The sequence below is a fragment of the Mya arenaria genome, chromosome 1, assembly GCF_026914265.1.
Source record: "Mya arenaria isolate MELC-2E11 chromosome 1, ASM2691426v1".
NCBI lineage: Eukaryota > Metazoa > Mollusca > Bivalvia > Myida > Myidae > Mya > Mya arenaria.
Genome location: NC_069122.1, coordinates 48,235,122 through 48,307,210, shown reverse-complemented (window position 1 = coordinate 48,307,210; position 72,089 = coordinate 48,235,122). Strand labels below are relative to the sequence as shown.

Sequence of the window (72,089 nt, the reverse complement as noted above, 5' to 3'; positions counted from 1 at the left end):
TTTTATACGCTAAAATGCGGCAAAAAAGCATTAAAATGGGGTTGGCAATCTCGAAGATATCTCACCATCCCTGAACCTGACCAGGCTGGGACCAATATTTCCTTTTAGGAGACGCTAAACCCTACAAGATGCACTCATCGGGGTGTCTGGGATGATATTTGGTCACCGTGTTCTAACGCGTCAAAGTATGCGCAAAATCGCGACATTTTGTAAACAAATCGTGTTCGTATATAGCTCTTAAGGGGTAGATAATCTCGAAGATATCTCCGGAACCAGAAATGATAGGAGGTTGGTTTTGATATTGAAATTTAGGTCTCTCTATTCCCTACGTTACGGCACCGTCGGCGCATCTCTTACGTCATCGCGTCACCGCGTCCATACGCCTATAATGCTATTTTATACGCTAAAATGCGGCAAAAAATGCCTTAAAATGGGGTTGGCAATCTCGAAGATATCTCACAATCCCTGCACCTGACCAGGCTGGGACCAATATTTCCTTTTAGGGGACGCTAAACCCTACAAGATGCACTCGTCGGGGTGTCTGGGATGATATTTGGTCACCGTGTTCTAACGCGTCAAAGTATGCGCAAAATCGCGACATTTTGTAAACAAAACGCGCTCCCATATAGCTCTTAAGGGGGAGCTAATCTCGATGATATCTCAGGAACCAGAAATGATAGGTGGTTGGTTTTGGAATTGAAATTTAGGTCTCTCTATTCCCTACGTTACGGCACCGTCGGCGCATCTCTTACATCATTGCGTCACCGCGTCCATACGCCTACAAGGCTATTTTATACGCTAAAATGCGGCAAAAAATGCCTTAAAATGGGGTTGGCAATCTCGAGGATATCTCACTATCCCTGCACCTGACCAGGCAGGAACCAATATTTCCTTTTAGGGGACGCTAAACCCTACAAGATGCACTCATCGGGGTGTCTGGGATGATATTTGGTCACCGTGTTCTAACGCGTCAAAGTATGCGCAAAATCGCGACATTTTGTAAACAAAACGCGCTCCCATATAGCTCTTAAGGGGGAGCTAATCTCGAAGATATCTCCTCTTACGGCATCGCGTCACCGCGTCCATACGCCTACAAGGCTATTTTATACGCTAAAATGCGGCAAAAAATGCCTTAAAATGGGGTCGGCAATCTCGAAGATATCTCACCATCCCTGCACCTGACCAGGCTGGGACCAATATTTCCTTTTAGGGGACGCTAAACCCTAGAAGTTGCACTCGTCGGGGTGTCTGGGATGATATTTGGTCACCGTGTTCTAACGCGTCAAAGTATGCGCAAAATCGCGACATTTTGTAAACAAAACGCGCTCCCATATAGCTCTTAAGGGGGAGCTAAGCTCGAAGATATCTCCGGAACCAGAAATGATAGGAGGTTGGTTTTGGTATTGAAATTTAGGTCTCTCTATTTCCTACGCTACGGCACCGTCGGCGCATCTCTTACATCATTGCGTCACCGCGTCCATACGCCTACAAGGCTATTTTATACGCTAAAATGCGGCAAAAAATGCCTTAAAATGGGGTTGGCAATCTCGAAGATATCTCACCATCCCTGCACCTGACCAGGCTGGGACCAATATTTCCTTTAAGGGGACGCTAAATTCTACAAGATGCACTCGTCGGGGAGTCTGGGATGATATTTGGTCACCGTGTTCTAACGCGTCAAAGTATGCGCAAAATCGCGACATTTTGTAAACAAAACGCGCTCCCATACAGCTCTTAAGGGGGAGCTAATCTCGAAGATATCTCCGGAACCAGAAATGATAGGAGGTTGGTTTTGGTATTGAAATTTAGGTCTCTTTATTCGCTACGTTACGGCATCGTCGGCGCATCTCTTACGTTATCGCGTCACCGCGTCCATACGCCTAAAATGCTATTTTATACGCTAAAATGCGGCAAAAAATGCCTTAAAATGGGGTTAGCAATCTCGAAGATATCTCACCATCCCTGTACCTGACCAGGCTGGGACCAATATTTCCTTTTAGGGGACGCTAAACCCTACAAGTTGCACTCGTCGTGGTGTCTGGGATGATATTTGGTCACCGTGTTCTAACGCGTCAAAGTATGCGCAAAATCGCGACATTTTGTAAACAAAACGCGCTCCCATATAGCTCTTAAGGGGGAGCTAATCTCGAAGATATCTCCGGAACGAGAAATGATAGGAGGTTGGTTTTGGTATTGAAATTTAGGTCTCTCTATTCCCTACGTTACGGCACCGTCGGCGCATCTCTTACGTCATCTCGTCACCGCGTCCATACGCCTACAAAGCTATTTTATACGCTAAAATGCGGCAATAATAATAATATTTCCTTTTAGGGGACGCTAAACCCTACAAGATGCACACGTCGGGGTGTCTGGGATGATATTTGGTCACCGTGTTCTAACGCGTCAAAGTATGTGCAAAATCGCGACATTTTGTAAACAAAACGCGCTCCCATATAGCTCTTAAGGGGGAGCTAATCTCGAAGATATCTCCGGAACCAGAAATGATAGGAGGTTGGTTTTGGTATTGAAATTACGGCACCGTCGGCGCATCTCTTATGTCATCGCGTCGTCGCGTCCATACGCCTACAAGGCTATTTTATACGCTAAAATGCGGCAAAAAATGCCTTAAAATGGGGTTGGCAATCTCGAAGATATCTCACCATCCCTGCACCTGACCAGGCTGGGACCAATATTTCCTTTTAGGGGACGCTTAACCCTACAAGATGCACTCGTCGGGTTGTCTGGGATGATATTTGGTCACCGTGTTCTAACGCGTCAAAGTATGCGCGAAATCGCGACATTTTGTAAACAAAACGCGCTCCCATATAGCTCTTAAGGGGGAGCTAATCTCGAAGATATCTCCAGTACCAGAAATGATAGGAGGTTGGTTTTGGTATTGAAATTTAGTGTCTCTCTATTCCCTACGTTACGGTACCGTCGGCGCATCTCTTACGTCATCGTGTCAGCGCATCCATTCGCCTACAAGGCTATTTTATACGCTAAAATGCGGCAAAAAATGCCTTAATATGGGGTTGGAAATCTCGAAGATATCTCACCATCCCTGCACCTGACTAGGCTGGGACCAATATTTCCTTTTAGGGGACGCTAAACCCTACAAGATGCACTCGTCGGGGTGTCTGAGATGATATTTGGTCACCGTGTTCTAACGCGTCAAAGTATGCGCAAAATCGCGACATTTTGTAAACAAAACGCGCTCCCATATAGCTCTTAAGGGGGAGATAATCTCGAAGATATCTCCGGAACCAGAAATGATAGGAGGTTGCTTTTGTTATTGAAATTTAGGTCTTTCTATTCCCTACGCTACGGCACCGTCGGCGCATCTCTTACGTCATCGAGTCGTCGCGTCCATACGCCTACAAGGCTATTTTATACGCTAAAATGCGGCAAAAATGCCTTAAAATGGGGTTGGCAATCTCGAAGATATCTCACCATCCCTGCACCTGACCAGGCTGGGACCAATATTTCCTTTTAGGGGACGCTAAACCCTACAAGTTGCACTCATCGGGGTGTCTGGGATGATATTTGTTCACCGTGTTCTAACGCGTCAAAATTATGCGCAAAATCGCGACATTTTGTAAACAAAACGCGCTCCCATATAGCTCTTAAGGGAGAGCTAATCTCGAAGATATCTCCGGAACCAGAAATGATAGGAGGTTGGTTTTAGTATTGAAATTTAGGTCCCTCTATTCCCTACGTTACATCACCGTCGGCGCATCTCTTACATCATCGCGTCACCGCGTCCATACGCCTACAAGGCTATTTTATACGCTAAAATGCGGCAAAAAATGCCTTTAAATGGGGTTAGCAATCTCGAAGATATCTCACCATCCCTGCACCTGACCAGGCTGGGACTAATATTTCCTTTAAGGAGACGCCATACCCTACAAGATGCACTCGTCGGGTTGTCTGGGATGATATTTGGTCACCGTGTTCTAACGCGTCAAATTATGCGCAAAATCGCGACATTTTGTAAACAAAACGCGCTCCCATATAGCTCTTAAGGGGGAGCTAATCTCGAAGATATCTCCGGAACCAGAAATGATAGGAGGTTGGTTTTGGTATTGAAATTTAGGTCCCTCTATTCCCTACGTTATGGCACCGTCGTCCCATCTCTTACAACATCGCGTCACCGCGTCCATACGCCTACAAAGCTATTTTATACGCTAAAATGCGGCAAAAAATGCCTTAAAATGGGGTTGGCAATCTCGAAGATATCTCACCATCCCTGTACCTGACCAGGCTGGGACCAATATTTCCTTTTAGGGGACGCTAAACCCTACAAGATGCACTCATCGGGGTGTCTCGGATGATATTTGGTCACCGTGTTCTAACGCGTCAAAGTATGCGCAAAATCGCGACATTTTGTAAACAAAACGCGCTCCCATATATCTCTTAAGGGGAGCTAATCGCGAAGATATCTCCGGAACCAGAAATGATAGGAGGTTGTTTTGGTATTGAAATTTAGGTCTCACTATTCCCTACGTTACAGCACCGTCGGCGCATCTCTTACATCATCGCGTCACCGCGTCCATACGCCTACAAGGCTATTTTATACGCTAAAATGCGGCAAAAAATGCCTTAAAATGGGGTTGGCAATCTCGAAGATATCTCACCATCCCTGCACCTGACCAGGCTGGGACCAATATTTCCTTTTAGGGGACGCTAAACCCTACAAGTTGCACTCGTCGTGGTGTCCGGGATGATATTTGGTCACCGTGTTCTAACGCGTCAAAGTATGCGCAAAATCGCGACATTTTGTAAACAAAACGCGCTCCCATATAGCTCTTAAGGGGGAGCTAATCTCGAAGATATCTCCGGAACCAGAAATGATAGGAGGTTGGTTTTGGTACTGAAATTTAGGTCTCTCTATTCCCTACGCTACGGCACCGTCGGCGCATCTCTTACGTCATCGCGTCACCGCGTCCATACGCCTACAAGGCTATTTTATACGCTAAAATGCGGCAAAAAATGCCTTAAAATGGGGTTGGCAATCTCGAAGATATCTCACCATCCCTGCACCTGACCAGGCTGGGACCAATATTTCCTTTTAGGGGACGCTAAACCCTACAAGATGCACTCATCGGGGTGTCTGGGATAATATTTGGTCACCGTGTTCTAACGCGTCAAAGTATGCGCAAAATCGCGACATTTTGTAAACAAAACGCGCTCCCATATAGCTCTTAAGGGGGAGCTAATCTCGAAGATATCTCCGGAACCAGAAATGATAGGAGGTTGGTTTTGGTATTGAAATTTAGGTCTCTCTATTCCCTACGTTACGGCACCGTCGGCGCATCTCTTACGTCATCGCGTCACCGCGTCCATACGCCTACAAGGCTATTTTATACGCTAAAATGCGGCAAAAAATGCCTTAAAATGGGGTCGGCAATCTCGAAGATATCTCACCATCCCTGCACCTGACCAGGCTGGGACCAATATTTCCTTTTAGGGGACGCTAAACCCTACAAGATGCACTCGTCGGGGTGTCTGGGATGATATTTGGTCACCGTGTTCTAACGCGTCAAAGTATGCGCAAAATCGCGACATTTTGTAAACAAAACGCGCTCCCATATAGCTCTTAAGGGGGAGCTAATCTCGAAGATATCTCCGGAACCAGAAATGATAGGAGGTTGGTTTTGGTATTGAAATTTAGGTCTCTCTATTCCCTACGTTACGGCACCGTCGGCGCATCTCTTACTATCATCGCGTCGTCGCGTCCATACGCCTACAAGGCTATTTTATACGCTAAAATGCGGCAAAAAATGCCTTAAAATGGGGTTGGCAATCTCGAAGATATCTCACCATCCCTGCACCTGACCAGGCTGGGACCAATATTTCCTTTTAGGGGACGCTTAAACCCTACAAGATGCACTCGTCGGGTTGTCTCGGATGATATTTGGTCACCGTGTTCTAACGCGTCAAAGTATGCGCGAAAATCGCGACATTTTGTAAACAAAACGCGCTCCCATATAGCTCTTAAGGGGGAGCTAATCTCGAAGATATCTCCGGAACCAGAAATGATAGGAGGTTGGTTTTGGTATTGAAATTTAGGTCTCTCTATTCCCTACGTTACGGCACCGTCGGCGCATCTCTTACGTCATCGCGTCACCGCGTCCATACGCCTACAAGGCTATTTTATACGCTAAAATGCGGCAAAAAATGCCTTAAAATGGGGTTGGCAATCTCGAAGATATCTCACCATCCCTGCACCTGACCAGGCTGGGACCAATATTTCCTTTTAGGGGACGCTAAACCCTACAAGATGCACTCGTCGGGGTGTCTGGGATGATATTTGGTCACCGTGTTCTAACGCGTCAAAGTATGCGCAAAATCGCGACATTTTGTAAACAAAACGCGCTCCCATATAGCTCTTAAGGGGGAGCTAATCTCGAAGATATCTCCGGAACCAGAAATGATAGGAGGTTGGTTTTGGTATTGAAATTTAGGTCCCTCTATTCCCTACGTTACAGGCACCGTCGGCGCATCTCTTACATCATCGCGTCACCGCGTCCATACGCCTACAAGGCTATTTTATACGCTAAAATGCTGCAAAAAATGCCTTAAATGGGGTTAGGCAATCTCAAAGATATCTCACCATCCCTGCACCTGACCAGGCTGGGACCAATATTTCCTTTAAGCGGACGCCAAACCCTACAAGATGCACTCGTCAAAGTGTCTGGGATGATATTTGGTCATCGTGTTCTAACGCGTCAAAGTATGCGCAAAATCGCGACATTTTGTAAACAAAACGCGCTCCCATATAGCTCTTAAGGTGGAGCTAATCTCGAAGATATCTCCGGAACCAGAAATGATAGGAGGTTGGTTTTGGTATTGAAATTTAGGTCTCTCTATTCCCTACGTTACGGCACCGTCGGCGCATCTCTTACGTCATCGCGTCACCGCGTCCATACGCCTACAAGGCTATTTTATACGCTAAAATGCGGCAAAAAATGCCTTAAAATGGGGTTGGCAATCTCGAAGATATCTCACCATCCCTGCACCTGACCAGGCTGGGACCAATATTTCCTTTAAGCGGACGCTAAACCCTACAAGATGCACTCGTCGGGGTGTCTGGGATAATATTTGGTCACCGTGTTCTAACGCGTCAAAGTATGCGCAAAATCGCGACATTTTGTAAACAAAACGCGCTCCCATATAGCTCTTAAGGGGGAGCTAATCTCGAAGATATCTCCGGAACCAGAAATGATAGGAGGTTGGTTTTGGTATTGAAATTTAGGTCTCTCTATTCCCTACGTTACGGCACCGTCGGCGCATCTCTTACGTCATCGCGTCGTCGCGTCCATACGCCTACAAGGCTATTTTATACGCTAAAATGCGGCAAAAAATGCCTTAAAATGGGGTTGGCAATCTCGAAGATATCTCACCATCCCTGCACCTGACCAGGCTGGGACCAATATTTCCTTTTAGGGGACGCTAAACCCTACAAGATGCACTCATCGGGTGTCTCGGATGATATTTGGTCACCGTGTTCTAACGCGTCAAAGTATGCGCGAAAATCGCGACATTTTGTAAACAAAACGCGCTCCCATATAGCTCTTAAGGGGGAGCTAATCTCGAAGATATCTCCGGAACCAGAAATGATAGGAGGTTGGTTTTGGTATTGAAATTTAGGTCTCTCTATTCCCTACGTTACGGCACCGTCGGCGCATCTCTTACGTCATCGCGTCACCGCGTCCATACGCCTACAAGGCTATTTTATACGCTAAAATGCTGCAAAAAATGCCTTAAAATGGGTTGGCAATCTCGAAGATATCTCACCATCCCTGCACCTGACCAGGCTGGGACTAATATTTCCTTTAGGGGACGCTAAACCCTAAGATGCACTCGTCGGGGTGTCTGGGATGATATTTGGTCACCGTGTTCTAACGCGTCAAAGTATGCGCAAAATCGCGACATTTTGTAAACAAAACGCGCTCCCATATAGCTCTTAAGGGGGAGCTAATCTCGAAGATATCTCCGGAACCAGAAATGATAGGAGGTTGGTTTTGGTATTGAAATTTAGGTCCCTCTATTCCCTACGTTATGGCATCGTCGTCACATCTCTTACAACATCGCGTCACCGCGTCAATACGCCTACAAGGCTATTTTATACGCTAAATGCGGCAAAAAATGCCTTAAAATGGGGTTGGCAATCTCGAAGATATCTAACCATCCTGCACCTGACCAGGCTGGGACCATATTTCCTTTTAGGGGACGCTAAACCCTACAAGATGCACTCGTCGGGGTGTCTGGGATGATATTTGGTCACCGTGTTCTAACGCGTCAAAGTATGCGCAAAATCGCGACATTTTGTAAACAAAACGCGCTCCCATATAGCTCTTAAGGGGGAGCTAATCTCGAAGATATCTCCGGAACCAGAGATGATAGGAGGTTGGTTTTGGTATTGAAATTTAGGTCTCTCTATTCCCTACGTTACGGCACCGTCGGCGCATCTCTTACGTCATCGCGTCACCGCGTCCATACGCCTACAAGGCTATTTTATACGCTAAAATGCGGCAAAAAATGCCTTAAAATGGGGTCGGCAATCTCGAAGATATCTCACCATCCCTGCACCTGACCAGGCTGGGACCAATATTTCCTTTAGGGGACGCTAAACCCTACAAGATGCACTCGTCGGGGTGTCTGGGATGATATTTGGTCACCGTGTTCTAACGCGTCAAAGTATGCGCAAAATCGCGACATTTTGTAAACAAAACGCGCTCCCATATAGCTCTTAAGGGGGAGCTAATCTCGAAGATATCTCCGGAAACAGAGATGATAGGAGGTTGGTTTTGGTATTGAAATTAGGTCTCTCTATTCCCTACGTTACGGCACCGTCGGCGCATCTCTTACGTCATCGCGTCACCGCGTCCATACGCCTACAAGGCTATTCTATACGCTAAAATGCGGCAAAAAATGCCTTAAAATGGGGTCGGCAATCTCGAAGATATCTCACCATCCCTGCACCTGACCAGGCTGGGACCAATATTTCCTTTTAGGGGACGCTAAACCCTACAAGATGCACTCGTCGGGGTGTCTGGGATGATATTTGGTCACCGTGTTCTAACGCGTCAAAGTATGCGCAAAATCGCGACATTTTGTAAACAAAACGCGCTCCCATATAGCTCTTAAGGGGGAGCTAATCTCGAAGATATCTCCGGAACCAGAGATGATAGGAGGTTGGTTTTGGTATTGAAATTTAGGTCTCTCTATTCCCTACGTTACGGCACCGTCGGCGCATCTCTTACGTCATCGCGTCACCGCGTCCATACGCCTACAAGGCTATTCTATACGCTAAAATGCGGCAAAAAATGCCTTAAAATGGGGTCGGCAATCTCGAAGATATCTCACCATCCCTGCACCTGACCAGGCTGGGACCAATCTTTTAGGGGACGCTAAACCCTACAAGATGCACTCGTCGGGGTGTCTGGGATGATATTTGGTCACCGTGTTCTAACGCGTCAAAGTATGCGCAAAATCGCGACATTTTGTAAACAAAACGCGCTCCCATATAGCTCTTAAGGGGGAGCTAATCTCGAAGATATCTCCGGAACCAGAGATGATAGGAGGTTGGTTTTGGTATTGAAATTTAGGTCTCTCTATTCCCTACGTTACGGCACCGTCGGCGCATCTCTTACGTCATCGCGTCACCGCGTCCATACGCCTACAAGGCTATTCTATACGCTAAAATGCGGCAAAAAATGCCTTAAAATGGGGTCGGCAATCTCGAAGATATCTCACCATCCCTGCACCTGACCAGGCTGGGACCAATATTTCCTTTGGGGGACGCTAAACCCTACAAGATGCACTCGTCGGGGTGTCTGGGATGATATTTGGTCACCGTGTTCTAACGCGTCAAAGTATGCGCAAAATCGCGACATTTTGTAAACAAAACGCGCTCCCATATAGCTCTTAAGGGGGAGCTAATCTCGAAGATATCTCCGGAACCAGAGATGATAGGAGGTTGGTTTTGGTATTGAAATTTAGGTCTCTCTATTCCCTACGTTACGGCACCGTCGGCGCATCTCTTACGTCATCGCGTCACCGCCGTCCATACGCCTACAAGGCTATTCTATACGCTAAAATGCGGCAAAAAATGCCTTAAAATGGGGTCGGCAATCTCGAAGATATCTCACCATCCCTGCACCTGACCAGGCTGGGACCAATATTTCCTTTTAGGGGACGCTAAACCCTACAAGATGCACTCGTCGGGGTGTCTGGGATGATATTTGGTCACCGTGTTCTAACGCGTCAAAGTATGCGCAAAATCGCGACATTTTGTAAACAAAACGCGCTCCCATATAGCTCTTAAGGGGGAGCTAATCTCGAAGATATCTCCGGAACCAGAGATGATAGGAGGTTGGTTTTGGTATTGAAATTTAGGTCTCTCTATTCCCTACGTTACGGCACCGTCGGCGCATCTCTTACGTCATCGCGTCACCGCGTCCATACGCCTACAAGGCTATTTTATACGCTAAAATGCGGCAAAAAATGCCTTAAAATGGGGTCGGCAATCTCGAAGATATCTCACCATCCCTGCACCTGACCAGGCTGGGACCAATATTTCCTTTTAGGGGACGCTAAACCCTACAAGATGCACTCGTCGGGGTGTCTGGGATGATATTTGGTCACCGTGTTCTAACGCGTCAAAGTATGCGCAAAATCGCGACATTTTGTAAACAAAACGCGCTCCCATATAGCTCTTAAGGGGGAGCTAATCTCGAAGATATCTCCGGAACCAGAGATGATAGGAGGTTGGTTTTGGTATTGAAATTTAGGTCTCTCTATTCCCTACGTTACGGCACCGTCGGCGCATCTCTTACGTCATCGCGTCACCGCGTCCATACGCCTACAAGGCTATTCTATACGCTAAAATGCGGCAAAAAATGCCTTAAAATGGGGTCGGCAATCTCGAAGATATCTCACCATCCCTGCACCTGACCAGGCTGGGACCAATATTTCCTTTTAGGGGACGCTAAACCCTACAAGATGCACTCGTCGGGGTGTCTGGGATGATATTTGGTCACCGTGTTCTAACGCGTCAAAGTATGCGCAAAATCGCGACATTTTGTAAACAAAACGCGCTCCCATATAGCTCTTAAGGGGGAGCTAATCTCGAAGATATCTCCGGAACCAGAGATGATAGGAGGTTGGTTTTGGTATTGAAATTTAGGTCTCTCTATTCCCTACGTTACGGCACCGTCGGCGCATCTCTTACGTCATCGCGTCACCGCGTCCATACGCCTACAAGGCTATTCTATACGCTAAAATGCGGCAAAAAATGCCTTAAAATGGGGTCGGCAATCTCGAAGATATCTCACCATCCCTGCACCTGACCAGGCTGGGACCAATATTTCCTTTTAGGGGACGCTAAACCCTACAAGATGCACTCGTCGGGGTGTCTGGGATGATATTTGGTCACCGTGTTCTAACGCGTCAAAGTATGCGCAAAATCGCGACATTTTGTAAACAAAACGCGCTCCCATATAGCTCTTAAGGGGGAGCTAATCTCGAAGATATCTCCGGAACCAGAGATGATAGGAGGTTGGTTTTGGTATTGAAATTTAGGTCTCTCTATTCCCTACGTTACGGCACCGTCGGCGCATCTCTTACGTCATCGCGTCACCGCGTCCATACGCCTACAAGGCTATTTTATACGCTAAAATGCGGCAAAAAATGCCTTAAAATGGGGTCGGCAATCTCGAAGATATCTCACCATCCCTGCACCTGACCAGGCTGGGACCAATATTTCCTTTTAGGGGACGCTAAACCCTACAAGATGCACTCGTCGGGGTGTCTGGGATGATATTTGGTCACCGTGTTCTAACGCGTCAAAGTATGCGCAAAATCGCGACATTTTGTAAACAAAACGCGCTCCCATATAGCTCTTAAGGGGGAGCTAATCTCGAAGATATCTCCGGAACCAGAGATGATAGGAGGTTGGTTTTGGTATTGAAATTTAGGTCTCTCTATTCCCTACGTTACGGCACCGTCGGCGCATCTCTTACGTCATCGCGTCACCGCGTCCATACGCCTACAAGGCTATTCTATACGCTAAAATGCGGCAAAAAATGCCTTAAAATGGGGTCGGCAATCTCGAAGATATCTCACCATCCCTGCACCTGACCAGGCTGGGACCAATATTTCCTTTTAGGGGACGCTAAACCCTACAAGATGCACTCGTCGGGGTGTCTGGGATGATATTTGGTCACCGTGTTCTAACGCGTCAAAGTATGCGCAAAATCGCGACATTTTGTAAACAAAACGCGCTCCCATATAGCTCTTAAGGGGGAGCTAATCTCGAAGATATCTCCGGAACCAGAGATGATAGGAGGTTGGTTTTGGTATTGAAATTTAGGTCTCTCTATTCCCTACGTTACGGCACCGTCGGCGCATCTCTTACGTCATCGCGTCACCGCGTCCATACGCCTACAAGGCTATTTTATACGCTAAAATGCGGCAAAAAATGCCTTAAAATGGGGTCGGCAATCTCGAAGATATCTCACCATCCCTGCACCTGACCAGGCTGGGACCAATATTTCCTTTTAGGGGACGCTAAACCCTACAAGATGCACTCGTCGGGGTGTCTGGGATGATATTTGGTCACCGTGTTCTAACGCGTCAAAGTATGCGCAAAATCGCGACATTTTGTAAACAAAACGCGCTCCCATATAGCTCTTAAGGGGGAGCTAATCTCGAAGATATCTCCGGAACCAGAGATGATAGGAGGTTGGTTTTGGTATTGAAATTTAGGTCTCTCTATTCCCTACGTTACGGCACCGTCGGCGCATCTCTTACGTCATCGCGTCACCGCGTCCATACGCCTACAAGGCTATTTTATACGCTAAAATGCGGCAAAAAATGCCTTAAAATGGGGTCGGCAATCTCGAAGATATCTCACCATCCCTGCACCTGACCAGGCTGGGACCAATATTTCCTTTTAGGGGACGCTAAACCCTACAAGATGCACTCGTCGGGGTGTCTGGGATGATATTTGGTCACCGTGTTCTCATCTTCTGACCTTCGATGGACAGATGCATTAAGTGATGTCTGCCCGATAACGTCCCTGTGTATGGCCGAAGTTAATTTAGAGTAGCCAAGATATCGGTCCGACTTGTAATCAATATTGGATGAATATAGGATCAATGATGGATAGTAGACTATATTCATATATCCCAAATTTGTCACGATAACATGCCGACAAGATAATGGTCCGACTTGAATCCGATGGGCAAAGCGATATCAGATAGATATCGTTTACGAGATCTTTCCGATATTAAAAGTAAATCGGCCCTACATCGGGAAGATATGAGATTGCTGTCTGGGACACCCCTCCTCCGAATTCCCCGCCGTTCTCCAACAACCAAAAACTACGGCATATAATCAACGAACGCAATGAAGTATTAAATCCGGGCGTACATACCACCATGAATAGTCTATTGTGTATAATTGTGACAATTTACGGGGTTTTCCCAGGTTGGTTGGTTATCTGTAATTCTAACAACCGATCTTTATTGTTTTCAACCGTTAAATTTTCTTGCGAATTTTATATAAATAAGTATAGTCTCATTCAAGAATCACAACTAAAAAAATCGCTATGTATGAAATAGTGTTTAACGAAATTTGGGATCCCCACCCAGTTAATACAAACATATATGTACTATAACGAATCTTACAACGCCGAAAACTGTTGACTGTTACCTTTGGACTGATTAGTTGTGTGCGACATATTGTTAGAAAAGACTAACCACCACCAACAACAACAACAAAAGACGAAGACCAACTTTGACCGTGACCAATTCATATAAATGTATCAATGGATGAACGTGTTTTGATAGGTATCAACGAATTGTTCTGTTCAAAGGACATGTTATGCCAACCTTTAGTTGCCTATTAACATCAAACACCATGAGAACAGGTAATTGAAATTCGGATAAACAAACATTCGGATATCATAATCTTGAAATAGAAGTACGGTGACAATGGATTTGGCAAATCCTTCATGTACAAATTGTTTTGTACCAAAAGTGGGTAGTTGTTCCGATCAGGATTCCGGGTTAAAGCATATTGCATCCATAAAACATCATAAAAACAAGAAATATTACTAGATTATGTTATTTTATATTAAAAGATAATATCCAATGAATAATTATGAGTTTGATGGGGTTTTCTTCATTTCTTTCTGTCAAAACATATCACAAGGCTGCTATTTACAGTTACAACAATCAGAGCACTGATATCATGGCCGATTTGTTACGATTGTATTTATAAGGTCTATCACGAAGCTTGTCGGAGGTGGCCGAGTTATTACGATTGGGTCGAGTTGTCCCGCTTGGCATAATTGTTGTCTGTGTCAGTCAATTTTTATTTTATTGGAAAGGTAGATCATGTGATTAATGCTTCTTTTGTACAAAATAGCTTTGTACTTACATGGTAAAATATGATAAACCTTTATTATCCATTTCAGACATAAAATACTTCACTGAATACAATTTCAATAATTTTCAAACCCACCCAGTTTTTGTTAGGGATTGAAAGAATTCCGTATAACATGTCTATTATTTTAGACTTGTTGTGTGTCTTTACAATGTATATTTTAGAATAACTATTACTTCATTATATGTTAATGTTATGTCCATCCCTGATTAACTGTTGCCATGTAGGGATTCTATGTAAAGTACATGTCAGGATAACTAACAACTATATTGTATATCAATGTTACTTTCATCCTTATTAAGTCTTCCCATGGGGTGTAATTTTGCATTATGTTCATGTTAGAATAACTCTTACTGTAGTGTATGTCAATGTAATGTCCATTGCTGAATAACTGCTCTTCTATGGTTGAAGTATGGAATAAATAAAATTCATGATGTTCTAATGGGATTCATTTTCCTGTGCCTTGGTGAAGCAAAATAATCCGCAGAGTTTTGTCAATTCCTTGAAGCTGTCATGAGATGCAATCAAATCAAATTGCACCTAGCGCGTCAGTTCAATTGAAATAATACATTATATCTAAATTCATATAAGTGGACCATTTACAAAACGTCCTCAGCCAATTACAAAATAGTACCAGTAGGACAGGACATAATTAAACTTATCCAATAAAAAGTCCTCAACCAGGGTATAGAAAGGGCCCTATAGCCAATTAAAACTTACAATATAATTATGTAAAAAAGACAAGTAAGTAAGACTTGTTAATTTTGTTACTCTAAAAACTTCTAAGATCTAGGTGTAAGATGGCTTACTGCACCCCTACAATGAAAGCTGATTCAAAATCATGTTTAAACAATTGCGAATGCTGTAGGGTTTCTACATAATGAACATGTCAGGATAACTAATAACTATATTATATGTCAATGTTATGTCTGTCCCTACTAAGTCTCCCAATGGGTGTGTCTTTGCATTATGTTCATGTCAGAATAACTTTTACTGTAGTGTTAATGTTATGTCCATCCCTGAATATCCTACAACAGTATTGTCTAGCATTTCAAACTTCAAAAGAAACTAATTTCTTAATCATACAAATATATATATATATATATATATATATACAAAAAAACACCAACAACTGAATTAATTAACAATTAGCAATTTTTGCAAAATGGAGTTATACATTTAAAATATTCACAAATATTTTTATTATTACATTTATATTTTTATTTTATTTCCTTATTTGCTATTAGCTTAAAAAATGTTTTTGTTTAAATCAACATGACCATAAGCAATTATTATAATTAATCTGTGAAATGCTACATTTTGCCTTAAACATTTTATACCATTCAAGGATATTAACATGTTGCATCAGATTTATGTTTATTTTTAATTGACTTTAATAAAATTGATAGCAAAATGACCTTTTAATATCAGGGTATTATTTAGGTCATAACTAAGAAATCACATTTTGATGAAAAAAAGGAAGGAAAAATCAAATTCAGATGGGTGAAAACAAAGATTTCTGAAGCCTTATTATGTCAATGTTGTCATGTTGGTGATAAAAAAAATCACAAGTCCTGCAAGTGAAAAGTGCTTTCTGGGCTGCGGGATCAAATTCTTGATTTATAGTATGGCTTTTCAGTTAGGCCAAATAAAAATATAGGTCCATTTCAGGTTGCCCGACCGACCCTATTTTTTCCCGCCGACCCTAACCAATTTTCCCTGAAAAAAAAGGGATTTGGCTATGAAAAGCATTTGTTACGAAATGTATACGAAAAGTTAACATTTCATATTAGAGTTGGATTTCTGATTGTATTTACCGTAATTCACCTTAAAATATTTATTTTTTTCGCTGTCCAAATTCATAGAAAATAAGCATTTTTACATTTTATCTACATGAATGTTAAACCTGCCGTTTTTCTTCATGTCTGCATTTTACCACTTATTTATTAATCCATAGTTATCAATGGTTATAGCGCGTATATTTGTGTAACTCCTTCATCAAGTTAATTAAAATCGCATTCAACACCATTTTATAATGCATTGAAATGAATAAACACCTTCTATCGGCTTCAGTTCAAATAGTCACACTGTGTGACGTCACATAACTCACAGTTATACCCACGAGGACTAATTAACTTGTCACAGTGATGTATACGGTTAGGTAATCTTGCCAGGCAAATTCATTTTAATGATAAAGATCAATAATATTAATCTGTGAGACTTAGACTTTCGGATTGATATGTCAGACTTAAGTGTGTAATTTTGGCAATTAAACCTGCATATTACTTGTTCTTCAAACCTGAGCCCTCAGGTCCTCTTGACAGCATTGAGGTATTCTTGGCTGATGGCTTATTTGCTGTCCCTCTCTCCATGAAATTATGTAACGGGAAGGTTAGCATACTACAGAGGGTGATTGAAAGCAAAAGGGTGTATAAAGAAATGTAAAACCGTTCCTGGAAAGTCTTTAATAATAGCAGAATGGTGTACAATAACTTAGTTGAAATCCAACCATCATTGTCAAAGTATTTAACCAGATTAATAAAGAATGTTTCCTTTGAAGCATGGTACATGTTTAAAAACTGCTGATAAACCTGCAAATTGATGACTTTTATTTTTGTTACAGTCTGAGTCAACAGTTATTGAAATCAATATATCAAAAAAAAATAAAAAAAAATATTCCTATTTTTTTTTGGCAGCGTTACCTGAAACGCACCTATTTTTTATTTGGCCTTACGATGAAGTGACATATTTATGTACAGGGCTTTTTCTGTAGTACCCACAGGTCCAACTATTGGACCCATTTCCAAAGCAAAATATATGATATTTTCCCCAATCTTCAGAAGAAAATCCCAATCAAAAATATATTTTTTTTTTATTTTTTTTTTAGAAAGTCATTTTTTCTGTTATGGTTCAATTTCAACATCCTAATAAATTATGTGATGTAAAGTTTAATTGATAATTGAACTTGGAAATTATTGATTTTCATCACATTCAGAGATCAGTATGAAATATTATCTGTCATTATTTATTGCAATAGATATTTACACCCCAAGGATTGATATTTTTGGGGTCTTTTAAAGGGAAAATAAAATAACACTAAATCATTTCCTAATTCGCAGGAGACTAGACAGCTTTTTCTTTTCACTGTAAAATTTCCCACTTTCGACATTTTCATGACACAAAATTTCCCAAATTGTCTAGGGTCTTTGTCCCAAAATGGGCAGAAAAAGCCCTGACGTATAACGGTGAAAACATAGAAGTAGTGGACAATTACTAAGGGTTTGTTATGAGCTCTGGGGGGTCCTTTCGTAAATGTATCGATAATATTGCGAGTATTTACCAATAAATATCACATTTGATTTTTATGATTCTTATGTTTCCTTGATCCTTAATTATTGTGCAGAGTTGTGGTGATTTTCTACAGCTGATAATCTAGAGAGATGCATTGTAAATTCCTAAAAAAAACACTTACTGTGAAAATGACCACAAATAACCTGGCTTTATACAGTGAGACAGGACGTTTCCCTTAATTTGTTATTAGGTTAGGAAAGTCTGAATTGTAAAATATTGGTTTAACCTTGTTAAATGTTGCACCTCTAACCATATACTGTACACTATGTACATTTATGACTATAGATGTGCAACAAACAGTACTGTTGGTTCAATCAACATGAGACTAAGATACAATATTAAAAACACATGAAACCCCTTTAATATTAACATGTCATAATCAAAAAGAAGATGAAAACTGAAAACATGCAATGAGAAGGTTTTTTATAATTGAAAATAAAAGGTTTATAGAAAATATCTGAAATATATTTTATGCAAGGCAGCCTGTTATAAATATGAAATATAAGATTTTGGCCTTAAACTCATTTAAAGAAGAGTGTTTTGATGTAAGATTTAAGATATTGAAATTGACTATAGAAATGTAGCTTTGTAGCAAAGTTACTGTGTATTCCTTGTGCTGACATAAAGGTCTCCATTATAAGTAACAATTCTAAACCTAATAAATGGAGTGAATACGGGGGTTTATTGGGGGTAATTGTGACAATTAGGTTAATTTTTCAAGTGGTGGTTAGACTAAGGAGGGATATATGTATAGGATAGGCAACGAGTGGACGTATCTATGACATCATAATATACCCGAGCGTAGAGAGTTAGACCACGTGAACTAAAGCAAAGAGGTTTGGTTCTTGTTCTTCAATCTCAACTCCTAAAATCCAAATACCATTTAACTTTGCATACCGCAATGCCTATTTTGTTTAGGCTAAATTACGAATTTTCTATGGTAACAGAATTATTGTTTAACGTACAAATTGCAATGCAAGGGTTTAAACCTATTTGCCATATATTTGAATCCCGTTAAGAGTCCAAGGATGGAATGGTTTTGAAATAGGTGGTCGAAAAACTAAATTGAATATTATTTTCTGCATTAATGTAATTGATATTGTGATCAACATAAAATGACATCTGTATTTTTTCTTTTACATAATAAAGGGTTCATGTTTTGACGTTTTAATCTCATTAACGCTTACAAAGATTTTCAGATGTTTGAATAAAGCTAACCGAAAAAGTGATTTGGTATGCACTTAAAAGTTTAATTGGTAACTTGTGGGAAAATATGTTATGTGTTTTCAGCACTATTACGGTTGTATAATGTAATTGTCGCCATTGAACTAGTGTCTGCTTATAGAGATAAGACATTCTAAACTTCAGCATGAAATGTTAACTTTTTAAATATATTAATAAAATATATACTTTAAATGTGAAACATTTTTGTCATTTGAAAAAAAACAGTCATATCTTCACATTCTCTTATTTTCAAGGCCTTCTTCATATATGAGTTCCTGAAACTACCCTGACCAAACAGCTTCATCTACAAGAACAACTCTGTCTACAAGAATAACAACACTTCATGCAAGAACAAAAACAGCAATCCCAGCTTCATGAACAACTCTGCTTACTAAAACATGAACACCAACCCCATCTACAAGAACAACAACACCAACCCCTGCTACAAGAACATCAACCCTTTCTACAGGAACAACTACAACAACACTAGCTTCAAGAACAACTTCATCTTAAACAACAACAACAGCAACACCAGCTACACAAGTACAATAACTGTTCACAAGAGAAACAACTCTGAACAAGAACACCAACAATACACTCTTTAAGAACACCATCATCATCATCATCATCATCAACAGCATCATCATCATCATCATCTTCTAGACCAGCAAATGCAAAAAACACCAAAGACAAAGTTGAATGGTATGTATATGAATGCAAAGATTTGACACATAAGATAGTTATTTGTCTTATTCCATAAATATGACCTAATCAGTAAAACTAAACTAAATAAATTGTATTTATATATTTTAAAGCTGCACTCTCACAGATATATACCGTTTTAACAATCTTTTGTTTTGGAAAGAGCATTTTTTTGCGGAAATATATGCAAACCAATGATATAAGATTGTTGACAAAAATTCAGATCGTATATATTCATACTTTCGTTTGTTTTATGGCTTAACCCGTTACTAACGGTTAAAGAAAAATGTATAAAACATATTTATGGAATAAGACAAATAGTTATCTTAATAAAAAAAACTAAACAATCATTTTGTTATCATGGATTTTTTAAGTCATGAGCAAATAGCTTTTTTTATTGTCTTTTTTTGTTTTTGTCTCAAAAAAAGATACCTCAAGTTCGCTGATTTCCATAAGATTTAAACCATTCCTGTACGAATTTTTCCAACCGTAAAACGTATGTAAAATTTTAAATTTTACGTACGTAATCATGTAAATTACACCAAGAATTAAGGAAAATAAAGAACAATTTACGTGTGCTAAACAGACAGAATCTGACCGTAAAAGTGGACGTATAAACTATTATATTCAGAATAACAGGAATTGTTATAGAATTCTGTGCGTAAATATTTCCGTACGTAAAATTAAAATAGATTTTACATGTGCCAAACGGACGGAATCTGACCGTAAAAGTGGACGTAAAATTTAAATTAACCGGAATTTTGGAACAGGAATTTTTCAAAAATCTGACTGTAAAATGGCATGTAATATTTAATGTAACTGGAATTTACAAGAACTGACTGTAAAATGGCATGTAATATTTAATGTAACTGGAATTTACAACATTTCTTGAACTCAATTCATTGCTTTTCACTACATGCCTGCTTAAACTTTTCCAACTCTTTTTTAATTAAAATAATATAATTATCCTTCATATTACATATTATATACTTTTATTTACATTTGCATGAGTTTATTTTTTGTGATTTTAAAATCAATAACTGATAATAGTGATATATAATCTGCAATATAAATTTATCATGAAATGAAGAGACACTAAGTCTACAAAGACTTATTTGAAAATAAAAGTTATAATGTTTTTGGAATCCTCAGTGAGTTTTGTCCATCATGTTGGTTATTTTCACTTTTCTAACACAGACTCAACTAGCTGGATTGATGATGCCTTTTTTCCAGTCAGATCCAAATGTATTCTGTTCAGCAACTATGATGTCACACAATCTGCAGTAAAATTCAATATCATGTAAATTATTTTATCACTAGTATCAAATTTAATGCATCATTTTTCATCCACTTATACATTCTTAAGCACACTTTATCATCCTCACAGCTTAAAGTGACTCGCTCATGAATTCGGACCAAAAATAAGTTTTCCTGGTAATGGATCTGAAAACACTTATTTATCATTATTTTACTCTATCATATCAAAATTGCAGAAAAAAAATACATTTAAAGCATAAAAAACATTTTGGTGATAGTGGGATTCAAACCAATGCCGGTTAAGTCAAGAAACAATTAGAAAACAGCCAGCTTGTCCACACGGCCACCGGGACTTATACTGATTGGTGGATATGTTGACAAAGACATGCCCAGCTGTCAAACCCTGTTTTATGGCTCTGGGTAATGGCTAGAAACATGCAACAAAACACACAAATGCAATCATTCAATCAACATAGCCTGCATTTTAATTACCCGCTACATAAAAATGTTACTCATCACAAATGTGTTTTTTTGACATGAATAACAATACTTCTTTAAAACTATAAGATAATAAAAACAGCATGATTTCTATATAGATATAATTATTTCTGAATAATTTATGTTCATGTTTTGCTTTAGAAAAGTGTATAGTGTGTAAGGAAGAACAATTGATATTAATAAGTTTATAAACAAATTACATTAGAATGTATGTTTATCTTTTTGTGCTTTCTGAAACTTATGAAATTTTATGAAAATTTATAATAATAATAATAAAAAATAATAAATAAAAAAATATAATAATAATATTAATAATAATAATAATAATAATAATAATAATAATAATAATAATAATAAAAATAACGAAAACAATAATAATAATAATAATAACAATAATAATAATAATAATAAATAATGATAAAAAATAAGTAATATTAAAAATAAAAATTAAAATAAAGACAAATTCTGATGATGTACCATTCAACATAACAGTCATTAAGAAAAAAATGGAAGTCCCTATTTACGGCCAGAAAAATGAACTTTACATGTGTCATGTCATACTTCGTCTGTTTTAGCAGTGAAAAGTTTTTCAGAAATTTTCTAAGTTTGAAATTACGGCCAGAATCAGTTTCCAACAGTAATTTTGTAATATTTTGTATATTTTCCATACGTAAATGAATGAAATTCTAGTCCAGGTACATTACCAGTACTGCCAGATTACGAGCGTAAATATGATATTCCTGCCACTTTCCTGCCAAATTCTGGCCGGATTTCTGCTGAAAATTTCCTACTGGCAATATTGAAGTATTCAACTACATATTTTGAATAAGAAAAAATCCAAGATAATGTGCATGCAACGATGCTTATTTATTTGTGTACAAAGTAGCCATAAACTTAAAGGGACCAGACACCAGGTTTTCTTGCAATTGTATCATCTGGTGTCTAGTCCCTTTAATAATCACTGTAAAATTCATACATTTTATTAGCTTTGTCATTAGCTTGTCTGATTTTTGAAAAAAAATGACGAGCGCTTGTTGTCACTTGATTGTCATTGTCGTTGGAGGCAATGGTTAAGTTTTGCGTTCAGATCAGTTACATGGAAACTATCAAAGCTGTCACTTTTGAAACTAGGGGAACTTATCCATATTTTACCCTTCTTTACTTTGTACCCTAAAGATGCTGAGTCAAACCTGTTGTTTGGGTAAAAAACATTAACTTGGATGGATTTTGAGAATTTGACATAGCTTCTTCAATTTTTTGCTCTGTGCTTTTGTGATCACCCTGTGTCCGTCGTCCGTCGTAGTCGTCCAAAGGCCGTCATCAACAATTTGACTGTTAACACTCTAGAGGTCGCAATTTTGGCAAAATCTTAATGAAACTTGGTCGGAATGTTACCCTCAATGAAATCTTGGAGGAGTTAAATATATGGTCATCTTGGGTTATAAACTATGTCACCAGGTCAAATTAAAGGAAAAGCTTGTTAACATTATAGAGGTCAGATTTATGCTGTATCTTCAGGAAACTTGGTCAAAATGTTAATATTAATGATATCTAGGTCAAGTTCGAATCTAGGTCATGTGCGGTCAGAAACTGGGTCACCAGATCAAATTGAAGGAAAAGCTTGTTAACACTCTAGAGGTCACATTTATGACTGTATCTTCATGAAAGTTGGTTAGATTGTTTATATTAATAATCTCGAAGTCAAGTTTAAATCTGGGTTATATGCAGTCAAAAACAAGGTCATTAGGTCAAATCATAGGAAAAGCTTGTTAGCAATAGCACTTTAAGGTTTACATTAATGACTGTATGTTCATGAAACTTAGTCATAATGTTCATATTGATTAGCTTGAGGCCAAGTTGGAATCTTGGTCATGTGCGGTCAAAAACTCGGTCATTAGGTCAAATCATAGGAAAAGCTTGTTAGCACTCTAAAGGTCACATTTATGACTGTATATTCATGAAACTTAGTCAGAATGTTTATATTATTTATCTTTAAGTCAAGTTTAAATCTGGGTCATTAGGTCAAATCATAGGAAAAGCTTGTTAGCACTCTGAAGGTCACATTTATGACTGTATATTCATGAAACTTAGTCAGAATGTTTATATTGATTAGCTCTAGGCCAAGTTCGAACTTGGTCATGTGCGGTCAAAAACTAGGTCACCAGGTCAAATTTAAGGAAAAGTTTGTTTACACTTTAGAGGTCACATTTATAACTGTATCGTCATGAAAGTTGGTCAGAATGTTTATATTAATAATCTAAATCAAGTTTGAATCTGGGTCATGTGCGGTCAAAAACTAGGTCACTAGGTCAAATAATAGGAAAAGCATGTTAACATTTTAGAGGCCACATACATGACCATATGTTCATGAAACTTGTTCAGAATGTTATTCTTGATGATCTTTATTGGATCAGGTGAGCGATACAGGGCCTTCAGAGCCTTCTTGTTTTGTTAGGCTCCTACGTTTTCCTACTTTTCTTGAAAAAGCCCTACTATCCCTATCTTTTTGTAAAAATAGTTCGAAAAATAATAAAAAGGTTAAATTAAATAATAAAAATTCAAATAATCTGAACCTTGAATTTAATAAGGTGCCATTCTAGTATTTTTGAAGGATTAGTTTGATGCAGTAGGTCTCTAGTGCTGCAACAGGGGTTCTATGATGAGAATGAGTGGGGCATGTGGACAAGTCAGAGACACTCATTTCAAGTTCATCTCCTCATCCTGTAAATAAATCTCTCGTGAAGTACTGTTTTTCAGGTAAAGATAACTACATGTACAACACATTTGATGAAAAGGTTTAGTACTCATTTTTTTTTGCATCCAAAAAAACAAGTACAGAGCCCTACTATCACTACTTTTTGCTCTTAATATATCTATTTTACTCTTCCTTTTTCATTAAAAATCCCCCTACTGTTATCCCTACTTTTTTGTTATTGGTCATTTGAAAGCCTAAATACCAAATATCATTCCTGCATGGATTACGCGTGCATAAAACTAATCCTAATAAAACTGTACTGCATAAGACAAAACTTTCTTTGCTATTCTACGAAACGCTCGGAAATTCAAATATACAAGTCAGTACGGTCTAATCAGAAAGTGATGTTAAAATCAAGATACAAGTATGTGTGTGTGTGAGCGCGTGTATGCGCGTGCGTGCTTTCGTTTGTGTGTTTTAGTACAGAGTATGTTAATATCTACCCTTGTGTGTTCACCGAGTGATAAAGTCTTTCATTCCTATTTTCCTATTTTGAGCTCTTGAATAATAAATTTAGGTTAAGTTTCTTATTTCTAAATAACTTCAAAGATTAGATTAAGCTATGTCTCCATTAAAGTTATGTTATTTAATGTCATGCAGTATTACAAACATGAATTACGACAATTGATAAATAACATTTAGTAATAAAATGAAACACATAAAAAAATGTTCTTGCATATTTCAGATATGTACACCCCATCTTGAACTACCGAGAAGATGCCTAGAAAAAAAGAAACCTAAACTTTAGTCGGTTGACCATCAACTCAGCTGAATTTCATTGCTAAACTGGAATGGTGACCATAACTTTGTGGCATGTGGACAGAAAAATGTGGTTTCAGATGCAGAGACTTTAGTTCAGTTAAATGACAAAAACAGTTGTCTTTATGTACATTTGTATAAACAACTTAGGTTGGATAACATTAAGGACAACCCTGCCAAATTTCAATTCTTCACAAACATGCCCAATTACCAAGTATTTCAAAATAAAACTGACGCAAGAGGAACTGTAATATTTACTTTTTCGTTTATGTTTCAGAATTTATAAATACGCCCCATAAAAGATATGGTTTACATTTAAGTATACTAAATTATTGCGCTCAGGAAAAACAAAGACAAATGTAAAATATAAATTTAATTTGGCCGAAATAATGGGCTGCTAGATTGTAAATGAAAATAACATAGATATAAAGTTTTGTCAAAAGCAGCCAAAAATCCTCAATGCAAGGATACACTACATCAGAAAGCATAATAAAGTGAAAAAACATAATATAATATTCAATATCCTTAAATAAAAGAGGGAAGAAAAGGGGTAACTATGTAAGCAAAGATAAAATTGAGAACTTGTTCGACAAAAAGAAATAAAAGAATCGGGCGGGAGGGAGGGAGAAAACACACGTCCGAACCGGATTAAAACTAGAGAACAAGTGAGAAAGGTCAAAATTAGTTATATTAAAGGGACAGATTGCAGCAGATTGACACCAAAATGGTTTTTCCGTAACAATTCTCAGGAGAATTATTTAATAAAATCTTTTACTCTTTGATATCATAATTGTAAAATAAAACTTACTAAAATGTCAAAAATAAACGAGTTGGAGACCGGGTGCGAACCGGTGCCGTCAAAATTGCAGTGCTGTATCACCTGTGCTACGAAGGCTGACCTTAAACGGTCGAATATTTAAGGTATATACCTAACTTGGTAATACCACGTGAAATCATCAACTAGCCAATCACACATACGGAATGAATTATATTAGGTAGACATACATAGTAATCTTTTTTAATGGAAAAATACGAAAGAAGACTGCGAAAAATAATTTTATTGTAAACTATGTGGTACTTAAGTTAGTATGTTTCAATGCATTGTACACGTCGATACCAAGTTTATGTCAGTTCTCGACAATTTTATTTTGCATGCAACCCAAGGTGGGCATTTTAAAATCGCACCGTCCGTCTGTCAGTCCGTTCGTCTGTCCGTGTTTCAGGCTCAATAACTCGTGTCCGGGCTGTATTTTTCTCTTTTATAGACATATTTTAAAATAACTTGCCACATGTGCTCGACATACCAAGACGACGTGTCGCGTGCAAGATCTGTGTCAAAGGTCAAGATAACACTAAGTGTTTATTGACAATGGAATGCTGCATATAAGGACACAGAGTATAGGTTATCGTGTCCGGGCTGTAACTTTCTCTGGTATGGACATATTTTAAAATAACTTGCCCCATACATTCAATATACCAAGACGATGTGTCACGTGCAAGACCCGTCTCCCTACCTCTAAGGTCAAGGTCGCACTTAGGTGTTTATTCTCAATTAAATGCTGCATATAAGGAAATAGAGTATAGGTTGTCGTGTCCGGGCTGTAACTTCTCTTGTATGGACAGATTTCAAGATAACTGGCCACATCGTTCGACCTATCAAGACGACGTGTCGCGTGCAAGACCCATGCCCCTACCTCTAAGGTCAAGGTCACACTTATTGTTATTTACAATGGAATGTTGCATATATAAGGACAAAGAGTAAAGGTTGTCGTGTCAGGGATGTTACTTTCTCTTGTATGAACAGATTTTAAAATGACTTGCCACATGTGTTCGACATTTCAATACGACATGTCGCGTTCAAGACCCTATTTCTAAAGTAAATATCACACTAAGTGTTTATTCACAATGGAATGCTACATATAAGGAGACAGAGTATATGTTGTCGTGTCCGGGCTGTAACGTTCTCTTGTATAGACAGATTTTAAAATAACTTGTCACATGTGTTCGACAGACCAAAACGACATGTCGCGTGCAAGACCCGTGTCCCTACCTCTAAGTTCAAGGTCACACTTGGTGTTTATTCACAATGGAATGCTACATATAACGAGACAGAGTATAGGTTTTGTGTCCGTGCTGTAACTTTCTCTTGTATGGACAGATTTTAAAATAACTTTCCACATTTGTTTGACATACGAAGAAAACGTGTCGCGTGCAAGACCCGAGTCCATACCTCTAAGGTCAAGTCACACTTAGATATTTATTAACAATGGAATGCTGCATATAAGGACATAGAGTAAAGGTTGTCGTGTCCGGGCTGTAACTTCTTCTTGTAGAAAGATTTTAAATTAACTTACCACTTATGTTCGACATACCAAGACGACGTGTTGCGTGCAAGACCCATATCCCTACCTCTAAAGAGAAAGATACACTTAATATTTATTTACAATGGAATGCCGAACATATGGACATGAGAGTGTAGGTTGTCAAGTATGGGTGGTATGTATGTTTAGTGGCAATTTAAAATAACTTGCCATATGTATTTGACACAGTATACTGATTGGATGCTGGCAAGTATGCTAACCTGCTTGTAACCAATCAAAAGTTTAATTTTAGATTCCAGCAAAACTGGGAAACCAGAATGTGTGCTTTGGTCAGCGCCAGAATTGCTACAATAGGACAGCAGACTGGCGAAAGCGTTAAAACAAAAATTTGCAAGTAGCGAGCTTAATTCATATATTACAAGGCGCATTTATAACAATAGTGCATAGGCTAAAATAACGTTAAACACATAACGATACCGACACCAAGAGTTCCAGACTTACACCAGCCTTCTGCAAAATGATATTTGAATAACATGTAGTATGCAAAAGGCAAACAAAACCGGGGACGTCTTCCCTCCTTGGCACTCCTTGTTAGACTTTGAACTACAGTTAACATTTGCCATGATGTGTTACACGGCCGGCTATTTCGAATACATATCTTAAAAAGATACTTTTTGTAGTGTCTTATTTGCACTGAAATAATAATTTATACAAGAGCCAAACTAGCCACACGACCTCAAGTACCTTTCGAGTATACAGAACGAACGTACAAGTTCGAGTCAAAATCTCGGGCGTGAATTATGCTTACTCTTAAAGGGGCTAGACACAAGATGGTCCCGATTTTGGCAAATACATTATTTTTCACAAGACCAGGCATAATTGTCTATACGAGTTAGTATGAAGTCGATTATACATCATTAAACGAATATTTTGTCGCTGTCTCAGGTGAGTTAATTAGTGCATAATGGTTTTCCAATTTATAGTTTGTATATTTAACATGTGAAAATTACATGATTAGTACAGATGTATGTACTGACTCTATTAAATTCATTTGGATTTTTAATCTCCCGCCACGGAGTAGGGAGGAAATTATAGGAATGCACTTCGTCCGTCTGTGAGTCCGTCCGTCCGTCCGCCCGTCCGTTCGTCTGGCTGTTACATTTCGTGTCCGGACTATAACTTACTTACGCATTGATGGATTACCATATTACTTGGTACAAATGTTGTCCTCATTGCGACGATGTGCAGTGACCTTCACCTGGGTCTATACCTCAAAGGTCAAGGTCACACGAGACATTTGAATGTCAGAATTCACATGCTCGTGTCCGCACTATAACTTAATTATGCATTGATGAATTACCATATTACTTGGTACAAATGTTGTCGTTATTGAGACATTGTGCAGTGACCTTTACCCGGGTCCATACCTCAAAGGATAAGGTCACACGAGACATTTAAAGGTGAGAGTACACATTCTCGTGTTCATGCTATAACGTACTTGTGTATTGATGGATTACCACATTACTTGGTACAAATGTTGTCCTTATTGAGACGATGTACAGTGACCTTGACCCGGGTCCATACCTCAATGGTTAAGTGTGACACGAGACATTAAAATGTCAGAGTACACATGCTTGTGTCTGGTCTTTTTACATAAGAGCAGTGTAGGAATTTCAATTCTTACTGGATTTATTGACCTTATACATTTCATGTACATTTAGCAACTATAACTAAATTTGATCCAAAAACTCGATTCAATTGCAATTTGTGCCAGTAATCCATCATGAAGTTTCGGGTCCATATTATGACAATGCTAAATAGAGGATAAGATATAAATGTTAACTGAAAGTGTTAAACAAGTTGCACAAATTGATACTTAGCGCACCCTTCCAAGTATTATCTAATACTTCAACATATAGTATATGTGCAAAAAGTTGAAAATACTTAAGGCTTGCTATTTCATCGATGTTATAAATCAAGGACTCATTTTCCTTCCTGTTTTTAACCAAAATAACCTTGACATTGATCTTACCTACACTACACACAATATGAAAAACAAATATCCTTTTATAATATGTTTAAATACCCAAGAATATTTAGGTTACCGATCAAACAACTTGCATTTCCTATATTCCCACCCTTAACCCGTGGTTGTGAACAATTTTGGTCAGATTCAACGTACCAGTCAGGTCGCGAGTAAAACAAAATATACTAAAAAACAACGGCGGGGGATATAGCCGTCTTTTGGAGTGCCTTGTTGTGGTAGACAACCCTATTATTTTTTTCTTATTGGAAAAATACGCTAAAATTGCGAAACGTGCATGTGTCGTAAGCGATGTGATACATGAGTTAGTAATATTTAATGCGTCGTACGATGTCAATTTTTTATGTAAGCTTTTACAATTTTCTTTTCTTCTTGCAATCGCATCATCTAGTGTCTAGTCCCTTTAAGTTCAAGAAATGTTTATGGTCATTAAGCCTCCAAAACCCGGTGTTGGAAATTTTTACTTTGACAATGTGATTTGATCGTTGTAATATGTTTTCTTTCATGCTTTACGATGAAATATGGGGTTTTAACAGTGAAATAACAACAGTGAAAATATCAATTTGATATTTTCACTGCAAAATAAGGAGTGAAAATATCAATTTTCAGAACTACTTTTAAAATCCTTTGTTGTTACATGTACTTGCCTTGGTCAAAACAGAACACTGGACTTCAGTAAATTATGTCAAAAAATGTTTAAAAAAAATAAAGAAATATTTTATAATTTAAATAAATATATAATTGGAAATTAACAACTTACTGTACCGTTTATTACCGGTTATCCCGTTTATCAAACATTTTACTGATCTTTGGAGCTGAATGTTCGAACATTTGCTTTCATTCCAAACAAATTACAGACAAAAACAACTGTTCGAACATAAATAAAATTTTATATCATCGTTCAAATGTATTTTGAACTGTTAACCGTTGTAGTACGTAAAATGAGCTTCCTGGAGAATTCACACAACAATTTACAGATAGATCCGATATGTTTTACCCCACCCACATCTCAAAATGTGTCAACAAACTAGCGTGGCATTTACTCTTCTGGAAAACAAACATTTTAAAGCGAAACAGACTGGTCTCTGACAGTAAGATGACTGAATATTAACTTACTATAAAAACACGCGTATATGCAGTCTCAAACTAAGAAGAATGGTTAAAATCCAATGAGTATCCACATTTGTTTGCTAACACATTTGACCTTCCAAATTTTCATTCTATAAATAGCGGCGTAGTAATTTGGTCAAAATAAAAAGTGCTTTCATTATTTTTTGGAACATTTGTGCACTAATAATACTTCATTTTTTACTGTTCATAAAGCTTTGCAATAAAAAACGAGCGAATATTAAGCTATAAGAATGAATAGCAGAGAACTATTTCTCAGCAAACCGAAAGTAGAAAAGTTGACAGCTATAATTATGCATGAGGGGCGCCCCACGGGTAGCGGCGTTAAGCCCTCCCTTTTCAAAAAGGGGGTAATTCAGAAATAAATAAAAAAACAAATAAAACTCCGAAAATAAGCATAAAAGAAACAGAAAATTTGTTTATTTCAGTGTAAGATCGCCACTCGTGAAAATATGTTTTTCTATGACACTCGTGAAATAAAATACGATCTTACACTTAAATAAACAAATATCCTCTATATCATACAACTTATATTTCACTGATGAAAGAGTTACAGCACGATTACTATCGGGATTATGTTTTCGTTTGTTGATTCTTTAATGTAGTTATTTTATAACAAAGATATAACAAAAACCAAGATATAAAAATACATTTTATATGTAAATAATGAACCATACAGTACACAAACAATTGATGTACATTACAAAAATTAATATAATCCATGTATATCATTATGCGTGTAAAAATAAATGCGTGTTCAAATATATAGACAACATTTTTTTCTAGCGAACACATTGGTAAGCCATAGGGCTGAAGTATCTGTTCAAGGGGGGATAAAACCGTTTAATGCTAGTGCAATTTCCATGACTGATAAAGAAACCTATGAGGTAACCTTGAATTGTATAAACAAAGAAAGACTCGATTAGGAAGAACATCTTCATCGTGATTTAGAGGTTTAAGTTTTGTTATTAGCATTGACATAGCCACCTCATACGCGGTGGTCTCCATTGAGGAGCAGATATGATCTTTAACACCACGTGCGAAAATAGCTGGAATTTAGTTTTATATTTTTATCATAGTTTTTACATGTATTTAAGCCGGACTTGTTAGTTAAGTCCCACTAGATGTTTTCAAGGTTAAAAAGTAAGATAAAACATTATTTTCTAAAATGGCTCAAACTCAAAAGAAAACAAAAAACAATTACTACGAAAACAACAGTAGAGAGCTTAGCTCGATTCTGTTATAAGGGACTAAGGGAAGATATCCGCTATTCAAATGATATTGTCATTTCAATGAGCATTTGCCATAGTGTTAAATGTTGATGCGCGGTGAACTCAATGTATTATTTTGGTATCATTTGAACGAGTATTGCTTACTTATTACTACTATGAATAACCGACACTACATTACAATAACGTTACAGCACTACGTAGTTTGTTTTTATTTGAAATGAAATTGGAAGCAAAATGGCCGAGTTTTCACTTTTTCGAGGTCAAAACAGGGGGTTTGCAGTATTCTAGAGGGTATAATTCATCTACTTATTACACTGTTTAAATCATACCTAAATAAAACAGGGCCACCGTGCATCAACCTATCACATTATTGTGTTTTTAAACATGTGGATTCTAAAATTTTAAAGTTATACCGGCTAAAGTTTCAACATTCATGCAAAATATAAACCTATGTAAAGAATAAAATATAAACTTAACTATGTACATATATGTTCAATTATAAATGTAATAAAACCATATGCGTTAAAATTTAAAAAAAATGCATCGCATAAAAAGGTTAGGTAAAATGTAATATGAAATTGTGAGCAATGAAATTCAGATAATCTTGGACAGAGTTATAAAGCGTTTCTTAATTTGATAAAAAAAACAGGTATTAAAGCCTTACTTGATATGTTATTATCATATATACATTGTATACACTATATCATCATTTTAGCTTCATGGTTGCTCAGGAGCAATGTCCCGTCAGTACATATTTTAATATAATTTAAGTTTGAGATAAATCGTGAGCAGCTCGAGTTGGACGTGGCCTGGCGTTTATGTGTCATTTCTTCACAGGCAGAATATTCATTTTGTCATCCTTGTTTGAATTGTTCATATGAGTTTCTTACTAGGATAGGTTCTTAGCCCTATAAAGTAGAGACACCTTCCTGGTTGGTTATCGCAGTATTTGATCCACACATCTGAATCCTGGATGCCTGGTGAACCCATAAAAAGTTTGCATCATTTGAAAGGGTGTTTTGTGCAGAAAAAAGTTAATATTTAGGTGAAAAACTATTGATAAAAAAGAATACAATAACAAACACAATAACAAATAAAAAATATCGGCCTTCAAAGATTGCAATATAGATAAATGTTACGTCAGATTTTTGTTAAAATAAAAAGCAAATAAACAATCTATTGTTCAACTATTTGTATGGTTAACTTATTTAACATATTAGTAATGAGCAAGCAGAAACCTTCCAAATGATAACCAAATAATATGGATTCAGTAGGCATCGACATTTAAAACTAATGTTTTATAAAATATAATTGTAGTTAATGAAGTTATCACAAAATTAGCTAATTAGTGGGTCGGATTCCTTGAAGGAGGTGTGTGTTTTTTGTTTAAATTCCCTCGTACAGAAGACCTGAAAGAGAAGTGAAAACGTAAATCAAACGTTGTGACATAGGATCAGTCCAGTTGTATATGTTCACAGGCAGATGACAATTGACCAATAGTCGGATTATGATTTGTTAATAAATATCAGCATATGTGAATTAATTGAAAAACCTCCACCAAATGATTTTGAAAACTTGCAATGAATACGTTGGCGACTGATCAAAAGGCGATACGTTTTCACAATCATGTATTTATGATGGCATGTGTTTATATATATATTTCTATATATTTTGATATAATGAAAATACTGCTGGGTTGACCCAAGCGTGTGGCGTGTTTCTTGTTTGTGGTTATTTGTTTTTGTGTGTTCTATGTCTTTGGCGTTTACCCTGTGCCATTAAACGGGATTTATGTTTAAACTTTTGGCTACTGAGCTTGTTTCTGTAGCTTTTCATATTAATATTTCATATGACTCAGTTAACTCGGTTGCCTTATAACCTCAACCAGTTGATCGGCCAGCATACACCGCTTTACACCGAGAGCGTACAATAACATAACAAGTATCTCGCCGGTATTTGAATTGATTTTCATTTTGTGTTCGTCTCCGTAGCGAATAGTGTACTACTACAGACAGTGTATGACAAAATAGTTTGACACAGCAGAGCGACCTTATTGTTTATATGTGGGTTGCTCTTGAAAAAAACGTCGCACAGGAACATTTTCTACCTTCCTTCCGTAAGCTCAACCAAACCATTTAACCAATGAAATATAATTGGACCAAGTCGGAACGAAAACGTTTACATTATATAATTTTATGTAAATGTAAAATGGGTGTATTGTTTTAGTCAGTTTGGAAGCAATATTTTGCCTGACGAGTAATGAAGTCCCTCCTGTATACAAAATGGGAACTGTCTTCATATGCTCGTCGTTATTTGTATTGTAATATAAGTCAGTAAGTATTCCGTGCATGGCTTAGTATTTCTCTTTGGGAAAATATGAAGTCACATGATAATACAATCAGCTGTATTTTTCAACAACAGCAGCAAGAACAAAACGTTTACCTGCAATACAAGCCGTCATGAAGCAGGCCACATTTCCAGCAATCATAGCCCTAACCACCACCTTGGTGATATCTGCCTTTCTGGATGGAGCCATAGCCCCCAATGCTCCAATCATGATACCCATCGAGGCAAGGTTAGAAAATCCACAAAGCGCGTATGTCGCTATGACTGTTGAGCGTTCCTGCAATAACATATAATTTATGGGCGTTTCATTATGAGATATGTAATTGTGGTAAGCAAGAACTTAATTGGTAAATATTTATAACATTTTTATATTCCCACACTGATGCTATTATGCAAAGAGTGCATGATATTTTTTCAACACCTTCACCTTGTTTTACGTATGATGTTAACCATTGCAATGTGTTTTGTTATAGGGGAAGTATTATCAATGTAATAAAAGGGCCTATAAGCGATTTTGTTTTTTTATTAAGTCCACCTATACAATAACAATTTCCTTAGAGAGGAGGCATCAAAAAGGTTCTTGGGGTCCCAATCTCTGTAAACCATCAGGACCCTATTTTTTTTAATCAACTCAAATTCCCATATACGTTCATGCGTTTAACCACGGCTATTCTTGAACAAATAAATTATTGTCAAAATGTACAGTTATGGAAAGAGAAACGAGAACTTCTGATGAACAACGCAGACGGCATCCATGCTTGCCTTATGTTTTCCAAAGTTGAAAATATTTTAAGGACATTGCCTACACATATCTGACAATACTGAACTGGCCAGATTCGTCGTTGTCAAAAGGGGCTTAGACTATGAAACTAAAATATAATTTCGTCTATGCCCTATAGATTTGTGCGTTTTTAAGACATAATTAAGAAAGAGTTCTTGATGTTTACATTAATACAAACGTATAGGAAGCAATTGGAAAATTAAATTAGTATGAATACTTATTATACATTATTTTCATTTCACACGAATCTAATGTTCGCATTCGTAAATCCCAATATCACCAAGATAGTCAAGTGAAATCTCAATCTCAACCTATTTCACCACATAAAGCATAGTATGATAATAATTCTTGCCTTTTCACTATTTAAAAATCAACAACATATTATTTCATAGAGTGTGTTGAAAGAACCCTTCTTCTTTTTCTTCTAATCAACATATTATATGAGTGAATGCGCTTTTCTAAAGGTTTAAAGAGCAAATACAATATTTAGTAACTTGTTAATGTTGAAAACGAGTTAAGTATGACATTGAGATTCGACTTATTCGAGTATTTTTGCGATATGGGGCCCAGGTCGAGTATTTTAAACTTTGCGTGATATTCAGTTTTTCTGCTGCTTTCTTAAAATGAAATATTGCTTCGCGAATTTAAAAGACCGCGAGATATGCCAAACCGTCCATATTACGTCAAATGATATCGTGAAATTAAAACTAACAATATTGACATGTTTCTAGAAAAGACGTACAGTTAACATTCCCCTAGCAAGGAGGGTCCCGTTTCCCAGTAAAATGTCGTCTGAATCAGCGATTTCTTGAATGGTACCAGTGCCATTACTCAGCGCCATGTACTCGTCAAAAATATTCTTGTTTGAAATAAAGACACTCAGTTCTGAAAAAAATATGAAAAATAACAGTTTGAACACAAACATAAACACTAATGATATACAAATTAAACATAAACCTTCATATGTTTTAATATGTAACATACAAAATAGTTCATACAAATCATAAGGCTTGGGTTTTGTAAGTTTGTGTACCAATTATGGCTTATTGAATATTGGTTACAGTTTATCTACAATTTATTTATTGCACAGTTACTCAACCAAATGGCCCCCAAATCACGAAAATAATCATATCCTTTCTCAGTCTCAACCCATTCTGCAACATTACTGAATTGCAAGATTCATAATTACTAATGTTTTACACTTTTATATGCCCATCCCATATGCATTGCGTAGATAAACATCATTATTCAGAACTTTATACAAAACTGTACATGAGTAATAATTCAATCTTACGTACAAAGCATTGTATAACACCCAAGTCTCATGAAATATGCTAAAGTGATAGATATTGTGACAAAATAGAGCAAAATTGTACTCGAGTCCAACTCACCATTACGTCGTATGTGATTCCATTGTGTGGAAAATGTTCAATATCTTTTTTTAATGAGTAATAGTCGTTTATCATGCTAAATACACAGAAAATCATAAATGTCATTATTCCAAAAATTGGTATACCTTAAGTATCTATTCTTGCTTGATTTATCATTTAGAGTGGAAAATTAAGCATTTACTGCTGCCCTAAACTTAAAGGTTATTTAAGAAGAACTGTCACGGCGGACTATGCAATTTTTAGAGTCTGTGTTTCAATCGGAGAGAAATAAATCCCCATTTTATTGGCTTAAAATGTAATTTAAAGCTTGTGCTTTAAGAAAATTTACGATAATCATAGTCTGCATTTGCTATAACTGCCTTAAAATGCTTTCTAAAAGGATCATTCACATTGAATTATATAGGAAATGACAATGGTGATATGTAACCTATACGTGTGGACTTTTTTGTGTACTACGTCATCCGAATATGTGTATGTTGTACAAGTGCAGACTAACATGTTCGATAGCACGAGAAAAGTGATTAAGGCGATAAAGGCGAGCCTAAAAGTGTAAGTTTAAAGAAATAGTGTACAGGTTGTTCTACGCATACCTCTTTAGTATCTTGTTTTATTGAATTTACTTTTTCGTCGACACATTCATTAACCAACACAGCTATTTAAGATCGTACTTTACCTGCGTAAGCCACGAACTCGTTGAGGAAGGTTTTTGTGCCTATCAAACTGGCTACTCGGAACACGTCAATCCTTGAGCACCCCATGATCCATGGTAAAGGATAGAATAGGTACGAGCAAACTAACTGTAAGTAAGATTACATTGCAGGAAGTATTACAAATACAAAAATACACGACTTCAGCAATATTAACTCCATGCTGTGATTACTAATAAAAACAATAAGTTGTATTTGACAGGGAGTTTATATAATTCATTCTACTTCACTCTTAATTGTTGTTAATATAATGTTGGCTCCGATTAGTCAATCATTGATATTGCTATCATTTTCTGTTTATGTTTAACAAAATGATCTTCTGCATATAAAACAAGCAATTTAAGAGAAAAAAGATTATATGTGTATCAACTAAACAGCAATTCTCCGGTTAGCGCAGTGTTTAGCGCACTCGCTTCTCACAAAGGTCACCCGACCCAGGTTCGATTCCCGGCCTGGGCACATGTGACTTTGTAATTCTATATTGTGACTTGGTAAATTCCCGTATGGTATGGTTATTGAGCAACGGATATGAGTTTTCTGGTATTGATTTACTTGCAGCATTTACAACTTATCTTTAAAAGTATACAAAGCACTTTGTAATGAGTTTATTCTAACAATTATGCAATAACTCACTGCTAGACAATGCTTTACATAATTCTGAATAATACGGACTGTGCTTTATATGGCAAAACCAGTATTCTGGCGGTAAAAATAATCAAATGTGTTGTTAAACTGGGGGCTACCTGAACATCCTTTTAAACGGATGCGCATACTTGCACATGCTATCTTTTTTGTATTTTCGTTACGTTGTGTGGTACTCGCCAGGTGTATATAAGGCCTTTTGAATTGTATTGGAGGACAATGTAGCTTGCAAATATTTTACAACCACTTACAGAAAATGTGAGTTCAGGCTGATACATATCAACTCTGTGACCGAACCAGATGAGGGTGGCGTTTATGAAGTCTAGGATGGCAATGAAAGCGATAAGATTGACAGCTATGTTGGCAATAAGTTTGATGGAAATAGATGCACCGTTACTGGCTGCCTCGATGATGTTATGTTCTTTGCTGAAACAGAATCATTCAATTATGTAATATGAGACTGAATTGAACACTTAATTACTGAACACTGTCAATTAACTAATTTGTACATTACCCTAAACTGAACTAGTATGAACATACAATGACAAACCTATGACAAGAAAATAAAGTAGATGCTATTGAGATAACGTGCTGATGGTTTGAAAACTCCAGAAACTGTATGTTTCAACTTTGACAATTGTTCACATTATATTAAAAGAGGATTAACCGTTCTGTATCCTAGTTGCAATTTTGTGTCTACGTACTAAAGAACATTTTTGATCAACTTTGTATACTACACAGTGAAATTATTCCACTAGAATTTAAATATTTCAGAGATCCAAAAGTATACCCTTTTTGCATGTTATACACATCTTTCGCCCTTGCCGTCGACTTCTTCGTTTCCGGCCAAAACAACTTCGCCATGGCCAGAGCTGCTGGAGCGCTCATAACCGAAGCTGATAACAAGTGGTTTGGCGGTACCTAGAAGTTAACACAATACCGTACAAAAGCTAACAACAAGGCGAATATGAACGAGGCACTTGTATGGGTGGCGTCTTTTGGTAGTGTCAGTCATGAACGTGGCACCTGTATGGGTGGCGTATATTGGTAGTGGCAATCATGAACGTGGCACTTGTATGGGTGGCGTCTATTGGAAGTGTCAGTCATGGACGTGGCACCTGTATGTGTGGCGCCTATTGGTAGTAGCAGCCATGGACGTGGCACTTGTATTGGTGGCGTCTATTGGTAGTGGCAGTCATGAACGTGGTACTTGTATAGGTGGCGTCTATTGGTAGTGGCAGTCATGAACGTGGCACTTGTATGGGTGGCGCCTATTGGTAGTATCAGTCATGGACGTGGTACCTGTATGGGTGTCGTCTATTGGTAGTGTCAGTCATGAACGTGGCGCCTGTATGGGTTGTGTCTATTGGTAGTGTCAGTCATGAACGTGGCACTTGCATGGGTGGCGTCTATTGGTAGTGTCAGTCATGGACGTTGCACTTGTATGGGTGGCGTCTATTGGTAGTGTCAGTCATAAACGTGGCACCTGTATGGGTGGCGCCTATTGGTAGTGTCAGTCATGAACGCGGCACTTGTATGGATGGCGCCTATTGGAAGTGTCAGTCATGAACGCGGCACTTGTATGGGTGGCGCCTTTTGGTTGTGTTAGCCATGAACGTGGCACCTGTATGGGTGTCGTCTATTGGTAGTGTCAGTCATGAAGGTGGCACCTGTATGGGTGTCGTCTATTGGTAGTGTCAGTCATGAACGCGGCACTTGTATGGGTGGTGCCTTTTGGTTGTGTTAGCCATGAACGTGGCACCTGTATGGGTGTCGTCTATTGGTAGTGTCACGTGGCACTTGTATGGGTGGCGCCTATTGGTAGTGTCACGTGGCACTTGTATGGGTGGCGCCTATTGGTAGTGTCACGTGGCACTTGTATGGGTGTCGTCTATTGGTAGTGTCACGTGGCACTTGTATGGGTGGCGCCTATTGGTAGTGTCTGTCATGAACGTGGCACCTGTATGGGTGGCGTCTATTGGTAGTGTCACGTGGCACTTGTATGGGTGGCGCCTATTGGTAGTGTCAGCCATGAACGTGGCACTTGTATGGGTGGCGTCTATTGGTAGTGTCAGTCATGAGCGTGGCACTTGTATGGGTGGCGTCTATTGGTAGTGTCAGTCATGAATGTGGCACTTGTACGGGTGGCGCCTATTGGTAGTGTCAGCCATGAACGTGGCACTTGTATGGGTAGCGTCTATTGATAATGTCAGCCATGAACGTGGCACCTGTATGGGTGTCGTCTGTTGGTAGTGCCATTCATGAATGTGGCAACTGTATGGGTGGCGCCTATTGGTAGTGTCAGCCATGAACGTGGCACTTGTATGGGTGGCGCCTATTGGTAGTATCAGTCATGGACGTGGTACCTGTATGGGTGTCGTCTATTGGTAGTGTCAGTTATGAACGTGGCGCCTGTATGGGTGGCGTCTATTGGTAGTGTCAGTCATGAACGTGGCGCCTGTATGGGTTGTGTCTATTGGTAGTGTCAGTCATGAACGTGGCACTCGCATGGGTGGCGTTTATTGGTAGTGTCAGTCATGGACGTTGCACTTGTATGGGTGGCGTCTATTGGTAGTATCAGTCATGGACGTGGTACCTGTATGGGTGTCGTCTATTGGTAGTGTCAGTTATGAACGTGGCGCCTGTATGGGTGGCGTCTATTGGTAGTGTCAGTCATGAACGTGGCGCCTGTATTGGTTGTGTCTATTGATAGTGTCAGTCATGAACGTGGCACTCGCATGGGTGGCGTCTATTGGTAGTGTCAGTCATGGACGTTGCACTTGTATGGGTGGCGTCTATTGGTAGTGTCAGTCATAAACGTGGCACCTGTATGGGTGGCGCCTATTGGTAGTGTCAGTCATGAACGCGGCACTTGTATGGGCGGCGCCTATTGGTAGTGTCAGTCATGAACACGGCACTTGTATGGGTGGCTCCTTTTGGTTGTGTTAGCCATGAACGTGGCACCTGTATGGGTGTCGTCTATTGGTAGTGTCAGTCATGAAGATGGCACCTGTATGGGTGTCGTCTATTGGTAGTGTCAGTCATGAACGCGGCACTTGTATGGGTGGCGCCTTTTGGTTGTGTTAGCCATGAACGTGGCACCTGTATGGGTGTCGTCTATTGGTAGTGTCACGTGGCACTTGTATGGGTGGCGCCTATTGGTAGTGTCACGTGGCACTTGTATGGGTGGCGCCTATTGGTAGTGTCAGTCATGAACGTGGCACCTGTATGGGTGGCGTCTATTGGTAGTGTCACGTGGCACTTGTATGGGTGGCGCCTATTGGTAGTGGCAGCCATGAACGTGGCACTTGTATGGGTGGCGTCTATTGGTAGTGTCAGTCATGAGCGTGGCACTTGTATGGGTGGCGTCTATTGGTAGTGTCAGTCATGAATGTGGCACTTGTATGGGTTGCGCCTATTGGTAGTGTCAGCCATGAACGTTGCACTTGTATGGGTAGCGTCTATTGATAATGTCAGCCATGAACGTGGAACCTTTATGGGTGTCGTCTATTGGTAGTGCCAGTCATGAATGTGGCACCTGTATGGGTGGCGCCTATTGGTAGTGTCAGCCATGAACGTGGCACTTGTATGGGTGGCGTCTATTGGTAGTGTCAGCCATGAACGTGGCACCTGTATGGGTGTCTTCTATTGGTAGTGTCAGTCATGAATGTGACACCTGTATGGGAGGCGCCTATTGGTAGTGTCAGCCATGAACGTGGCACTTGTATGGGTGGCGCCTATTGGTAGTGTCAGCCATGAACGTTGCACTTGTATGGGTAGCGTCTATTGATAATGTCAGCCATGAACGTGGAACCTGTATGGGTGTCGTCTATTGGTAGTGCCAGTCATGAATGTGGCACCTGTATGGGTGGCGCCTTTTGGTTGTGTTAGCCATGAACGTGGCACCTGTATGGGTGTCGTCTATTGGTAGTGTCAGTCATGAAGGTGGCACCTATATGGGTGTCGTCTATTGGTAGTGTCAGTCATGAACGCGGCACTTGTATGGGTGGCGCCTTTTGGTTGTGTTAGCCATGAACGTGGCACTTGTATGGCTGTCGTCTATTGGTAGTGTCACGTGGCACTTGTATGGGTGGCGCCTATTGGTAGTGTCTGTCATGAACGTGGCACCTGTATGGGTGGCGTCTATTGGTAGTGTCACGTGGCACTTGTATGGGTGGCGCCTATTGGTAGTGTCAGCCATGAACGTGGCACTTGTATGGGTGGCGTCTATTGGTAGTGTCAGTCATGAGCGTGGCACTTGTATGGGTGGCGTCTATAGGTAGTGTCAGTCATGAATGTGGCACTTGTATGGGTGGCGCCTATTGGTAGTGTCAGCCATGAACGTTGCACTTGTATGGGTAGCGTCTATTGATAATGTCAGCCATGAACGTGGAACCTGTATGGGTGTCGTCTATTGGTAGTGCCAGTCATGAATGTGGCACCTGTATGGGTGGCGCCTATTGGTAGTGTCAGCCATGAACGTGGCACTTGTATGGGTGGCGTCTATTGGTAGTGTCAGCCATGAACGTGGCACCTGTATGGGTGTCGTCTGTTGGTAGTGTCAGTCATGAATGTGGCACCTGTATGGGTGGCGCCTTTTGGTTGTGTTAGCCATGAACGTGGCACCTGTATGGGTGTCGTCTATTGGTAGTGTCAGTCATGAAGGTGGCACCTGTATGGGTGTCGTCTATTGGTAGTGTCAGTCATGAACGCGGCACTTGTATGGGTGGCGCCTTTTGGTTGTGTTAGCCATGAACGTGGCACCTGTATGGGTGTCGTCTATTGGTAGTGTCACGTGGCACTTGTATGGGTGGCGCCTATTGGTAGTGTCTGTCATGAACGTGGCACCTGTATGGGTGGCGTCTATTGGTAGTGTCACGTGGCACTTGTATGGGTGGCGCCTATTGGTAGTGTCAGCCATGAACGTGGCACTTGTATGGGTGGCGTCTATTGGTAGTGTCAGTCATGAGCGTGGCACTTGTATGGGTGGCGTCTATAGGTAGTGTCAGTCATGAATGTGGCACTTGTATGGGTGGCGCCTATTGGTAGTGTCAGCCATGAACGTTGCACTTGTATGGGTAGCGTCTATTGATAATGTCAGCCATGAACGTGGAACCTGTATGGGTGTCGTCTATTGGTAGTGCCAGTCATGAATGTGGCACCTGTATGGGTGGCGCCTATTGGTAGTGTCAGCCATGAACGTGGCACTTGTATGGGTGGCGTCTATTGGTAGTGTCAGCCATGAACGTGGCACCTGTATGGGTGTCGTCTGTTGGTAGTGTCAGTCATGAATGTGACACCTGTATGGGAGGCGCCTATTGGTAGTGTCAGCCATGAACGTGGCACCTGTATGGGTGTCGTCTATTGGTAGTGTCAGTCATGAACATGGCACCTGTATGGGTGGCATCTATTGGTAGTGTCACGTGGCACTTGTATGGGTGGCGTCTATTGGTAGTGTCAGTCATGAACGTGGCACCTGTATGGGTGGCATCTATTGGCATCTATTGGTAGTGTCAGTCATGAACGCAGCACTTGTACGGATGACGCCTTTTGGAAGTGTCAATCATTAACGTGTAGTAGGGCTGGCGCATATTGGAGATTTAGGTAACGCACGAAGTTGATTAAGTGTCAGCACCTCAAAGGGCGTCGGTGCGTTATCTAACAAGGGCACTACTTTAGTTTATTCGTAATATTTCAAATTTCAAATCATGATTTCATTGTATCTTTCTTTCAAGCAGAGAATTGATGATTACTCATTTGCACTGAATGTTTTACCACGTGCAAATTCCGCTATCATTTACACATATTGTGTAAATAGGGATATAAACTAAATACTTTACGTTTACAAACAATACGTTTTTGAGTGTGAGCCTGTGCTAAGACTGCAAACCGTTCGTAAACATTGCACCATCTTAATAACGCCACTATATGCGCATTTCACAATGTCATGTATTTTGGGGTTGAGCTGTCCTTCAATAAAAGGCATAACCAAGAAGTTAATGTTATCTCATTATGGAGACTAAGACTCAAAAGGACCCGCGAATGTTTTGTTCGATGCAATATTTTTTCTGAGCTATACTTGTACCAAAAACTGTTGTGTTTTTTTTGAAAGCCAAATAAATGAACAAGATTTATGGAGACGCCTGATCAAGTTCAACAAGAGTCAACAGACGAGATAAATGTTTCATCCAAAGAAAACAGCAAATACATTTAACATTATATTGTAGTAGTTATATAAACATGCTTGTATATACGAGAATAGCGCAGTAGATTCCTAATATAGCAATGCAATCGAACTGTAATTAATCAATCATATGAGATAAACGTTGACCCCCATCTCTATGTAGGCTGCCATCACAGACCCAGCAATTGTAGCAAATCCTCCGGTACATACTGCATGTAGCTCCGACCTTGTCATCTCTTTTATGAATGGGCGAATCAGCAGGGGCGATTCACTCTGAAATGAAAACATACAATTGCAATATAATGGGTTTTCATTACCACCTTATCCTCAGCAAAGTCAAAACAGAGTATAAATGTGTCACAGAATGAGCACCTAAAGACATATTTTTTCTTCTATTAGTAAGGACAGTGACCTTGACCCCAGGGGCCCAAAATGCTATTTCATGAATATCTTTCATAACCTATATACCAAGCATAGTCACAATATATCAACAGCAAGTAAAGTTATTCAGTACCAAACGGTGATCCTTTTTAAGTTACATTGACGTTGACCTTGACCCTAGAGGTATCCAATCCCATGAAATGCCTCCATAAACTATTCCTATATACCAAGTTTGGTCACAATATGTCTACCCTAGATATAAGTGTCAAACGGTTATCTATTTTTAGTAACAGTGACCTTGGACCAAGGGGCTCCAAATGCAATGCCATGAAAGGTCGCCATAAATTATAACTATATACCAAGTTTGGTCACTATATGTCGAATTTAACATTTTAAAGTTATTCAGTATTAACCATTTTGCTTTTTTTAGCAATAGTGACCTTGACTATGACTCTATAAACTGTTCCAATATACCACGTTTTGTCGCAATATGTCAAACTTAACTAAAGCTGTTCAGCACCAACATTTTTTTTCTATTTTCAGTGACCTCGACCTTGATCCTAGGAGCCCCAAACTAAATCTTATTAAATGTCTCAATAAACTCTTCCGATAAACCATGGGTGGACACTATCAGTCAAACCTAACTGAAATTATTCGACACCATAGGTGTCTTTGACGCCGCCATTCCACCCAAACAACGACGCAAGACATTCTTATTACTAGGTTTCACTTTAAAATATAAAACTGTGTCTGTCAAAAGCAATAAAAACGATAAAAAAGTTTTAAAAAATCGATCAAGGGCCATAATTTGTATTTAGGGCTAATTCTGAGTTACAAAATCTAATTGTAAGGTCGTAAATAAATGTGTGAAGTATTTAATCAATTGAATAAAAGGTATAATCAAAAGTTATTAATAATAATCCCAACTTGCCCTAAAACTTTATCCTGCCACAATGTGCTCTAAAACTTTAACCTTAGTCTCTAAGTCTATGAGGGGCCATAATTTGTATATAGGCTCATATGGAGTTATGTAACCGCATTGTGTGATGTTTCTAAACGACTGTGTGGATATTAAGTGAATTAAATGAAGGGTATTTGAGTTATAAGTTACAATTCCAACTTGCCCTTAACTTTGCTGACGCATGCGCCGACGCCGGAGCGAGTAGTAAAACCGTCTTATTATTCAAATGGTCGAGCTTAAAATGAAGAAATTGTTACTTGATTCCGAAATTAATGCCGTTGAAATGTTATCCCAACCCTGTACTAGATGACACTTGATTTTGTCAGACAGTTGTAAACTTCAAATCGTTACATTTGCAATGTTTGAAGTATTTGTATTTCACTTAAAATCTCTTTAAACCACCTAAAGCATGTAATAAATTGTACATAACATATTTCAATATAATCATCTAGAGGTTTAAAGTGACAATTTTGATAGGGAACTTTATTTTAATGTATTAGACATGTAAAAAGCCCGACAAGTGTTTCACTAAAGCAATTTGACAAAAAATGTTTACAAATTTGATGCAGCTTAGTTACCTCACGTTTGCTCAATGTCTGGAAGTTGATATGTTATCATATTGTATAAAATATCATCTCTTGAAATATAATGTTATTATATGGAATATAATTTTTCCCGTGTTCCTATAAGGTTTGTAAATATGAAACGAATATGTTTCTTAAATGATTAAGTGTCCAAACTTTGCATAATTATCAAACATGGCAATAAAAGTTAAATACAGGCGGGAGCGATACACAAGTTTCGTTGTGAGCTTGTGAAGGCCTGTAAAGTGGCAAATAAAACATATATACTGTCTTATAAGCTTACTTGAATAAAGTATGTATGTTAAGCTGTTAGCTAAACATATAATGATATCGAGATACAAGAAGCATATACACACCACTGACAACAATCATGTTATATTTTAAGACTATAAGGGTAGTTTAGTCATTTTAATTTAATACATCTAATTATAACTAGCACCAAGAAGTACATACTTGTCCAATAAAAATGTTTCCCGCCGCATTGAGGCTCTCCGTGGGAGAAGTACCGAGGCAGAACGCAAGGAATCGAGCGATGTTTCTGATAAGAAACTGCATTGCCCCAAGATAGTACAACATTGAAATGATGGAGCTGAAGAATATTATCACTGTAAGCACCTGAAGAAACAAGAGACCAAAACTATTTAATATCATTTTGAACCTTGTCAAGTTCACTCCAAGCAACGTAAAACTTGACATTAAAATTACTCATCAGTGTAAGATTAAATAAATACATAAATTTCAAATAAAAAAAATATTTCTTTCAATAACTCGCAGTCATTAAACATGAAAATGCTCTTTGAAGAATTAAGTAAAGATAATGTTTGATTATAATGAAATATGAACAGATTGATTGTTTTTTTCATTGTATTCCGCCTGTCCGATTGTAAGACAAACCTTAAAGGCGAAGTAGTGCATGGTGTATGCGTCTCCGAAGACAAACTTTGAGCCCGCATCAGTATGTTCGAGGAATTCCTTGATCCTGTCTCCGAGCCATTGGAAGGTCGCATAACCCCATTTGGTCCGTAGAATCAGCAGGGCAAAGTAGAACTGAATAGCCAGGCCCCAAAATACTGGCCGAAATTGAACCTTAAATATACCAAACGTATTATAAGGGAAGCAACTCAGTACAATCCAGACTGTTTTGTTTTCACACGTTCTTAGTACCATAAAACCTAGGTATGTTCTCATATTTAACATATGGAGGCATTTGGGTAGAACATAATAGGGTTTTGGTTTTTGGTACACACACAACCATATTTCCATTCCATTTCCACATATTCTTGAAATGTGCATACGTCCATAAAACCATTAACCAGTTTTTTTAAGTTTACTCATTTCTTAAAAAAAATCAAACACGCACCTTTTTATATTGAGGGATAAAGAGAATTTCAGTGTGTTATGATTCCGTACAAACACACGAGATGATATTGTCATAAATTTACACCTGATTCAACTGAAACTGTGTGAAGGACGTTCAATTTAATTTCTAGCTCTCCTAATTTGAAAATTTGTGATACATATATTTTGCGCAAGCAAACATTATCTTTGTGAAACAAACAATAGCTCTGTGACGGCTTGACAAACTATTTAGCTAAATCGTAAGACAACATAAAACACGACATACATTTTACACTGTTTTAAGATTCTTGATAATTTTGGAATAAAATTTGGGAAACACAATGGCTCTGCACATCAACTGTGTCCCCATTTTGCGGGTTCCGGAATCACGACGCCGGGACCCTAATTCGCCGCATTTAATTGTTTATGATTTTAAAGTTATAGAAGAAAATCAAAACTAAATTCGGACAGACGAACAGATGGACGGACACTCAGGGTGATTAATGTGTTGCATCTGCAACTAGTTTTCGGGGCCCTCAAATGTTTAAGTTATACCAACAGTTACGACCAGGACGCTGTCTTTTATGAAAATAAGCTCTTGACCTAAAAACGTGAAAATAAAACAGGACCTAGTACAATTCTAACTTACCCTCGCTGGCTTATAGGAGAATACCCAGAAGAGAAGGACGAACACAACCATTCCAAAAGCGGACCTCAGGTTGTCCGGACGATTATTTATGGCAACGTCCGTAATGACGTAAATAACCACAAATAGCGCAGTACCTATCACCAGCACCCAGTATATGCTGAAGTTATACATGAGAACTTGTAAGTAATTACCTCAACAATCAGAATAACATAAAAGGGCACACTAATGGTTAATTACATATATTTTTTGTTAATTTTAATGCATCATTATGTTTAAATCATTCGTGCTTAATAATAAAAACAGAACAAAAACTTATGATATGTGTACAGATAGAAAGAGGGTTTTTCAATTAAAAGCTACGTGGCACAAATTCCCGAGTTACAAAGAGCTAAATAATCGCTAATACTTTTTTAATCTTTATACAAACTACACGCTTTTTTATCATTCAAGCCAAGCGAGTTGATCACAATAATGCATAAAAAAACAATAACAACTACAGCTTTTGCATATATTAAGCGTAACCTATATTGTGCTCATTTAAAGATGGATTTTCCATATGGCTAAGACAGCATTTTACTTTTCAAACTAACTGTTCAACATTAAAGAATTGTGTCATTTCTAGTTTTTAATACTTCATGGATGAGGACACCAACATCCGCATTTTTATCAACACTTTGATCGCCATGAACATTAATCAACACGAAGATATTCTCAGTTTTCAGTCAATATAATTATTTTTACATTCATTTGATAGTTCACAGGTGAAGATTTATAAATAATAAAAAATCATGAGCGAAACAGGTTGTGTCTGTATTTTGTCTTTGTTACTAATTTCGGCAAAATATTTTCAAAACATATAATTATGTCTGAAACATAGGTAATACAATTCTAACTTGATATTCTTCCAAAATATTGCAAGAAGACAAACATGTTTTAAATTGATTTTAAAGAACCATGTAATCCAAGGATACTTACATCGTGGACACCAACTCTCTGCGTGGAATCTTTTTCAACACGTTGGTTTTGAAGCCTTCCCATAACTTGTCACCAACTTTGCCCAAAATTATATAACAAGAGATGAACCCGGCAACCAGGAGGGTGAACCATAATAATCGAACATCTCCTTCGTCATCGGCATCAAAATACTTAATCATTGCATACAGGAAGTATGCAATGTACAGCAGTCCTAGAATAAGAGCGACGATCATCCAAAATGCTGAAAAGTAACAATAAATACGTTAATTTAACAGTAAGCAATTATTCAATTTATTTATATTTTGGACAATGCAACCATGTGCTATTATTTAATTACAAATATATTTCTAAAATAGGTCAACGAAATGGTACATTGACAACTGGCTATTGATCAAATAACACTATCCAAGTATGTTTAAACTGTTGGTGTCTCCCCTAGATAAATTTCATTGCATTATGCAATTTAGTGTGTGTCCAAATATATATATATATATATGTGGCCTAAATAGGCTGTAGTGGACACTGGCAATAGACTGGCGAGCTCCAACAACTTTTTTAGTTTTATGATTATGAAACTTGGTGAGTGTGACCACTTGACCACTAAACTTACGTGACTTGTACTGCTCGTAGTAGACCCAAATAGTAGACTGGGCTGTTCCAACGACCTTAAGAACCTTGTTTCCGTATTCCTCTTCCTCATCACTGCTCTCTTCATATTGATCGACGTCAAACGCGATCTTCATTGCCTCATCACCATGGCCCTTGAAACAACAGTACGATTCAGAGTAAAATAATTTTTAAAAATATCATATATAGTAATTTATAAAGCTCCTTGACCGTTTTTGTATTTAATCAATTAATCGTATACGAACAACAGACTAACAAGGACAAGTCAACCAGCAAATACAAGTATCTTAAATATACCTCTCGAACGTGCTACATAAATCGGTGAGTATTTTGGACGAATAAGCCCGAATTTATATACTACTGCTCGGCATTACATTTTTGAACAAGCCATGCCGTATAATACTCAGAATTTGTGCAAGCCTCTTAAGCATTTTACCAGCGCAGGGCGTGTGGGCTTGTGCTATATTCGACCACTTACTTATGATAAGTACAACAGCGGTAACATAAACTAAATTTGCAACACAAACGCAACCTAGTTTAAACTGGCAACCGGATGTATGTTAAGCTGGCTGTTCCAATGCGGTAACATAAACATTTGTTAAAGTTTGTACATGTATGCAACATTTGTTAACGTTGTGTGTATCACGTTTACTGTCCGCATGTTGGACCTTGTGCCTCTATACTGGGCTATCGTTTCATTGTGACTACTGGGCATGTCCCACTGGTTTCCATAGTATAATTAACATTCAACATTACAACGGTCATTATTTATATTTATAAGAGCTCTTAAAAAGGCAATTACTCTATGCCTGACTCCATCCCCATTTGGTACGTTTGCTTCTCCGTCTGGCTCGATAGTTATTGTCTCGATGGCAACCGAAGGCATCGGCTGAACATGAATGTCTTCTTGGCTGCTGTCAGGAACATAGCTTCTGTTGGTTTGCCCCCCGTCGGCAATGTCGGCGTAAGCTGGTGGCTTCTCGGGTGATCCGCTCTCCGAGTCCAACCGTTTAATGGTTTTCAGTTGTACGTCTGCAGACATTGTCTTGTCTTAAGAAACGGCAATGGACCTGTGGTATACATAATAAGACATTTTAGTTAACGTTACAGTTTGATATCAACGTACAAACCAAAATTCCATTACAAAACGCTGTTTTAAAACGAAGGGCGAGTCTGCATTTAAACATGTGTTTAATAATTATTTAATTGCTCTATGTTATCTCTGAAGAAAGCAACTCATTTAAATCAAACGTATGACGGCTTAATAACAAATTATGACGTAAAAACAATAATGGTCACAGGCACGTGACAAATGTTAGAGTGCTAGTAAAGTAATAATGATATCTGCTGTCATGAAGCACTATCAACAATACGACAATATTTTGAAAAATAAGTCGGAGCATTGCATTAACCAAAAGAAACTCAATAACAACTGTCAGTCAACGCATTGCCATTTTCAGTATGATTATGGTTTGACAAACCTCCAAGTGTTACCGTAGCCTACTTGAACAGAGCACACACATTATGTAGACACATCTTTCCATGGCACTCAACAAGTATGAAAAGTGTGATTTTGAACTTCCATGAATCCTTAAGAAGTAATGGCTGATCAACCAATCGAGTATTGTTTGGAAATTATCATATACATTGCCAACCTATCAAATTATAACGTTGTATAATTGAGATTTTGACCTTCGAGATAAGCACACAAAATTAATTGTATGCTTGACAGACCTTCCAATACTGCGAAACAGTTATGTGAAATGTGATTTCAATATCATCAATAGTTAAAATGGTATGGCTGAGACACGAACTATTTCCATTAAAGTGACACTCTTATTCAAAATCAATACATACACATGTATAACAAACATAATATTTGAGTGAAACACTTTAAACTTCTTACTAGATAATGTATTTATGAAAAATATTAATAACTGATAACAAGATTGTAACCGTGTATTTAATAGTTCAAAACACAAAAATATTAAATGATTGGTGAATGCTAAAAGATTTACTGTGGTCTACTATAGTCTCATAAAGTAGACATACCGTGTTTTATGCTCATTTCTTTCAAATTAATCTCGATATCCTTCATAAGAACCATTGTTTTCGACATTTATTCATCATTTTTGGAATATTAAAACAGTATTATTAATTGTGGTAAATCTTATCTGGGAGTAAGAGTGCATCTTATGGAATGAAATAGTGATGTATCATACAGTGCAACGAGTATCAGTAGATGACTAATCATAATGTTACTTTTTTACTATTGATTTTCAGGAGTAAGATAAAACATGATTCCCATTAAATATTAAGACATGCATGAATCTATAAAATATCATCAGTACTGTAATAAACGTATCTAAGTTTCAACAGTTCCTTCAGTAAACGATGAGAAAATTTAACCATTTTTGCTAATAAATCTATAAAATTAAATACATGTATATTATCTTTTCAAGCATTCGCCAATCATTTAATATTTTGCGCTTTCTGCTATAAAATACACGGCTACAACCTTGTTATCAGTAATTAATATTTTCCATAAATGCATTTTCAGTAAGTAGTTCAAGGTTCATCACTCAAAATTGATGTTTGTTGTCCATGTGTATGTATTGCTTTTGAATAAGAGTGTCACTTAATGACTGATTTATAAAGCTTACTCATCAGACCTTCACATAACAATACATTTATAAATAAAAATTTCGAATTAACAGTCTGACAAATACCTCAAAAAGATGTACGTTTTTAAACTTGCATTTTAATATGCTATTTGACAACCAGGAAGATGAATTAGGCCGATACGTTAACCTTCCATTAGGCTGCGTGTTCGAAAGATGATATAAATTGAATCAAGCCAGGCAAATGTCATTGTGACCCATTAAATGCAATGTAATAGATACCAAAGCAATTAATGTTATGATTTTCAGCTCCTACTCTCAGTGGCTATATATGTCTACGTTTACTATACAATTAGCTGGAAAAGTTGCTAAGGTTAGTGATACCATCGAAGAGTGTCGGGTTTATAAGTTTAAAAAACAATGTCCACAGAATGTCCAAAAACTAGGTCATTTAAGATAGGCATGCATGGTTTGGTTACTGACCCAGAACATATACTTTTACATGCAGATTTATGTTTAAGATTTTTATTTGGAATTATACCGAAGTCAAATAAATAATATTCCTGTGAAAGAAATGTTTAATGAATTATTAATTTTAACCTCGAGTTATTTAATATATATATATATATATATATATATATATATATATATATATATATATACATACATAATATCGAGTTTCTGTGTGATGCGAACGATTCCCGAGTCCACAGTATCCCTTTATTACCACCCACCCCCTTGAAATCGCAACCAATTAAAGAAAGGGTAACTGCATAATTGAAAATGACGGTGATAACAGCAATTGTTAATACATTTGAATACAATTTAAGTTCGACGTGACAAACGTATTGCACCTAGGACAATCAATTTCATTCTCTAATTTACATTCGTGTAACTGTTTTTCATAATTCGAGCACATTATGAAGACGTACGTTATAATTTATAAGTTAACCAAAATTTGGAGCTAAATTTGCAAGAAGGCATGGATGGAGCTATCTGCCAGTTATGCGCTCGTCAATTGTATCAACACCCCCACCCATTTTACCTTACAGGTGGCCCCGCAGTGCCGAGTGAATGCGGTGGTTTTGTTTTCGCGCCGAAAATAGCTGGGAATGGTCCTTACCTAGGTATACCGGGGTGCGGGGGCATTTGGTGGGAATTTAACCAGCAGTTTGTGCCCGAAGGGCGGGGAATTGACCCGGGATTGGCTGGACCAAAAGTCAAAGTCCCCCTATTTCTCGGACCTGGTTGGGGGAGCGTGGTAACAGTTGACTGGTGCATTAATGCATGGTGCTTAATAACATTTCTCATCTGTGCTTGCAGGTGCATCCGTCTAAATGTCCGTTACATACGTGCAATTTGTAATTAATCTCCGTATTTGTCTTTGTCAACATTGTATTGCTTTGTGTCTACCTGTAGTGTTTACTTTAAAATGACAACTGTGATTATCAAAATGCACAACTACTTTTACTTCTAATAATTAAATTTTAATAATAAAACATTAACTTAACTATTTATACATCAATGAAAGGAGCATTTGTCAATAAGCTTAGATAGGAATGCATTTTGACGAACGCAACTAATGGTATGGAATGAAAAATGATTATTAACGAAAAAACAGAAAACGGTTTAAATAAATAGATACCTTGTTTTGTATTCCGTGATTATAATTTAAAAGCGGAAAAGGAAAATTCTATCAATTTTGGTTTTCTCTTAAATCATTAGAAAAAAGAAAAAGGATATGTATGTTCCTTTTTCGTTTTTTACTTTCAATTGTAAAAAACGAAAAACGAAAAGACAGTATATACGCGGACCGTGGCAGTGAGGGACCTTTTTAAACACCCGGGACCCAATTTCTCGAAACATCTTAAGTCCCTTTTAACAGGATCAAGCTCAGCAAGCTATTTTTGATTTGCTATAAATTGTGTAATATTCTCTTTTGAAAGAGTTTTGAGGCTTTTAAAGGAAACATATTAAAGATAAATAAGATAAAATCCTAGCTGTTTCATAAAATCATATTGAAGTAAGTAATTCTGCTTAATGAAATAAGATACTTAAGTGAGTTACGCTTAAGAATTTTCGAGATATTGGTGCTCGCGCAAGTTGAAATTCCCAATAATTGAGCCAAGTACTTGTACACGGGTACAAGTAGGTTGTATTCTATACGTACCTAATAATGTTTTTCAAGACGATAATACAACGGTTTCCTCTTTAAGTTTTGACTGAAAATATGCTACGGTATTCAAATAAACCATCATCATAAATACAATATAAGAAATAAACGAATGACTTGCTGTAATATTACCGATTAAGCATTTTTTTCTCCATTGTTTTACAAACATGCGTTGTGATTTTTTTTCAAACTAGAAATAAAGCAAATTTATAGTAAACATGTGTTGTACAGAACAATACGTGATGGCTATATTAAACCGGAAACAAGGTTTATTAGCGTGTGATAAAAAATTATATGTCAGTAACTTATTTTGATAAAGATGCTAATTAACGATGAATTGCATCCAACTAGGCCAAGGGCCGAACATTTTCCACGTATGTATCTTAAATTTGAAAAGAAAACATTAAAAACACCTTTTGAATGATTCTTAATTATAGCAATAGCTTACTTTTATGCACAGTTGACCGATCAAACCTTTCAGTAATTTCGATCCCTTTGATGTTTCGCTCACCATTTCAAGAAAGTTATATACCTAGTCTTTATTGATTTAAGACATCCTATATACAATTATGTGTGATGACCCCATAATAGTTTGGTAACATTTGACTTTGTTTTACTGGGTTCGACGCAATCGTAAAATGTAAATATGTGAATGTAATACCGAAATGAATATTCCCTTTAAAGCTGCACTCTCACAGATTGAAGATGTTGACAACTTTTTTTTATTTTTTATCTTGGAACGAGCCAATTTTTGCGAAAATCCATGAAAACGATTTATATAAGACTGCTGATGAAAATATGATCGCAGATTTTCATATGTAAGTTCAAAAATTGATGTTTTGTGCATTTTTATAAAGCGTTAGTAACGGTTTAAGCCATAAAACATTAATTTTCGAACAGAAATATGAAAATCTGCGATGTGATCTTTTGTCAGCTGTCTTGTATCAGTGGTTTGCAGATATTTACGCAAACAAATTGCTCATTTCACGGCAAACAATTAAGTTGTCAAAACTGTAAATCTTGGTGAGTGCAGCTTTAAGTGTTTGGGCATTGGACGTCTGCACGTTCTATTTTAGTTGAACTTAAATTTTCGTATTACCAATAAGTTTTATCAGGATACAATTCCGATTTAAACACTACCATAAGTCACCAAACATTACTGATATTATCAATTATGACTAAATTAAATGACAAGCTCTGTTTAAACATCGGATACCTTAAATGATTTCTTGATATCGCTGTAAACTGTTTGAGAAGCATATCGCATTACATGTGATAGTAGTAGTTTATGGTTCTAAACTATTCAGTTGAAGGGCCTGGCGCAGGCTTTGCGCAGGCCGGGCGCAGCCACGCGCCGACGTAAAAAAAGCCAAATATACAACTGTCATCTCTCCATTTTGTCAATTGTTGTTTTATCATAATTGGGTTATTCAAAAGGTCGCGCTTGTATATTCATTTTGCACTCAATTCAAAATGCTAGCATAATTTGTTAGTGTAGTAAACAATTATATCGGCGCCCGGCGCCCGGCGCCCGGCAAACAACCTAATGTGTTTTGAAGACCTTAACTTAACAATATATATAACTCAACACATGGTAATCGGAATAATGCACCGTGCTAGGGTTTCAACAATGCTGATACACATGCATACATATAGGTTTCCAGATGAATAGAAGAAGTAGAATATGTAAATCCAGTGCATTTTACAAAGTTTATGTTTGTGCGCCTTCAATGGATGCACTAATGTTCCTTTCTATAGTGTGGGAACATGGATCAGATTTCCGCTACCTAGCTTTCATGAATTGTATCTTAACTTTTTTTTTACATTATGTTTATTTACAAAACAGGTCGGTATTAATATGGTTTATATTAAGCAAATAGAATGCGTTCTTTGGTTGAACAAGTTGAAGGCATTTCAGCTTGATTCTCAAGTCGGTTTAAACTACCCGCAGTGACACGATACTGTGTAATTTAGTGGTTTATAACCAGCTTTTATTGCCAGTGTGGAAATTGTCACCATTGTTCGACTATTTAAAAGTGGTTTGTATACAGACACTTAAGTTCAAAGGTCTTTGCCCGAGGGATAAACATTTGACCCTTTTCAACATAACAACAAATACATGAATAGTTTTATAGGTTGGCAGGTCTTTTTACATGTGATAACTTCGATTAATAAAGACCACTTGATTAATCTTTAGACTGTTTATAAATGCAAGAACAAGAGTGAAAAGACATCCGGAATCTTTCAGATTTCATTTGTTTACTGCCTCTCCGTTTCTCTACGTATACATAGACACATCTCTCCTCATACATGGAGATCTCTCTCTCTCTCCCTCTCTCCCTCTCTCCCTCTCTCCCTCTCTCCCTCCCTCCCTCCCTCTCCCCCTCCCCTTCCCCCCTCTCTCTCTCTCTCTCTCTCTCTCTCTCTCTCTCTCTCTCTCTCCCTCCCTCCCTCCCTCCCTCCCTCCCTCCCTACGGTCTCTCTACGTACACATGAATGTCTCTCTACGTACACATAGAAGTTTCTCTACGTAAGCATAGAAAGATCTCTACGTACACATGGGTGTCTCTTTACGTACACATGGGTGTCTCTCTACGTACACATGGGTGTCTCTCTACGTACACGTAGTGGTCTTTATACGTACACATGGATGTTTCTCTACGTACACATAGAGGTCTCTTTGCGTACACATAGAAGTATCTGTATGTACACATAGAAGGCTCTTTACGTACACATAGAGATCTCTCTAGGAACACATAGAAGGCTCTCTACGTACACATAGAGATCTCTCTACGTACACATAGAAGGCTCTCTACGTACACATAGAGATCTCTCTACGTACACATAGAAGGCTCTCTACGTACACATAGAGATCTCCCTACGTACACATAGAAGGCTCTCTACGTACACATAGAGATCTCTCTACGTACACATAGGGGTCTCTCTACTAACACACGGATGTCTCTCTGCCTACACATAGAAGTATCTGTATGTACACATAGAAGGCTCTTTACGTACACATAGAGATCTCTCTACGTACACAAAGAAGGCTCTCTACGTACACATAGAGATCTCTCTACGTACACATAGGGGTCTTTCTACTAACACACGGATGTCTCTCTGCGTACACATAGAAGTATCTGTATGTACACATAGAAGTCTCTTTACGTACACATAGAGATCTCTCTACGTACACATAGAAGGCTCTCTACGTACACATAGAGGGCTCTTTACGTACACATAGAGATCTCTCTATGTACACATAGAAGGCTCTCTACGTACACATAGAAGGCTATTTACGTACACATAGAGATCTCTCTACGTACACATAGAAGGCTCTCTACGTACACATATAAGGCTCTCTACGTACACATAGAAGGCTCTCTACGTACACATAGACAGATCTCTACGTACTCATGGAGGGATCTCTCCGTACACATGGATGACTGTTTATGTACACATAGAAATATATCTACGTACATATAGAGGTCTCTCTACGTACACATAGAGGTGTCTCTCCGTACACCAGGCGGTCTCTCTAAGTACACACAGAGGTCTGATAAGGTACACATGTAGGTCAAGCTCCATATGCATGCAGGTTTGTCTATATATATATAGAGGAAGCTCGAAACAACATATTTTTTCTTTCCCTTCAAAAGTATCGACATATACGTCACACCCTCTCTATTTCGAGTTTCTACGTGCAAATATAATCGAAGCCAATTGTATTTATTTAGCATGGCATACAAATTGTGTTGCAGTTCTCCAGTTCCGACTTAGTAAATATATTTAACACGTAATTTGTATATCAGGTCATTGTAAGTATTGTAACAACTGTTGACAAGTGAAAGATTAACGTCCTTTGATACAGTTTTCTTTACAATTATAATACTTTTCAAAATATTCCTTGTTTATTGTTTATGTCGGTCGACATTTTTTAGCATACAAATGGTTGAATCGCCAACATATTGTTCATTATTAATAAAACTGTAACGTCATAGTTTGTCTAAATTATTAAATGTTGTAAGGGGTGTCATACAATCAGACGCTTTATATAAATAACATATAAATCTAAGCGTTGCATGAAGTTCGTGGGTATATTTTTAGATGTTTATATTGTAAAAGTACGAATACCTTCATTCATATTCTTGCTTATGCCATTTTTTACGCGAACACATGATCAAAGATATAATCGAATAAGAAAAAAAAACGCTAAAAAAAATAAATAAGATGATAATCAAAAATATTTTCAACCATTATATGCGTTATCATTTTTTTTTTGATGTCGTCAAGCAAATTAATCGTTCGTCTGGCTGCGCTGGAGTTGAAGATTCATGACTGTGTATATTTACCTCCAAAAAATAAAAACCTATACTTGAATACATGAAACTACTATGAATAATTGCGTTCACTTAGTGTCAAAACTGAATGGAATGTGACTATTGATGTAGAGCTTGTAAACACACAGTTTTTAAACGTATGCGTCATCATGCAGTGGACGAATGATCATTTCGAATAAGCAAACGTATATTTGTAATTAAATAAAGCGACGTTGCGGAATGAGTTTCTCTAAATCAAAACAGAAGTGGGTGTGAGAACGCATAACACAATCCTTTTCGCCTACGGTACGAAGTTTTGGTCTCCGTCAACTGTTACGAAATGGTATGAAAACGTTATAAAATTTTAACAGCATAAACATACACGGAATGCAGGAAGGTGCGTAAACAGAGTCAAACACAACAATATTGTGGTCACGTTATTTGGGCCATCGAGTAAACATTGATTAACGTTTTAAAACATAGTTGTTTTTAAACGTAGCCAAAACATATCGAAAAGTGATGTTCATCATCAACTAATTTGCGATAATGGATTCACCATCCTTCAAGATGCAAAAGATTTACCACAAGTAATATAATTGTTTTAATATACTTAAGAAGATGAATACATGTCGAAAACAACGGTTTTTATGAAGGATACCGAGTTTAATTCGAAAGAAAGGTGCAGAAATCACGGTATTCTACCTTATCTTCCAGCATTCACCAATCATTTAATAGTTTTGCTATTAAATACACGATTATAATCTTGTCATAAGTAATTAGCATTTTCCAAAAATGCATTATTTAGTAAGTAGTGAACGGTTTATTACTAAATAATTTATGTTTATGTATTGATTTTGAATAAGAGTGTCATGAGCGTATTCGTTTGCCCGTTAAATATACCAAGACGTATCAGGTTTTTTCAATAAATGATTTATGAGAGCCTTGATTATTGCATGGGATATATTTAAGGTATTCGATGTACACACGCGTTTTTATTTCGTGGTGTCTCTGGCGAAAATGTTTGATATTAATGCCTCGTGACCCCAAACATAATGGTATCACGTGAACTTTTGTTGCTTGCGGATTACTGATATGTTGAATAAATGACAGAACAAACATTATTGACAAATTAATAACATAATGAATTTTTGTGCGGTTTTGTTTGCTAAAATTTGACAAGAAATATATTTTGAATATACAAAATACATGTTTTTAATAAAAAAATCAATCGGGATAATTGTATTCTACAGTATTCTTTTCTTAGCATTACAATCTTTAAAATGATATACCGAAATAAAATTGGATCATCAGACATCTAAACTCCATATTATTAAACATTTGACAATATAAGAGACCCATGTTTGCAGGGAAAATATTTAAACTCAAGAACGGCAAAGGAATGGATCAAATGTAAACCCCTTAAATAATATAGATAACTTCTATGCAATGTAAGTAAATATTTGCTCTCATTAGTAATAATATATTTAAACATGTACATAATAATAAGGAAGTTTTAGTGAAACGCACAAATAAAATGTGCACCTACCTTTTTAATCTTTGATAAATATCCCTGTTTTAAAATATATTGAAGAAAATAAATCAGTTTGCCAAATATATGAGTTCACAAATAAATACGCTTAAAACTGTCTTCAAAAGTACACCGCACGAATAGGAGCAATGAAAGTCCTACACACCTGAGTAAATGTATTTAAATTAGTTTCATCGTGACCATTGATTGGAACGAACGAAGCTTACGATATGGTCGTAGATTTAACAGATACGCATTGCTCATTGAGTCGTGATTTTATTTTGTGAATAAATCCACATTTGGGGTTAATGACATAGTAACGTTTATTGCTTGCATTTTTGTGAGACAATCAGGAATTTTAAATATCCTGTTCATTCATTTTACGTAGATTAATTCGGACGAATGCATACAAAATAGTTTCATGTAAGTTTATTTCTTCAGCTACGGTTTACTTGTTAAACCGGTGTCACTAGTACAAGGAAGCATACACATGCACTGCAATTTGTTTGTTTATTAAATTAATGTAGATCGATTCTGACGAATGCATCAACCAACACCAAATAAGTTAAAGTCCAATTTGAGAATTATCACAAAATAGAGCGGGGTACCTCAACCTGTGACCGAGGTATGCTATCTCAGCCTGTTATATCGAGGTACGCTACCTCAGCCTGTGACCGTGGTACGCTACTTAAGCCTGTGACCGAGGTACTCTACCTCAGTCTGTGACCGGGGTACGCTACCTAAGCCTCTAACCGTGGTACGCTACCTGAGCCTGTGACCGAGGTGCGCTACCTCAGTCTGTGACCGGGGTACGCTGCCAAAGCCTGTGACCGGGTACGCTACCTCAGCCTGTGACCGAAGTACGCTACCTCAGTCTGTGACCGGGGTACGCTACCTCAGTCTGTGACCGGGGTACGCTACCTCAGTCTGTGACCGAGGAACGCTACCTCAGTCTGTGACCGGGGAACGCTGTCCAAGCCTGTGACAGGGGTACGCTATCGCAGCCTTTGACTGGAGTACGCTACCTAAGCCTTCGATCGAGGTACGCTACCTCAGCTGTGACTGAGGTACGCTACCTTAGCTTTCGATCGAGGTACGCTACCTCAGACTGTGTCCGAGGTACACTTTCTCAGCCTTTGACCGCGGTAGTCTACAACAGCCTGTGACCGGGGTACGCTACACAAGTCAGTGACCGCGGTATGCTACGTCAGCCTGTGGCCGAGGAACCCTACCTAGGCTTCTGATCGAGGTAAGCTACCTTAGCCTGTGACCGGTGTACGCTACCTAAGCCTGAGACCGAGGTACGCCGCACCAGCCTGTGACCGAGGTACGAACAAGGTGTGTTACACCTGCTTGTGATCGGTGTACGCTACACCAGCAATTGACCGAGGTACGACCAAGGTACGCTACACCAGCAAGTGACTGGGGTACGCTACACCAGCCAATGACCGAGATACGCTACACCAGCCTGTGATCGAGATACGCTACACCAGCCTCTGGCCGGGGTACGCTACACCAGCCAGTGATCGAGATACGCTACACCAGCCTGTGACTGGGGTACGCTACACCAGCCTGTGACCGGCATACGCTACACAAGCCAGTGACCAGGGAACGTTATACCAGCCAGTGACCGGGGTACGCTAAACCAGGCAGTGACCGGGATACGCTACACCAGTCTGTGATCGGAGTACGCTACACCAGCCAGATACGCTACACTAGCCTGTGATCGAGATACGCTACACCAGCCAGATACGCTACACCAGCCTGTGATCGAGATACGCTACACCAGCCTGTGACTGGGGTACGCTACACCAGCCTGTGACCGGGGTACGCTACACAAGCCAGTGACCGGGGAACGTTATACCAGCTAGTGACCGGGGTACGCTAAACCAGGCAGTGACCGGGATACGCTACACCAGTCTGTGATCGGAGTACGCTACACCAGCCAGATACGTTACACCAGCCTGTGATCGAGATACGCTACACCAGCCTGTGACCGGGGTACGCTACACCAGCCAGTGCCCGGGAAACGCTAAACCAGCCAGTGACCGGGGTACGCTACACCAGCCTGTGACCGGGGTACGCTACACCAGCCAGTGACCGGGAAACGCTACACCAGCCAGTGACCGGGGTACGCTACACCAGCCAGTGACCGGGATACGCTACACCAGTCTGTGATCGGAGTACGCTATATCAGTCAGTGACCGCGGTTCGCTACCTCAGACTGTGTCTGTGGTACGCTGCATCAGGCAGTGACCGGGGTAAGCTACATCAGCTTGTGACCGGGGTACGCTACATCAGCCATTAACCTCGGTACGCTACTTCAGCATGTGACTGAGGTACGCTACCTTAACCTGTGATCGGGGTAAGCGACCTAAGCTTGTAACCGAGGTACAACCAAGGTACGCTACCCAAGGCTGTTTTCGAGGTACGCTTCATCAGTCTATGACCCGGGTACGCTACCACAGCCTTTGACCGATATAGGCTGCCTTAGTCTGTGGCCGGGGTAGGCTACCTCAGACTTTGACAAAGGTACGCTACACTAGTCTGTGATCGAGGTACGCTACCTCAGCTCGTGACCGAGGTACGTAAGCACCATTTTATTTAAACTTAAGCTCTCAACACATGCATGAAAAGGATAACTGGTAACATTGTTATAAGGTGTTCCCTAAGATGTTAAAGGAAAATTAGCCTTGCCGATTATTATAGACCGTCGGACTTGTAAATACCAGTAATTTTAAGGAGTCCAAACTCTGTATTAATTACCGTCTTTTTTTATTTTTCTGTATATTATAATATGTGTTTTGTTTATTTTTGTAAAACATCAAATGAAATGATATAATTACAAACAAACAAACGCATTTAAATGAATAAAAATATTTCAAAAGATTTTTAAGCATTCAAACGCAGTTATTATTTAAACTAAGTGCATTTCCTGTTATGACAGAAACGTACTTATAATGAGCAATGGGCATATTGCCGTAATTTGAAGCTGAAGGAAGCGGGCTCGAAACCGTGTAGACTAAATTAACTTTCTCTGTTGGCGTTTTTGTTGTGGGGGGGGGGGGGAGGGGGAAAATACAAAAGTTCTTATTTACCCTCTAACAACACAAGTTTAGTCCAGTTAGGTATATACAAAAGTGAATCCGTATGTTGTCGCTCCGCAAAGGCATTGATCAGCGAATCTGAATGCCGTCGCTCTTTTTTAATGACGTCAGTAGATCCGAGAGCCTCAGCTCCGGAATGATATTAGTTGAACCGTATACCGTCGCCCCGTCTGTATTCCGACATTCAATAGCTGATATATATATTGCCATTCTAGAATGACATCAACGGATGTATATGCCGTTATAACAGAATGACATCAACGGATCCGTATGCTGTCGTAACAGAATGACATCAACGGATATATATGCCGTATTTACAGAATGACATCAACGGATATATATGCCGCCACTCTAGAATGACACCAGCGGATCCGTATGCTGTATTAAAAGAATGACATCAGCGGATCCGTATGCATTCGTAACAGAATGACATCAGCGGATCCGTATGCTGTCGTAACAGAATGACATCAGCGGATCCGTATGCGTTCGTAACAGAATGACATCAGCGGATCCGTATGCTGTCGTAACAGAATGACATCAGCGGATCCGTATGCCGTCTTAACAGAATGACATCAGCGGATCCGTATGCTGTCGTAACAGAATAGAATGACACAAGCGGATCCGTAATTTAGATTTGTTTCGGCGACATGCGCATACGTCTTTGTTACTTCTTGGACTGAGCGTACTTAGACTACGTGCATGCATGGATGTTTTGAACTGAACAGCCCACCATTAAGAACATGGCGGAGTAGACACTAGCCGTTGTTGCTTAATTCGAAAAAGGGACATAACTCGACAAGTATATATTTTGCAAGAATAATGGTATTGCTTAACATGTGCATGATGTCCCTGAAAAAAATCGCAGCACGTCGAATATCTTGAAAAGTGTTTGAGTTATGTTGCATAACGTCGCCTACGACGGAGCAAATGAACCCAAGGTTGTTACAGTACCCCTGTTTCTTTCGTAGGTGTTGCGAGATAAAATGAAATATAGAACGAATGCCTGAATTCCAGAGAGAATGGCCTGTAAGACATTGATACAATTGAACATGTAGCGTGTTTCTTTTGATCAGCAGCTCAGTTGCATTGCAATCGTCGAAGAACTTCTTTATAAGGTTTTACTGACAGAAATATTTAATCAACAGGCCACACTTCAAGTTTGTATAATGACTGATAATAAGCCATGATATTCCAACAGGCTTGTGTGTTGGGGTGGGGGGGGGGGGGGAGATTTAAATTAAGCGTCAAATTTCTTTAAAGTTCCTGAGCTTGTGATGTCTATTTCATCGTGCCAAATTTCTTACTTAATGTTGCTTTAACTAAAATATAAATAGTTTATCGTGATAATCATTCAAACAAATTCCTTTTAATTTCCAAAACTCTTAAGAATGTTAATATCACACAAGTAGTGAGCTTAGCTGAACCCTGATAATAAAAGACTTAAGGTTATTCGAGAAATGGTAAAATGGGGCTATAACGTTTATTTGTCTGATTCCGTTAGAATCAAGTCTGTGGAAGGATAGGTTTGATCTTTTCCCAAATTTTCTTTTGACACGGTCGTGTTATGCACCAGTCAATTGTAACCACGCCCCCCCCCCCCCCAGGTCCGGGGTATACCGGGGATAGCCGGGGAAATTGGCCGTGTTTTTACTAATCAGGTGGCCCCGCACTGCCAGGTGACTGTGGTGGTTTTGTCATCACGCCAAATTTAGCGGGAAATTGGCCTTATCTAGGGTCTCTTGGGTGCGGGCCAATTTGGCGGGGGTTTTACCAGCAGATTGTCCCAGCAGGGCGGAGACTTTGCCCGGGCTTGGATGGACCGAAAGTCAAAGTCCCCGCTATTCCCCAGACCTGAGAGCCGTGGTTACAAATGACTGGTGCATTAAGCTTTTTCTGGTATACTTTCCAATGAAATGGCATGCTTTTTGTACACCACATTAAGTGGCGTTAATTTCTAAATCACTCTTTTGACAGAAAATATATTTCAATATTTCCCAGCCTATAAAAGGCTATGCTATTGTCTAATTGTACACGTGTGAACTATATTAGAGTTGCTTGTATTTCAATGATGCAATCCTTGGCCAAAATGTTCGAAAATTAATGACGCAACCAAAATGACGTAACGACGTTATTTATATCAAAATATTTTCAAGATGGCTCTAATAAATTGACTTTTTTCATAGTTTTATCATTTAAGATACAGAAGTTTGCTAAATTTGAATATAAGATAAAATATTTAAGTGATCACAGAAAAGTATATTTTGCTACATTTGAGTGTAAGATAGAACAATGTTTTCACTCGTGATCACAGAAGGTTATATGTTTACCTGTGTCTGTGTCTCTCTTGAAAACATTGCATTCTACGGTTCCTCATGTTTAATCTAACTCAACACATATTATATTTCAAATCAGGTAAAATATGTACAAATGTTCAGTGTTATGTTTCCATGAATAATTGACCAGTATATCCTTAATGGGTTTGAGAAAGCTTTCTTAGTCCTGTATTTGCAAAGATGTACGGCACACTCATACAAAGGTCCTGGCTGTCTACATGTACTTTTTATCTTACAATATTGGTACTTAGATTCCAATGTTGATGATACGTTAGTTTTTAGCTTTAAACTTGTTGAACGAAGTTCAATAGTAGACGAATACGCTGGGTGCCGAGGACAAGTTTAGCCATACAGATTACAAGAGAATTCGTACCAATACCAACTCGTAACACTACAAAGTCGAACCATATTCGAAGAAGTCGTCCCATGCGTTATATAGTGAAACCTCTTAGTTATATAACCTTAATTCAATATTCAGTAATATGACTTAGATCTATTTGATGAGCCGTTAAAATGCCTTTATTAACTCGCCGAAAGTCATTCTTTTGTTACACGGGATACTTCTTTAATAACCCATAAATTGGGGCGACCATTTCAAATACTAGTCTCTAAATTGTGCGTAAATGTTCATAAACGGCTAGTTTTAATTGTTATAGAGTTATGTAGGAAATAAATGTCTATATTGTTACCTCGTTTTTGGTACGACTTATCATGTCAAGAAAGGGTAAATAACATATTTACGACAATAAACAATTCTGTCTTTCTGTCACTTTTTTCTCAAAAGAAGCAAAAAAACGCCAATAATTGACGACTTGTGCCTTTTTAGTAAATGAAATTGAGTGCACTTGCTACTTGATGGACTTTTTTTTGCAAAACGAGAAATTGATTTAGGGACCACTCTTCCTCAGACTATTTGCCGTATAAAATTGGCATTTTTGTAGAGTCGTTCAATCACCTTAAATAGGTTTATGTCTCTTTACGACGCGAAATTGCGCAAACAATTTGGTGATTGTCCACAGTTTGTGATAAATGGATCGTAGAGTCTCGGAGAAATCTGGTTCCGTTGGGAAGCTAGTGTGAACTCTTTACCAATAACGTGTCTTGAACGAATGACGTATTTTTTGTTACTTAATGTCTCTCATTGTTTCATTCGTCTGTTTATTTATGCTTTCAATGTTTCATTCGTCTATTACGTATGCCTCAGAATAAGTGTCGCGTGCAGTTGGCAACACTGCAGCGTGGTAGTGCTGGCCGATTGTTTAGTTCATATTAACGTAGAAAGGGTTAGGGAAATATCAGCATGAAGTATTTTCATTCACTGTCATATATATGTATTTTGCTGAATTTGAAGTACTTTTGATATATCTATATTGCGATATTTGGCTAAAGAATCATACTAAACATTTCGGTTTGAATTTAAGACGTTTTACATTCTTCCAAATCCGTGAACTCACCAAAAGGTTGTTGTAATACAATGAAGATACAAAGCCAAGGTTTTCATTGGTTTAAAGGCGACTTGATACACATTATGCACGACCCAATATTGATTTGAAAAGTAAGTATTTCAACAACCAATCAAGAGGTCCAAATTGTATTACAGCTCTCGGACTACAGCCTGCATTTTTGTCGATGCTTTAAGAAAACAAAGCAGTAAAGACGCCTGTATTTAATATACCCTTAATATCGGCGGCTCTTAGATATGACGTAAGAAGGGGCGTACCGTAGAGGCGTAATCTTGACTTGCCCCCATCCCTCAGAATCGAATTGGTTTTGGTTAAAACTGTTTGTAGGGGGGAGGGGGTTGGGGTACTCACATTTTTTTTAACAATTAACAATTTCTTATACGAAATCCTGCATTTGGAGCGTGTTTTATCACGTTGTTCCCCTATATTGACATTGAAAGTAAACTTGGCGAATGTAGGGGGGGGGGGGAGGGGAATGCGCCCCCACCCCTGGATCCGCTAGTTGTTATGCCTATTGACGCAATTCTACAGTCAATGTTGTTGTTTTTTTAAATAATATGCGATGTATTTTACTCAAATCGTTAAATGCGTCCCTTCTGACGAAATTGATTTATGAGTTTACGTTCATCACATAAATTGTTGGCCTAGGGGAGGCAAAACTATCCCCGGAACATTTTAATATATATCATCGTTCATCGTACAAAATCAAGTTGGTTTCTGTCGAATGGCACGTGTACAGTCAACTGTCTTGCAAATATCATTAATTTTTAAAATAGTTAACACACTAACTAAATTGTTTACCTTCATTGGGTCTATTTTGGCTTTAAATTGCATTTGATCAGCGTTGCGTGATTAAATATTCCCGACACCATTAGTAAAATTCTTAAACAATGAAAAAGTAATGTGTAGCCAATTTCAAAGTCGAAAGCTTATCAATTTGAGAAAAAAAAATCGCTTACATTGAACCCTTGCGTCTTGCCAATTTATACAATGCATTCAGGCCTGCTAATTTGATTCTACTGTTTTAACTCTATCTGGTTGTTAGGCTGAAGCCGCCCCAAACCAAAAATTATGACGACACTTTTCATAAATTCAAATAAAGGCTAGAAAGGCTGCATTTATAAAGCTAATATATTATAAAACCTAAAAGTTTAGGAATACATTACTAACAATAATAAAAGTTTGCTTTAGAGCAAATTACAAACTTGCATCTGGCCGCGTCTAAAAGAATACATATTTACAATTTCCAAAGACAAGAGGAAATGGTGAAATCTTTAGTTTGTAAAAAAGTAAGTGAATACTAAACAAGAACGTATTTCTTTCAACTTTCTTTAATCGGTACATGACCACGTTTAATAAAGAAATATTAGGCAGACGTCTATAATGGCAATCTTCAAACTTACTTGCTTTTCCTTTATGCTGGTCAGGCGCAATGGTTATTTCCCTTTGTCATATCGCTATATATTCACGCGGATACCTGTCGGCAATGTTAGCGATAATAAGCATGGGGTACCAGTCATTCGTTAAGCTAATTGCTAGGATGATTAATTCAAGACGATTGCACACGTAATTGTTTAATTGCTGAATGGCAACCTGCATTTCATTTAATTTTTCTAAAGTTATTTTAGCAAATATTGATCCCAGAGGCTGCGAAGTAATGCAGGATGTTGGAAATTAGATACCCAAGTTTAAACTCAAAGAAGGCAATTATGCATCTTGATATTAATCTTCAGTCCAGGGAAATTGCCATCCAAACTCCTCATTTTTTAAAACGGGATTATCAGTCCATGAAATTCAACCAGTCAATAAATCATCACTTAGCATGTCATCCTGCTGGGCTATTTACTGTGTGTTTTCCCAGATGTTTCTTGTACTGACATTTTCAGTAAAAAACTGTTAGCATTGAATTTGTCATGAATAATTTGCATGTATAATCAAAGCACTGATAGTGCTGAACAGCTTGAGCGATGATTCCATTTATGTGATAATAAGACAAAAACAACATATGAATGATAGCATGGCACTCGCTCGCTCACTCTCACGCCTGCCCGTCCATCCATCCAACTTGCCGACACACCCGCCCATCAACTCACTCACTCACCTCTCAAAACCCACTGACAACCCAACCCACACCCAATACTGATTCGTCGTATTCCATGAGCTGTAGAATAAAACGGGCATCATAGCCAAACGTTATATTTAGATTCAACTAAACTTTTATACTAGTGTGTTATCCAGTCCATAGACTTCTAGAACAGTGAAGGCAGAAGGGAGAAACCCGCACTTAATTAATTATCGATTGCACATATGAATTTCCTCTCCTGTAGTATCTTATTTATAGAATTATTATGCAATACAGTTACAATTAGCTAAACACCAGAACTTCAAGTAGTATTTCAGTTTATGGGAGTTTTCGCATTCATATCCGTGTGTATGTATGTGTTTTACTGTTAATATACGCAAAATATTACATACTCGTACATGAACTTATTTTGTAAATCAAACATTGTGTCAGGTATGTTCAGAGACTGATTTCATTGAAATTTTGTACTTTTGAGTATGATTTTCAACTCCACATTAACTCAATTGAAGTCTTGTGGTCTATTACTAAAGTCTTGAGCTAAAGTCTTCAACGTCCTTGAAAAGGAGGTACATAACTTGGATATAAAAATTATATACACAAACCCTTCTTGAGGATTTTACCATCTCATTCGTCTACACAAATGGGAGAATTAAAAGTTAAAACATGATCTCACAATGTTTCTTTTCGGTTCTTGTGTTTGATTAAGGGTGGAATATGCATAACTTTGCTGCATTTTTGTTATGCTTACTTTTGTAAGCACTTTTTTACAAACCATATCTGTTTACGTTATGTTCACAGAAAACAGTTTATTCATTATATTCCCGCTTCACAGTCAGGTGGGGATAATTTATAAATCGCTCGCGTTATCACGTCTGTCCGTTCGACAGTCGGTCCTTCCGTCCCGTTTTTCTCGATTATATATCTTTCTCATTCATCTCCTGATTTTTTGACAGAAGTGAACGCCTTAGTATGAGGATGTGTCGCGCTCAAGATCCGTGCCCCTAACTTTAAGATCAAGGTCACAGCAACCTTCTAAACTAAGTATGTGTCCATCAGTCTGTCTCGTTTTTGTCAAGTCCATGTTTTGATGGTCGGATATAAAAAACAAAATGTTTGGCAGAAGTGACCAGCATAGAATGAAGAAGTGTCGCCATTAAAACCTTACCTTCGATGCCATGGTCACAGCGACCGTCTGAACATAGTATGCTTTGCTATGAAAGCCTTACTGATATGGTGTATTAGGCACTGAGAGTGCTAAAAGACGGCTGCACATGAGCTTGTTTGGGTTTGAATGGGCATTATGGTTGCCAAAAAGTGGTCAAAGTAGCACTGCACTGAGTAGGCTTGACTAGAGATGCACATGCGTTTTATGGCTATGAATGTGCTTTATTGTAGGCATAATGACAATAATAGAGAACTGAACTGGCTTACGTTTAGACCCTCAGAGGTTTGTTTATCTATGAATATGCTTGACTTTATCCACAAAAGGAAACGTCAGACCCGGGGAGGGGTCGTGTAGAAGCCTTCTGTGGTTAAGAATACTGATTGTTATGCTGCTTTGATGTTAGCTTGACCCATGATGGACTTAATTGTAGCTGCATTTTTCATCATTTTGAACTGAGTTGGATGTAAAAGAGCCTTACTATGGTATGTTTGACACTAGATAATCTTCATTGCAGCAGAATTTAGATTTACAGGGCACTTAATTGACTTGATTTCTTTACACTTAATGGTCTCAAGTAATAGTATAACAAAACTATTGGAAATTGGGCACTTCATAGATAGAGCTTTATAGAGACCCTTTATTGTTTGTTTTTTTTGGTACAAAATGTTTATTGGACACACAGTGGACTAGAGAACAGTATGTCTGTGGTGACTGTATTGCAGATATGGGTTGATATTAGCCATAATGAAGTCGAATGGGCTATGTCTTGACTTTTTAAAGCCGTCTTGGGCTTGTTTGATGTTTGATCATGAGTCGGCTTGTCTGTAACCACAATACGGATGCAGAGGGCCGCTGTAGACCTATTTTGCCTACAAGACACTCTTTGAAATTGCGTCCTTATGGGGTTTGAGGAATTCAGTGGACTTATAGAAACACGTTTTTGCTTTCTACCTGGGAAAAAATGTTTTTTGGGTGTTGTTTTTTTGGTACTAGAATATTAACTCATTAGGTTGGAAAAAACACAAAATGGATGGACTTAAGGTGATAATACTGAATGGGCTTACTTGAGAGGCATAAACACATTTCATGTAGCTTGTTTTGCACTGGATGCGCTTAAGTAGGAACATTGTATGGTTGACTTGACTTTTAATATGGGAAAAGAAATGAAATATATTTATTAGCTGTTTTGTGTTTATTTTATGACTTCAAACAAAACGAAAGTTTTATCAAAACAGCGCTATCGATATTGATCATAATTGCATTTTCACATTCAAATGATTTTAACTTCACTTTGAAATGCGTAGTATTGTATGTCCGTATGAAGGACATTATAAAATAGTTATATCATCTTATAACTGTTGCGTTTTTATGCCAAATTTGCACCTGTGGTATTTTTGGACGCGTTTATATGGCAATTGATAACATTGATTTTTTTAATAAAATGCCATCAGTTTGTGTTGAAAAGAACATTAGACATAATGATGAAGCTAATTTTATTCAAGTAAGATATCAATATCAATATTTATTACAAATCTTATTCACTACGCGATATTATGTTGCAGTAATTGAGAAATAAAAACTGTTATCCCGTCAGAAAACATTTAAACTGCACGTATTCACAATTTGTTTTTCATTCTTAAAATATTAAGTATCAAGAATATGTTAACTTCCAAAGTATCAGCTTAAATAAGAGTGGGATAGCTTTTCATGATAATTTAATGTATTTGAAATTTTAGCAATCCGTGTTTATAGCATATGAGTCTTAAGAAAGTACAAATAGATAAATGAACTTAAAAAGAAGAGAAGAATATTTAAAAAATGATGTATTTTTCATACTCTGGCCTAAAATGATCATTTCGTGTACCTTGAAGTGTTTAATGCTGGGTGTAAATTTCAATGGTCTTATTGTCAAAAAAATGGAATATAATTAACTATTCCACTTAAATATTTTAAGTACACTAAATATATTCCGAAATGTTCTGAACGACAAAAACGAGTGAAAATAC

The 72,089-nt window shown here is 38.3% G+C and overlaps 1 protein-coding gene and 1 long non-coding RNA gene across 2 annotated transcripts; one reads left to right on the top strand and one right to left on the bottom strand.

Annotated features, from left to right (window-relative positions):
• Positions 1–13,746: 13,746 nt before the first annotated feature.
• Positions 13,747–25,394, top strand: LOC128206654 (uncharacterized). Its single transcript, XR_008256532.1, has 3 exons — positions 13,747–13,936; positions 19,284–19,731; positions 24,927–25,394. It is a non-coding gene; the product is annotated as an uncharacterized LOC128206654 (long non-coding RNA).
• Positions 25,395–31,132: 5,738 nt separating this feature from the next.
• LOC128236875 (solute carrier family 28 member 3-like) lies at positions 31,133–60,117 on the bottom strand. The gene is made up of 14 exons (XM_052952008.1): positions 59,951–60,117; positions 50,094–50,361; positions 49,275–49,425; positions 48,665–48,905; positions 47,690–47,846; positions 46,597–46,788; positions 46,156–46,317; positions 43,924–44,049; positions 38,383–38,513; positions 37,844–38,018; positions 36,917–37,040; positions 35,595–35,737; positions 34,168–34,348; positions 31,133–33,134 (listed from the first exon to the last, which is right to left on the bottom strand). The coding sequence occupies exons 2-14, from the start codon at positions 50,331–50,333 to the stop codon at positions 33,112–33,114; spliced, it is 2,046 nt and encodes a 681-aa protein (XP_052807968.1). The 5' UTR covers positions 50,334–50,361; positions 59,951–60,117; the 3' UTR covers positions 31,133–33,111.
• Between the last annotated feature and the right edge of the window lie 11,972 nt (positions 60,118–72,089).

Bases quoted from the DNA above. Each gene is read 5' to 3' on its own strand.
- LOC128236875 (XM_052952008.1), bottom strand. From the start codon at position 50,333: ATGTCTGCAGACGTACAACTGAAAACCATTAAACGGTTGGACTCGGAG. The intron at 47,847-48,664 runs GTAAGTATCCTT...GTATAACTTCAG, and splicing joins AGAGAGTTGGTGTCCACGAT to CATATACTGGGTGCTGGTGA. The intron at 46,318-46,596 runs GTTTGTCTTACA...TTGTTTCTTCAG, and splicing joins TGCACTACTTCGCCTTTAAG to GTGCTTACAGTGATAATATT.